The following is a 72089-nucleotide window of genomic DNA, read 5'->3' as shown; positions in this document are numbered from 1 at the left end:
CTAAATGAACTGATGAAAGACTTTTTATAGGTGGTAAACTGACCTAGAGTTCCAAGTTTTGTCTCTATATGTTGTCTGTGAGAAAGAAAAGAAGTTGTTGGGGAGAGGGGAAGTGTTTTGAAGGTTTTATTCAGAACCTTAATAATCTATTTTTCTCCTGTAGTTTTGTTAATAAACCTGTCTTTATACCCTTTTAAGTTTCAAGCCTGCTTTGCTTCTCTCCTAATCCTATCTCACAGCAGAAAAAGAGTAAATAATTCTAGTACGCACTCAAACCACAACACATAATTCAGAAAACCGAAACTGGCAAATCTGAAACTACTACACACAGCTATACAGCAGAAGACATTACAAAATGTTATGCAAACTCCTATGTTTCCTCATCAATAGTTTTGGGTGTTTTTTGGTGTAGAACCTCTGGTGCTGAACTAAGGACCATGAAAGTTTCATGAAGAGTGGGGACAGATGCCATATTATAGTCTCTACAGTTTCTCTGCAATGAAAAATGTGCAGCTTTAAAGAGAAATATTTGGTTGTGGTAAATAAATAAATAAATAAATAAAACTGACTTATTCTTTAGTACTCTAAGCCTGGACTGAAAATTTTCACTTTAGGCTACCTTTTTTGAAAGGTTTTGTTGTCAGTTTTGTTTGTTCTGCATGACCTAGATTTATGGTGGTAAAACTTTAAATGTATAATTGTAGCATTGTATTTTCTGTACATGCTACATATGTTAGAAATAAACTATTTTGGGTGCATTTCAAAGCATTAAAGTATGTTTATGGGTTATCTCATACCGTTAAGGTAAAGTTAGATCCCCTGTTTACTGTGGGTCTACTTGTGTGAAAGTTACAGAGGAAGCCTTTGAAATCTCTAAATATAGGTTAAAAGAGTTTCTCTATATCTAAAATGTCATGACATTAACATCCAGTATCTTGGGATACTCCAAAGTTAGAAACTGGGAAACTGATCCTTTCCAGTGGCATAGAGCTCTAATTTCTAGCCTTACAACTATTCAAAGAATTGGACCTACCTTCTGACACTTCAGGTGTAAAAAGGGTTTTGTGAATCCAGCTCATCCTGTATATTAGGAAGCCTTATTTTCTGAGGAAAAATTACTGATTTAAAAAGGGTAAGAATGAATGACTTGGTGTTGTATTTAATTAAAAATAATAATAAAAAGAATCCCTACTGGCTCTTTACAGGTATTCTATAGTTCTGATTTTTATAAGAGGGTGTCTAGGTCATAAAAATGATATTAATTACTCAAAAACATATACAAATTATGTTATAATCAACTTCATAGTTATGAAAAATTGACCTACTTATGTAGTCCTGAGTGAAACTAGGGTTGGAAGATGCAGACATAAGAGCTTTATATGAGCAGAGAAAGGAGATTTTATTTGTTGCTATTAAGAAGTAAGTTCAATTATAGAGAACAATACAGATGTCATGTTTACTTAGTTTTTCTTTGACCCAGTGCTCATCAGTAGTGATTGTCTGTTCTGTTTTTTGATGTGGTTTTTTTTGTTTGTTTTTTTGGGGGGGGGCTTTTTTTTGTTTTTGTTTTTTTTTTTGGGTGGTGAGATTCAATCTGTAATTAATTGCAGATATGAATATAAAAAGAAATTTACTTTATTAGTGCTCTTCAGTAAAGCATTTCATTGAGCTGAATGACAAATCAGTGTCTGAAGTTGTGTGTCACAGCCCAACTGCTTTTCCACTTAGGGCCTATTTCACACTGACTGAAAAATGGTAGAGTGGTTCAGCTCCATTTGCTGAATAACCTGGAGGTCCTTAGGGGAAAAGGGGAAAAACTGCTATGTTTCAGAGGGTTGGATCTAACTTGAATTCTTGGTGTGCAAGTAGCCAATTTCTTTGCTTGCAATGACTTGTATTAAGCCTGGCTTTGACTAGCGTGATGGGAATATCAGACATCTCCCCAGAGTAACATTTTGCAACACAGCAGAAAAAAAAATGCAGTTATCTGTATGTTTGCATAAAAAATTATATATACATTTCTGAGCTGGATCAAAAATGCTTCTTGATGTTGTACATGCCAGTTTACGGAATAGAATTCAAATACAAAAATTTCAAAATTTCCAAATATACTACCATTTTTCTGCCTGGATATATTGGAAAGGCCTTGCTTTTAAAATGTGAATTTTCACAGCATTATAACCATCATGTCATGAATATTATGGAAAAAAATGGAGAAAAGCAAGTTCTTTAGTTTATGTTAATGCAGTCCAACATAACTTCAGAAACTTATCTACCAAAGTTCACCCTAATTTACATCAACTTTACTGTTTCCTAAATAATGTCTGCAAAAAAAGCATAGTATACTTGAATATATAGGCAAGTTAAAAAATTGCATATAAAAGGTGTAGAACTAGACACATATATCAACTGCTTTAATGTACAACGGTTTCAAGAAATTCTATGTTATAGCTGCAGTTGATTATGTAGCAAAATAGACCTCAATATTTTGTTTACATGAAATATAATTTAATAATGATCTAAAAAAATGATCATCACTAACAGTGATGACTCAGGAAAGGCCAACATTTGCACTGCAGAAAAACTGGAATATTCAGAACCTGAAAAATCAAGAAACATTTGAATTTAAGTGAGTAGGAAATGCTTTCTAGGTAGTGAATGCATGCCTGGTTCAATATAACTCAGATATCAGTGGAGCTGTTTTATTTTCCTTTTACATTTTCTCTTCCTTCCTATTTTCTTATTTCATATTGTCTTCTTTCTAAATGTGAGATTCTAAATCAGTTATTCTTAGTCATCTAGCAGTTCCACAAGACGCTTAGAGAGGTAAGAATGGATAAAATTGGGTAGGGTTTTTTTCTCCAGCTTTTGCTTCTTGCTGACAGATGTTGAACATGATCTGAAGTGACTTTTAACCCTAAAGAAACTTTATAGAGAAATTCTGAGATAACCTTCTTATAATGGGTTCATTGTTAACAATTCTAAGCTGCACTTTCACATTATCTATCATGGCTTATAGACAAAGAAATTTTATAATTCTCTCCGGACAATTCAGCAGATCCGACAGTGTTCTAACTGTGGTGATGTGTTTTTGCATGTAATTGGGCCATGGAAGCATCCTTCACTGATATTTTCTACTCCTGGGAGGCCTTGCATAAAAAGAGGATTAATCAAACGGTGTCCTACAGGGGCGCCATTGCTGCAGGCTGGTCATTTAGTGTGCCCAACCAAAATATAAGGCAAATATGAGGAAGATAAAAATAAAAAAAGAAGAAATAAAAGTAGCTAGAGGCAGAAAAACTGTCAGTCCATTCTTTTCTTATAGCTGTGCTTCAAGCATCAGTGCTTGTAAGATGCTCCAAAGTGGCCCTAGGATGAAGCTATGTAATTGGAGGCAAGCAAGGCACAGATGTTAGCTTTTATTAAATATCAACAGAATTTAACAGTGACAACAGACCATTGCTGAAGGAGAAAGAAGGATTGGAAGGAAATTCCTTCTCTGAGATAATTTCATGCTTACTGTCCTTCAGATCTACTCATCTGACCTGTCATTATGCTCTGTGTGTCTGACAGTCAGGCTAGATATAAATACCTTGATAGCTTTATGCACTTGAGTTCTATACTAATAAGCTTTTGGTCATGAGATGCTGTGGGCTGTCCTGCCTGGCTCCCAGCTGTTGTTAGTGAAAGGTACAATGCCCTCATAAGTCCAGTGTGGTATCTGTCATCCTTACGTATAAGTTTTTACTTCCTTGGAGTGCCTCAAAAGTCATTAGATGCTAATGTTTAGGCCACTGAATCCTTCCCAAAATCCTAAATGGATTCCTTGAATGGAGGAAGGCAGATATTAGAGATGCTGATAACTTCAGCAAAATGTTCCTTTCTCCTGTGTCCTCACACTGAAATGAAGAAGGTTTATAGAAGGAGGCAAAAACATTGAGCCAGTTCTTTCTGCTCATTAGCACTTTGTAGGTTTGTTTTGGTTGTTTTTTTTTTTTTTTTTTTTTTTTTTTAAGCAAGTTGTAATTTAATTTAGAGAGAGTCATTATTGGGTTCTGTTAGTTTGCCATGAAATGGCTTCATCCACCTGCAGAATGGATTTGTTAAGGCAGATTTACTGATGTTCTTGGACTTCTCTGTATTTTATTCAGTGGGTACAAGTGAGGTTTAAGAATATCTCTGTTCTGAGATCTCAGATCTCCTGCCCCTTCACTACATTCATTGTGAATGAATAGTCAAGTCAACTAGTCATTTAGAAATCACAGTCTTGTTCATTTAGGTTATCCCTCTCTTCAGATTATTTGAATAGCACTGTGTTGTTCAGAGCTTTGCCTAAGGTCATGCAAAAAGGAATTTTATGTAAAGTTATTTTACTTTGTCTAATTCACAACACTACAATATTGAATTGCAAAGCACTGATGACAATTTAATTGGTTTTAAGTTGTCAACGCACCCACAATGTTCTTTGTTTTTTCAGATTGACCGTATACAAACTGCCTTTATGATGAAGGATCCCACACTGAAATGGCTACTCAAGAGCCATTACTCAAAGGTAGAGTTGAAAGGTATTCAGTGCTAACAACACAATCCCTTCGACCTTTGCCTCTCCTCCAATCCCCCAAGATGCTACAGAAATTCTAGCAAGAGAGATTGTCCCAGGAGACATTGCTTTGCTTTGCAATGTTCATGCCAAAAGACAGCATTATTTTTGCCTGAAGTTCTCTTTTATGACATGTACAGATCAGCATAAAGTACTCTGCAAAATTAATTGAATTCTTCAATAATTGTTCTAAAGCCAAATACCATACACAGCCTTAAGATATATATGCATTTTCAAACGTCTTTGTAGCCTGATTTGGGCCATTTACCTCACGAAATCTCAGCTAAAGGCTGAGTGCATTAATGAAACTGCAATTCAATGTACATTTTTTTTTTCTTTTCTGCTTTTGTTTTTTTTTTCTTTTTTTTTTTTTTTTTTTTTTTTTTAATGTGGATGCTTTTGTTTTCTGCTAGAGTGAACATGTTTCTGAGGTTTGCTTGATTTGTCCACCTGTTGGTGACAATATGAGCAAGGATGGGGGAATAATAGTGAATAGATACAAAGAGAAAGAGAATTTTGTCAAAGAAAATTAGGGATAAGTATACAGACTCAGCAAATCCAGCTTGATAGTTGTAGGAGATTAAATAGAGTAAGGAAATCAAAGTTTAGTCTTACAAAGCTGTCTAAACTGGGGACAGTATTCCTCTGCCAGGTACTGGCTCCTACTGCACAGGTTCTCTGATTCCATCCCACACTGAGGGGGTCCGCTTTCAAGGATGCTGCATCAAAATTAAGGAATGAATTCACTTTCATTTAGTATGAAAAATGGATATATCTCCTAAAACATACTAAGAGACGAGACTGGCATAAACCAGTTTGGACCAATGAAGATACATTGAATTGAACAGCGTAGCATTCAGGACACAAGGAGTTCAGCTCCCGCTGACACAAAAAGATTGAGAGATGTGTTTCTTCAGAGATAAATTCTAGGTTGGATCTGAGATGTTAAACAGTTGTTTTGGGGGCAAAATAATAAGGGTAATTTGTGCATAGTAAGAATTTTAGTTGGAACAGTCCTTGTTATATAAAACTCAGAAATGGCAGGAATTTGACTGTAAAGTACCAGAAATTATGGACTAAATGTATGTTAGTAAATAGTTCAATCCAGTAGGGAAGGATCAGCAGATCAAAGCAGGTCATGTTGGCATTTATGTCTGCCATACATGAAGTCTGGCCTTTTAGCTCTACACTGTATTTAGCATGATTTCCTTGACTGAACATCTCTGCTCTGTGTATGGCTCAAAGCAGTAAAAAGGACCAGTCAGTGTGTCACGTCCTTTTGTTGGTCATGACATGAGGGTACATTTGATGCATACATCAAGTCACCATTTTTATTTAGATTTCTGTTAAAAAAATCAACTTTGCAGTGACTGAAACTACTCTGAGCTGAACTGCATGTTTTGCTCTAGAACAAGTGACAATAGAATAATTGTTTAATAAATAATTAAAAATATATCTGATCTTCATATATCACAAGGTGTGTCTAATTATAACTCCAACTTCAATGAATTTATTCCTAATTGTACTTGAACAAATGAAAAGACAGTCAGGCTCTGTTTGAAGAAATTGATCACCAAGGCTGATTTACACTATATATTCAATTTTCCCCATGTGTCTGTCTATTCCACCCCAAATAAAATATTAAGTATGTAATAGGTATTACATAAGTGCAAACATTATGGACTCAAAGAATGATTTGGGCTGGGAGGGACCTAAAAATCATCTATTTTCCACTCCCCTGCTGAGGGCAGATATGCCACCCTAATACAGAAGTATTTTATAAATGTAAACTTTAACTGGGGTTATATTTAACATTTTTTTTTAAAGAAATCCTTTCTTCATCTCCTTGTATGTATGTATATAGTGTTTTGACACACTTTTTAAAATTAGTAATTGGATAATTTTTTCATTTGAAAGAAAGACTGTACTATATGCTGCTAGTACTGTTAAGTCACAGATGTGGCAGAAGAGTAAGTGGTAATATTATAGGTTCATGCTTTTCATTTATTAATTCAGCAATTTTATTTTTCAGTGTTTGTTTCTCTCATATTTTGCATTCTAGACCTTTTATTATGCTGTTTTCCTCTTCTTTTTAAAGCACCACTAATTCACCTCAGTGCAGCAATAATCAGTAACTGGGAAGGAGTTTGGAAGGAGAGGGAGGGAAAAAGAGAGCTATTGAAGTAAATGAAGCATTACCCATGACTGCTGCACATGCCAGTGTCTGTTTCTCTACCATCGTCACATCCCCTCTTCTGAGCATTTGAATGATAACTCGTTTCCCAGATCATTCCATGCTCAAGGGCAATAGTTACCTTCACCACAGAGAGAATTAGCACTGTCTGCTATGATTTTGGAAATACATAGCAATTACTTGCAGCAGAAACTGAGATCTCAGAATCCCTTAATGAAGAGTGACAGAGCTGAGCTCAGAGATGGTGGCCCAGAGCTGCTAGATTTGCTGTTCTACACAATTGGTTAATGGAATTCCCATGCAGATCATCTTCCCTTTTCTTTTTCTGTCTTTATTCCTCCTTTCCACTAGTCTTTGTGATTTGATCCTCTTAGCATCTCAGCTGTATTACCTTTCTTGTTCATTACATTTCATTTCCATACCATTGTGTTTGGGTCATACCATTTTTGGGCTCATGGTATCTTTAAAAAAGAAAACGTTTAAATGAGCTGAGTTTTACAGTTGCTTTGCATCAGCATAAACTCTGATATTCTTTCCTTGGATGTTGCTCAGATAGTTGACTTTGGTTTGTTTTACTTCGTAGAATCATATTCATAGAATAGCCTGGGTTGGAAGATCATCCAGTTCCTAAAGATCATCCAGTTCCAACATCCCTGCTCTGGACAGGGCAATTTTTCAATGGACCAGATTACTCAGAGCCCTATAATTGACACTCTGTATTTCAAAGTTAAACTTTAATTTACTTTGAAGGTCTTAAGGATATATGAAAGCCATGTGTAGGTGTAACTAACCATGTATTTACACTGTTGGGGGTAGCATAATGTTCATAAAATCTCTTTTGGGATTACGCAATTTGCGATAAAGCAAAAAAAAAAAAAGATAATGTTAAAGCTCACTTCTAAGTACACATATTCTCTAATGACGTTTATTTTCAAACTGAATTACAGAAAATTTAAAGTCTGAGCCTAATGCCTGTCTCTCTGGGTAAGTTTCATTTTCACATACTATTAGCAAGAAAGTTGTAAAAAAAAAGGGCTCGAATGAATGTCTGAGAAATACCATAGATAAAGATCTACATTGTTTTGAATGGATGTTGACTTGACACTAGTACTTTTCTTTCTGGAGGAATCTTGGAGACACTTGTGTTTAAAGCACTTATGATTAGAAATTATTTAATCATAAATGTGCCAGTCTCATGCATACAAATTTCATTGAGCTAGGGACACACTGAAGAATGGTTTGCAACTGGACCTCAGGGCACTGACTACAGCCCTTGGAGCCTAGACAAATCAGTACTTAAGTTGGGATCTCCATCTCCCTGTTGAAATGTGGGAGATGTGTGACCTTCACTAGTCAGGAGTCAGCTGGAACAAGAGCTCAACACCCTTTGATCAAGTTTCTGAAGAAACTGAAATCTGCTTTTTAAGGATGGGTGTGAAATTACTAAAACTAACTGAATAAGAAGAAAAGTGACATGTTTTATCATTGACTCCAACACTTTATATTTGTATAAGACGACTTGTTGTCTGCCTACAACAGACTAATAGAGAAATGAAAGAGAGAAAAAAGACAGGGCTGATCCACAGAAAATGTAATTGCTTTAAAAGGCTGATTTAATTGCTAATGAAAAGTAATCCCGTGGTGCAGAAGCACTAATATTTACAAATTATGCCACTTAGGTTTGAATTTTGAAAACTTCCTGTCCTTTGGATTATTAGTAGTTTTGCATGATAATAATCTTCAAGAAATAATTTTAAAAAATTAGTCTGATTTTGAATGCAGTTAAATAATGTTTATTTGGTGTTCCTTCTTTACACTTATGCTCTTCCAGCTCTTTAATGTTTGTGGAGCAAATGAAGAATTTCTAAACAGTGCCAGAGGGACGTTGTGCTAATTCTTTGAGAGAGAAAATCCTTACAATTTTAGTATGCCTTAAGCACCACTGGTTTATGATAAGATCTTTCTAGAGGTGCAATAAAGATAATGGCTTAGTTAAAATACTATCAATATACTTGGTTAGGAAATGAAAACCCCAGTTCTTCATGCATTGTATTTAAATGAGTGAATCTTCTTATTCTTCCTTTAAAGAATTGCAATATATGCATGGGTACTCTGTCACGATGGTTTTATTTTTGGTGTAACTGTGTTTGAATATAGAAATATGGCTTGGATTAAGTGCCATTCCTCCCTGAAAGGGTTCTTTTTTTGAGAGGAGGGTGAACATTGGGGTGAACAAATACCACTGCAGATATATTTTTCAAATTCAAGTAAATACAAATGCCTATGATATAGAAAATGTAAATTATGTTCTCATATGTATATTAATTATTTTTGAATGGAGTTAATAATACCCAGAGCTGTATAGATTATTAAAAAAAATCAGGAGAAGTAATTTAAGATTTTTGTTGCAGATTTTGTGTTCCATTGCATGTTCTTTGCCTATCTGTTTCAGAAACAGTGTTAATATCACGTGGAACTAATATAGAGAAGAGACTACACAGTTTACTTTTGGTTGCTTTTGGCTGCAGTAGGCCATTTGAAATGTATTCAGGTAGTAACTGAAAAGGGAGTGCAAGGATTTATTTGAATATCCAGGGAAGAGGAGTAAAATTATCTTCTTGTGGATCTCTCATCACATGTATAAAATATGGGTGTAAAGTAATTTGATCAAAGCTGAGCAACAACATGCCAGCAGCACTGTGACAAGAGCTTTAGATATAGCAATATGCTATGTATCATCATTTTTTCTTCCCACTAAAACCTAATGGGATGGTATAGCTTTTGATCTCTGCTGATAGGGCCTTACATGCATCCTGTATGGCAATGTGTATTTTGAGTGTGTTGTCCTTCTGGGCTATATAAATAAGTATTTTGAAGGCAGATATAAGTGCCCTCATTTTAAAAGTTTCCATTTTTCAACCAGAACATTTTTTCAGGCAGTAAGGTCCAGGGTTTCTGGAAGAGATTATATGGTGAATTGGGATGTTTCCCTTACCTCTGATAATTTCAGTATAGGAAATTGTAGCTATATTTGAGTGCTTTAAAAAAAGAGCACTGTTGATATGTCTAATATATTACTGTAGGTTGTTGTAAATTCTGCCATGCATCCCTACAATATTTTATTGAAGTCACTTAAGTAGGCAGTTACAGTTTGGTTTACCTGTATCCTGATGTTTTCCACAAATGATGGCTCACAGGAATCCATTTATAAGTCTATCGAGCCTTCATCCAGATGTTATATTGCTAACAGTTCCACTGGCTCCTCCAAATGCTGTTATCATTTTCCTGACCTTTCTGGTGCCACACCTTTGACCTATTGATTTGGTATATTGTAATGATTCTACTCTCATGAGGAAGCAGTTACTGCTGTTCTCTGGATGTTGTCAGGTAGAGCATTTTTCCACATGACTGTGAGGACAGTATTTTCCTGTGGTGAGAGAATTTTTTTCTCCTCTTATTCAAGGGCTTTTTATGAGCTAGAATGACAAAATAACATATGAAGAGCTGGTATTTTTTTAAATGTCTCATTAATCTTGTGGGATAAATGCTTGGCAAATTCCAAAGACAGAATATGTTAAAACAGAGACAGTTGTAATATGACATTAATATAAAATGTAGTAAGAATTTATTTTTTTTAACATATATGCAAATGCCATATTGAAGAAAGCAAGTACTATTAGGCTCACAGAATCAGTGCAGAGAAACAGATAGGATAAGTAGTGGAACTGCCCAATTTTTTGCATGAGATTTTAAGGAACCCAACTAATTTTCCTCATTTTCCATGAAAAAGATGGCTTGATGCTTAACTAGCTCTGTCACACAATCACTGAATTTTTGAGGTGGGAAGGGACCTCTGGAGTTCAAATGTTCCATCCCCATGCTCAATCTGGGTCAGCTGCAGCAGTTTGCCCAAGAAGTTTAAACTCCCTAGCCATTCTTTGAGGCAAACTAGATCTTACTGTAGTTTGTATAATGCCACCTCTTCTTATCGTAGCTAGATATGGCTAGTTTTAATATTTCTTCTGTGTTTGTTATCTAGGAAAACTCAATGAGCACAGAGTAGCAATCAATTAAAAGTAAATAGGTATCTCTGACAGTTTAAAAGAGTCCCAAAGAGGATGACAAGAGATTGGTACAAGACAATAAATAATTTATAGCTGGAGAAAATTAATCAAGAACCCCCAATTCCCTCTGTCCCCACACGCAGGTGCTCAATTATAGTACCTCTAAGAAGAAGCAGGAGACCAATAACCAAACATCTGTGACATAAATGAATTTAACTATTAGGGAAGAAAGTCTTGAAGCATATAAACACACTAAAGTAACCAAACCAAATTACAGTACAATGTACGTTTGCTTTGTACAATGCCTTTCATTATACTATTTCCCAGAACTCTTCACATAATTAAATAACATAAATGTTATGGAGTGTAAGTGAAATACAGCAGCAATAGAGAGATTTTCTAATGGAGGCAGGGAACACAATTGTAAGCTATTGCAAAAAAAAAAAAATTAGAAAAAGAGTGGAATTCAGACAAAGATGATCATGAGACTCAGTTTCAGAAATTCAGAAATCTAGTGTAGTGGGGACAAATGGGTTCCATTTGTCAACAAACAGCATCTTCAGTCATAAATTTGTCAAGGTGGTGAAGATGACTTTAAACTAGAGTTGTTGAGGGATAGAAGTGTCAATATATGCCACTCATACCAGTTTGATTCCAGGGCCAGCAAGAGATGCCTAGAGCCAGGAGCGGGACCACAGGTCAGCAAGAGAGAGCATGAAAGGTCGCAAGTAGTAATTCCAGCCACTCCAGGCAGTGTGTTGTCTTCATCAGAATCCAATTTAAAAGTCTATAAAAGATTTCATGGAGCATGAGAAATAAACAAAAAGAGTCAGGGACGTGCACACTTCCACAGGGCACAATGGGATGGCTCCTATGACATCTGTGGAGTGGAAGGATACAGCCTCTTTAGGAAGGAAGGCAGGAGACACAACAAGGAAGGGGTGTTGTCCTCTGTATCAACAAGCAGCTGGAGTGCATGGAGCTCCACCTGGGGATGAGGAGCTGACTAAAAGCTTATGGATCAGGATTAAAGGAAAGGCAGGGACAGGTGACATTATTATGGGGATCTGCTACAGGCTGCCCTATAAGGAAGACTGAACAGATGAGACCCTTAATGGACAAATAGGACCAGCATCATGTTCACAATTCCTGGTCCCCATGGTGATCTTCATCCACCCTGATGTTTTTTGAAGGGACAACACAGTCAGGCAAAAGAAGTCCATGAGTGTTGGAACCCCGGAGGCTGAAAATTTCAGGCTTAATGTGTTAAAAGGTGCTGACCCTCAAGCAAGCATCACATTTGACTTGAGACCTTGGAACAGGCTCCCAAGATTGCACGGGGGTTGGGGGTGGGTAGTTTGAATAGTATTGTGTGATCTCACAGGGTGAAAAACTTAGATTTAAGATTTTAGTATATAGTAATGCATGTAAGTCAAGATGGAGGATTTTGGCCATTGTCTAAGTCCTTCTTCAGCTTCTTCTTCCTCCCTCTTCGTGGGTTTGGGTGGTTTTCTGTAATTGTGAAAATGGTCCACATTGCAGGCCTTGGGTGGTCATTACTGGGTCAAAAGTATAAGTAATATAGGTGTCACCTTGTTATTAGGTAAGAATTCCTTAAATAACCTTGGAAAGAGTTAGAAGCATTCCATTTAACCTTGTTTCTCTAACTTGCTAGTTAGAGCTCATGGCTCTGTAAATAGATAAGAAGTAATAAACGTACAAGTCTGAACTCGAAACCTATGTTTCCTGTGTATTAATCCTGACCTTGGCAAGGAAAAAGGAAGCAAGAACCTTCCCATATGAGGTTAGTGGAATGTGTTGATGATAACTTCCTTCTCCAAGTGACAGAGAATCCAGTGAGGGGAGGTGCTATGCTGGACCTTGCTCTATCAAAAAAGCAGGGGCTGGTGGGGAATGTGAAGGTCGAGGGCAAGCTGGGCTGCAATGATCATGAAGTAGTGGAGTTTAAGATCTCTTGGGTAGTGAAAAAGGTGTGCAACAAGTTAATTGCCCTGGAAAGCAAACTTTGGCCTCCTCAGTGATCTGCTTGATCTACCATGGGTTAAAGCCCTACAGGAAAGAAAAGTCAAAGAAAGCTGGTTAATATTGACAGGTCACCTCCTCCAAGTCCATGAGGGATGCATCCCAACAGTGAGGAAGTTGGGCTAAACTACCAGGAGGCTGGCATGAGTGAATGTGGTGGTGCAAAAGTTTCCTGTTATGTTGGGTGTATTACAGTTGTATGATGTACCCCAGTTTGTACTGTCCTAGTCTGGGCTCCCTTAGGTTGCAGTTGTTTCCCGCCCCCCCCCCCCCCCCCCCCCCCCCGCCTCTCCTTGTCCCCCCAGAGACAGTCCCTGATTGGTTACCCTTTCCCACCTTGTGTAGCTGTCTGTCATCCCTCAGGGAGAGTCCCCCTCCCTGACAGTCACCCAGGGCCTGTCCCCCAGGTCTGGAAGCTTCGATAGGAGCTTCCAGGTGACTGGCTGGTTAGAGGGTTCTCCCCTCCCTCTTTTTGCTTACTGGTCATTGTCACTGTCTGTTATGTTAATGAATCCCCTCCTCTCCTTCCTTATTGGTGTATGCTTATCCACCCCAAGTCTCCGCCTTATGTGTAAAACCCCCGGCCTCCCCAAGCCCTGGGTCTCTCTGAGGCTCTGGTTTTAGGGCGAGGGACTCCTCCCTTCAGTAAAGCCTAAGTTCCAGTTGCCTCCGAGAGTCCCGCCTTTCATTCCTCCACCATAGCAAAGCGGCAGGGTGGGTCGGCAGCAAAGATCCCACGAAGATCCTGTGGGGGCGTGTCGGGGCTAGCCAGGCGTGAGAAGGCACGCGCCGCCGCAAGTAAACATGGACCTGTTAGACCAGGTCCAGAGGAGACCCACTAAGTTGATCACAGGGCTGGAGCACCTCCCCTGTGTAGACAGGTTCAAAGAGTTGGAGTTCAGGGATGCCTTATAGCAGCCTTCCAAGTAACTAGAAGAATCCTACAGGAAATCTAAAGAGTGACTTTCTACAAAGGTATGTAGCAAAAGGATGACGTGTAACAGTTTTAAACTGACAGATGGTAGGTTTACATGAGGTATTAGAAAGAAAATTTTTGCTGTGAGGGTAATGAGGCATTGGAACTGTTGTAGATGTCACGTCCCTGGAATTTTTCAAGGCCAGGCTGGATGCGCATCTGGACAACCTGCTCTGAGGAAGGTGTGCCTGTCCATAGTGGGGGACTAGAACAAGACAATATTTAAGATTCCCTCCAAACCAAATCATTCCATGATTCTGTAAAGGGTTAGTACCTTAGACCATGTCACTGGACCATTAAAACGAGTGGAAATCATTCCATTCTCCTCAATGGAAGCAGTATAACTCCAGCAGGTAACAAGGAGTTTTCCAAAAGCTGTGAAGTATTAATTGGAGGAAAGTAAAGCCAAAGACAATGACAGCGACAGTTCAGTAGAGGGAACAGAAAGAGGAGTAAACAGATAGTGACATCCCTGAAGAATTTTGGAAAGAGTTGCCTGCCTCATTACTAGTTTTTTTCATTTTGATGTCTGCACAATGCAGATGAAATAAGTGAATTGAATTAACAAACCTACCCCAATTTAAAGCACAGGAGGGACTAAACAATGCAGTTCAAAATGGTTCCTAAAATGATTGTTGATTCCCATACATGTAGGAATAGTGCCTTCTATTCCATATTTACGTCTTCTGTTTTATAAAGCGGTAGTGCATGAATCCTTCTGGAGCATTTTTTTGTGAGTTTTGAGACTCCCAGGGCTAATTCAGTGGGTTGCTCATCTGATTGCTTCAACATTATATACACAGTTTGGCTGCTGCTACTGCTGTAGAAGACCATTTCTGATTATCTCCTGACAAATGAGATAGGTAATAGCTTATGTAATGTAGTTGGATTTACTCACCTATTGTGATTATTTTTTCAATTGACTAAGGAATAAGCTAGTCACAGCTATGTTCTTTGATGTAGCTTGACTTTAAATAGACATGCATACATATAATTAAAGTCAAAGCTTATTTCCTAATTTCTATAAACGGTGCCATTTATGATTCTATTTTGCCAAATAATAGTTTGGCAGGTTCTTCAGGAGCATTCCGTAAGACTCAGTGATCTGTCATTTTTCTTTGCATGGGTATTTCTCTGTCCAAAATACTTTTTCCTACTCTTCCCTCTTTTTATCTGGGAACTACATGGAGCTGGGAAACTCCCTTGTCTGGTGAGATATATTTTTTTTCATTTCTTTCTAAGGATGCCAGAATGAATTATCCCTCTTTCTTCTCATTATTGCTTATAAAACTATTACTTTATTTTTAGGCAAAATTGGGCTTTAGTTGTTATCAAAACCTTGTTATTGTACTGATGTAGTCAAAATATATGTTTTTATGTTATTCAGTTCCTGTATAGAACTAATAGATTCATTTGAATGAAAACATGATTATAACCTGTAGCTGAAGGTACAAGACCCAATTAATTATCTTTGACACAAATGATAGTCAAATAAAAATATACAGGAAAGGGATAAACTACTATCAGAACAGATTATTTCTGAGGAGTGCAAGTGACCACCAGGGATGAGATTCAGCAGACACAGGTCTCCTGTATTAACACATTTCATGTCCACAGGCAGAATCTAGAGGATTATTAAAAAAGTTTCATTAAATGCACTTTCACTATGTTTCTGATTATTTTGTAATGGTAATTTAAAATATATTTTATTTATAATAGAAATTCCAGAATGTAACTTAATAGCCTCCACATCTCTTTTACTTTTTCAGGCCAATTTATTTTTACCTATTTTAGTAATGTCAATAATTTTTATTTTTCTGAATTATGCATACCTCGTACCATTCAGAATGTGGACCTGTTTATATTGCATTTGTTTAACTTAAATGATATTTTATATTTTTTTAGTCCCTTCTGTTGCTCTGTGTAAATTTGTTACATGTTGAAGAGCATGTAATTTCATAATTTAGCCTTTTTAATCCAGTTACCAATAGATAAATTTTGCTGATTTCACTTAAATATAAGAAAATTCATATTTTAATTTCATTCGGCTTTTTCAAGCAATGTTTCAGTGCCATTTGTGTATGAACTTAAGAACCTATTGTATCTTATAGTTGGAGATTAGTTGGAGATTTTAAATGGCTGTTTAGCTATGGATTTTTTTTACATGTGAGAACCTTTCAAAATTAGTCCTCAAAATTTAGTTTCAAGGGGTACTAGTCACCAGTAAAAAGACTCAGGAAGTGTAAAAAAAAAAATGTATATAGTTTTAAGTGTGGGTCCAGGCACTTTTCCAAATGGCATGGTGCCGTTTTTGAGTGATTTTGAAATGCTCTAGAAGGTAATGTCATGGTTCTGAATTTGTCAGTTTCAAGTCTGTCACATACATATATTCCAAAAGGTCCTTGGGGTGATGGCATATAGAGTATGAAGAAGATAAGTTGGGCTATTTTGTGGAGCTGGATACCAGATGCTGAATGTCTCTGATACATATGGAACTGATCAATAGGTATTTTAGGACTCATTTTAAGTCATATAGAGTGTAGTAGGTTTAAACTGTATGGAGTGCTTGCCAAGGAACATGCATTCTCCTTCCTGGGAACCCTCTCTCTGCTGACTGTGCAAATGTACACTACAAGCCAGTATTACTATGTAATGAGATCATTGCTTAGTGTTCACTATATGTAAAAATGTTTAAAACTCAATCTTCATGTCCAGTCTTCAAAGTCCTTATTGTTATAATTTCTCCTTTTTGTGCATACCCAGATCTGCTCAGGCTAAGATCACCCACCTACACCTTCTTGGGATCTAGGACATAGGAACTGAACAAAGTTGAAGGCATGTTATAAAATGCTAAAGTTAGACATGTAATAAAATGCTGCTGAATCTTCTTTCTTTTTAAAATCTGACTGGAATAATTTTTTTTCTTCTCTCCTCACTTTTCTTTCCTGTGGTAGGAAGGGCAATCACTTACAGAAACAGAAGATCTTAGTCCTTCCAATTTTTTTAGTGCAAAGGAGATGAATTCTAGCATTGTCATGTGCCAGTAGTGTCACAATTTGTAGAGTGTGCAACAAAGGGTGAGTTAGGTGAAGTTGTGTGGAGACATAAATCCATGCTCCTGTTATTACTGTACCACTGTAACACTGCAGAACTGTAGGTGATGTCCAGGATCAAGAAGAGCATTCTAAGGAAGAGTAACTCCATAATACAGTTGTTGAAGTCATCCCCTATCAGGTGATCATAATATATTACTTTCTGACAGTTTTTGTTTATGTGTGAAGGTGGTATAACCCCGGTCAGCAGCCCAGTCCCATGCAGCCTCTTCCTCACTCCTTCACCAATGGTATAGGGGAGGGAATATGAAAAACAAAAGCCAGAAAACTCATGGGTTGAGATAAAGACAATATAATAGGGAAAGCAAGAGCTGCACACACAAGCAAAGTGAAAAGAGGAAATAAGTCACCTCTTCCCATGGGCAGGACGGTGTTCAACCATCTCCAGAAGAGGAGGGACCCATCACGTATAACTGTGACTTGGTCTCCTGGGTTGAAGTATATTCTATCACCATCTTCATGAACTGTTGAAACCAGGTGAGGCAGTGCTCCCTGCCTCCTCCACTCTGGCTTATCTTCTGTTAATGGGCCCATCAGCACCTTTGCTACACAGCTCAGAGATAACCCCCTCCTGGACTATCTCCTGTTAATGGGCCCATCAGGCCTTATCACATGACTCACCATCTCATTGTGAGATGCTCCGCCCAGAGGGAGAAACCAAGCATTCCAGCCTGGATATAAGCTGAGACTCTGAACACCAGAGTGGGTGCTTACCCACTGGATTCCCAGAGGACCCGAGCAACCAGAGCTTTCTACAGGATCACTGCTTCAGGAAGACCACCTCATCTGGACTGCTTCCATCACTCCGCTCAGGTTGTATTCTGATTCTGACAGTGGTCTTTTGTATTATTGCATCTATTTTCTTTTCTTTTTTTTTTTTTCTATTAAATTGTATCTCTGACTTGGAGCCTCTCATTTGTTTTGCTTTCAAACCACTACACTTGGGAAGACAAACACAATCACTCCAAATGTCCTCTATTTTCCTCCTTTTACCTCCTCCAGCTTTATGTAATGAGCATGTTGTCATATGGTCTGGACTATCCCTCTGGTCAGCTGGGGTCAGCTGTCACTTCCAACCTCCCTTGTACTCCCAGCTTCCTCACCAGTGTGGCAGAAAAGGCCTTGGCTCTGTGTAAGCCCTGCTCAGAAGCTCCATCCTGGTCAAAAGCTGCACAGTGGAATAGTCATTGGGAAAACATACAAAAAAAATAGGAATGAAAAAAAGAGAATTCCTTAGGGTAGAAGGGTTTAACATTTTGGGGTTTTTTTTCTCAACAATCATTGTTCATTCTTCCAAAGTGTAAATGTACCTTAAGCCCTGTCCAGGATATCTCATTTTTGAAAAAAGTAATAATTTCAGCCTAGATCCAGGAATGAATTCAGACATGAATCCAAAATGAAGAAGGATTCCTAGGTTTTTGAGTGTTAAGTTCCAGACACAGCATTTAATTCCAGTCAAGTTTAGTGAACAGCACTTCCTTGGTCTTATTTTTGGCTTCTTGTTTATCATATGAATTTATTTTCATTATCCTTCTGAGATGATCTTCATTCCTCCTATATAGGTTACGTGTGCTTACCTAGCTCTAAGATTAAAATTTCATTCTGAGAACCAGGTCTAAATTTACATGTTACAGTGTATCTAGGTTAGTTAAGCACTGTCATTGCATCTGGTCCTCAATGGCACAGCTTTTGAGACAAAAGAAGCAATTTAGAAAAGATCATCCTCACAATGTTTTGTGGAGGTGGACAATGCCCTCCTGTTTTGTAACGGTAATGCATAACATCTAACTTGTGTTTTTGAAGTTACTGAACTGCAGTTTGACTCATTTGCTTGATGGAATATGTGTTTCTCATCTGATTAGGACACAGGTTCTATTCTGAGAGATATTCTGCCACCTCTTCAACATTTCTCATCAGCTAATAAATTTTATTTCTTGATTAAATTGCATGATTCAAGAAGACATATACATATTTATGATCACCCCATCAAATTTCTAGAATTAGTACCAGCTACAGTTTGTTCCATTTACTTTGTACCTTTGAGTTGTCCCATATTATTGTCTTATTCTTTACATGCTTCTGAGACAGTACAAATTTTCTTTCTTTGGTGGATAAGTTCTGTATTTTTTAATATTTTTTAGTCTACAATCAAATTGCCTAGATTATGCCAAAATTTCTTTTGTACTTGCTTTAAGGATCTGGACAAAGAGCTTACAAGAATGAGAGTGCTACCCCCGGCAACCAAGGCCATGGACTGCAACTGGTCCATACTTTATTTAGAGGATACTAAACATAATGTAATCAATCCTTATATTTTTCAATTCTTCAAGCTGTGTTTTGTCAGAAGTATAACAAACTAAAACTGCCAAAAAGAAATCACACTAGATAAAATGATCTTGCCTTTCAGCCAGCAAAATTTAAATTGAGCAGTTTCTGTACAGTCTGGATCCCTATTTACCTCCACTGTAATTTCATTCCTTGCTTTTCTTGTAAGTTCCTTGGATCTATTTATATTTAAAATCATCAGATTTCTGTTTTTCTCTGTCTGTTTCACTGTTCTATTGGTCTTGCATGGCCAGGTTTTGATTGTGAGGGGTCTTATGGGTGTGTCTTCTGTGAGATGCTGCCAGAAGCTTCTCCCATGTCCAGCAGAGCCAATGCCAGCCGTGTCTAGGATGGACCCATCAAGGTCAAGCCAATCAGGAATGATGGTAATGTCTCTGTGAAAACATATTTAGGAAGTGAAATAAAGTTATTGCACAGATATAATTGCAGCCAGAGAAGAGTGGCCTGAGAACCTGTGAGAGGAACAACTCTGCAGGCACCAAGGTCAGTGGAGAAGGAGGGAGAGGAGGTCCTCCATGTGCTGGAGCTGAGATTCACTTGCAGGCCATGGTGAGGACCATGGTCAGTCAGGCTGTGCCCCTGGAGCTCATGGAGGTCAACAAGACAGCAGAATTTCATCTACAGCTCTAGAAGACATGAGGGGAAACTTCCTCCCCTAGCCTCCCCTGGCCTCCCCTGGCCTCCAACTACTTGAGTTTTCAAAATGAGTGGCTATTTGGATATCTTCTGCTTTCCTGCTTAAGAAAATAAAAACTCAAATATTTAAAACAGCTTCATTCCAGTGTTCTCAGAAATGGTATTTCTTTAAAATCATCATCTAAGAAACAATGTCACTTAGCAGAAATTCAAACCTTTGAAAGTCTTAACCATGTTGACCAAACCATGGAGTAAGAGACAAATTTAAAACTCAGGGGTTTTTTGTCTGTACTAGTTACAGAAGCAATTTTCTGCTTTCCCCTCCCTGTGCTTATATTTGCAAATATACCAGCCCAAGTGTAACACTAAGTGTTCTGGATATAGTCTGGCCACCCAGCTGTGACACAATGTTGATATTAAGCCAGTAGGCATTATCACCTTATTTTGAAGAAAAATGGCTGCCTTACAGATTTGTAGTGAAAAGGACTGAGTAGTGTGTTCTACTCTGTGATCTATCCAGGGAAAGCAGGGTATCTGCTAATCTGAGCATTGTAGTGCAAGTTCTGATCTATGCTTATTTAGAGACTCTTCCAGCATCAACAAGAAGAGCTAAATAGCATTTATAGACTTCTCATCTTGTTACTTCTCCTGGTTTTCATCAACTTCTATGTGTCCTGGTCTCTCTATAATGCAGATAAATAAATTATCGTTACCTATGGCAGATTGCAGCTGTTCAAGGAGATACATTTTCTGCCATCAAGACAGCATCTCCTTTAGATATAACATACAAACAGTAATCTTGAAGCATAAAACTACAGCTGGAAACTATTTGCAGAAACTATGGAGCTGGATTAATTTTTCCTCCCTCTAAATCAGATAGACCTCACCAGGGAGGTTATTATCTTTGACAGACTTCTCTAAAAGGAAGTTTTATTACCTCAGCTTGCTGATTCACTCCATCTCTGCCATAAAAATGGTGGATCAGTGATATTTTGTCCAGATTTTTTTTACTTCTGACCATATTGAATCTCTCAAAGTTTGTTTTGAGGAAAGGAAAAGGAAAGGAAAATTTTACCGAGTTTTGGGTAAGGCTAGATTCCAAAATGTTGCAGTTAAAACATATGGATAGACAAGATGTCAAAATGTGCTTCTGAGCATCCTACATTTATGCAAATAAAAATATGAGGATCTTGACATGAATTACGAAGTAGGGATTTTAGAATTGGAATACACTTACAGCTTCGCAGATGGACTTCAAACTATGATGGGGCTAGCTCAAATCCCCAGAATATCTTGTATGAGCTTTGTAAGGGGAACTACGCCCATATCAGGATTTTATTTTAGCAGGTGGAGCACATCTGCATTTTGAAATCACATTAGCATGAGTGTACAGGGTGTGTGTGAGAGTGGAATGCTTGATGAGAGTTGCCCTCACCCTGAAACATAATGCATTTTATAAACCTGAGTGCTCAAAGAAAAACTTGACAGGTGGCACCCTAATAGGAGTTTGAACCTGCACAATTTGCCACTTCTAACTTTCACACTGTTTGCAAAAACAAACTGACAGACATGGCTGACTTTTCTTGACACAGCTTTAAAGCAGGGCATTGTTTCAGTGTGGATTAGCATACACATGCAATGGCAAGACACAATTGATTTAAGTCTTTTATTCCTAGATTTTTGGGGTTTATTTTTGTGATATTTTTTCTCCTTTTATTTTGTCACCGATGGAGCAGAACATGCTCCTGCTCATCAGTCTTTTTTAATCTAGCCCAGCGATGAAGCACACAACTGGGGCAAGCTTGGCAGTTGAAGGATCCAGATGCTAAATTCCAGGATTAATTTCTCTAGTAGAGGCAACTGGGAGTCAGATCATCTCTCTGGCTTTCCTAGCAGCTTGGTTTAACCCCCAGAAATCCAAAAAGCTCATTTTTGTGTTAGACTAGGAGTTCAGTTTTCCTGGAAGGTAAAGAACTGCCAGATTAGCTTTGTCAAATGAAGGATTTTGTATTTAAGTATCAAAATACCTTGATTTTCCCAGCGATGGGAACTCAGTCATTGAAGACTTGTGTATGTGCTAATGATGCTTTCCTTTGGCATCTTCCTCAGAATGAGACAAAAGAAGGAAGTTGACATTAGCAAGTGAGAAAAATGTAGGGGAGGGGTAAAAATAAGTAGTGGTACAGTGACATTAAAACAAGGAATACAATTGTGATACATGAAGAGAAAAAAACAAAGTAGCTTAATTCATGCAGAAATGTGCAATCAGTTAAAATGTCATCAGATTATTATAATTTTACCTGCTTTTTTTCATTGGTTGCCTCTTTTGTTTGTTTGTTTTATTTTGTTTGCTTAGTTAGTTAGTTTTGTTTTAAAGTGACCTTCTTTTATACTTGATGCCAGGGAAATGAATTGTGACAGAACTGTAGAATGAAGAAATCTTGCATTCTTCCAGTAAATGTTTTACCCTTGTTGCAGTAGTACTTAATGAAAAGTAAACCCTAAATATTAAACTTAATTCAACCTCTAAATTGTGTATACTGTGGTTGCAGGGACTATTAGCTATCAGAAGTTAAAAAGCAATATTAACACGGTTTGGATTTCCAGTAATGAGTTACGTATTTTGTGTGTTTTTTAAATAACTTAATTCTGTATTTATCAAGAAATACATATTGAAGGTGCACTACATACTAAGTGACAAGCATGTCTTTTCAAAAAAATATTACCAGGGAAAAAAAAATTGGAAAGAGTTGAAAGAGAATTAAAGTGTAGCTACCACAGAAAAATACTTAACAGTACAATGAATGGTCAGTTTCACATTTGAAAATAAATCTTTTTATATGACCATATGTAAATTAATAACAGACACTTTTTAAATATCACACCAGAAAAAAAAAAAAAAGTTTAAAAAGTGCCTCAAATACAGCATCTCAAGACCAGATAGATTTATGTTTTCTTCTTCCTACTATTGGGTCTTTCAAACCCACTTTACAATAGGTATGAATGATTTTTAAAGAGGAAATTTGTCAGGCTTCATAGAACAGTGGGAAAAACTGGAAGTCAAAAATTAAAATAAAACTCCACAACCAACATTTTCAGCATGGAACCAGAAAATGGTCTTAAAGGTTACATTTATTTTAAACATTTATTCTTATTAGATTTATTCCTGCATCTAATAGCATTCTTGACCACACAAGCACCAGAAGTCCTCTGTGGGAGAGGACCTGGAACGCAGCTCTGCAGAGTAGGGAAAAGGCTACCTTTTGGGATTTCTCCTTTGCTTTCCTGGATGAACACATTCTACCCAGAGAACTGAGATAAATCCATTATCCTGAATGAGTTTATGCTTATTGCTTCCATGTTTGTGCTGTGTACACCCTTCTGGTAGCACAAAATCAAGGTCAGATGGATTTTATTTAACAGATGAAAAATAAATGTATGCAGTGTAAGTAGTGTGTCTGCTTATGTGTTGATCTGAAAAGTAATCTGAGAATTTTTTGGCTGCAATCAAGCTCTAATATGATGCCAAGATTCATGACCTATGGTTCATAGGTGGGAGCACAGGTCTTAGAGTTGTTTGTGAGCAATAAATTACAAGCTCCTGATTAGACAATTTTGGAGTATGGCTTTGGTCAGGGCCTTGTCAAGTGAAATAGACCCAAGAAATGATGGATCAGCACAGGGATTAAAGTTTGGTCTAAAGAAATACATTGGGAAATCTCTGGGGATAAGCAGACCTTTACTTGAATAAAGCAAAAGTCAGCAGTATTATATATGTGAAAAAAACATGCATAGTGTCTATAACCTGTGTTCATGTCACCGTGTAAAATTAGAGTTTTCTTGCCTGAAGGAGGATATTTTACAGCAAGTAGGCTGCAAAGTGCTATTAAGTCACCTGGCAGAATTTCTTATGCCTCCCCTACCAGCATTATTTATTATGGGTGAGATCCTGACACCTTTGAAAACAAAGATAAAATTCCCACTGAGTCTCTTGGGGCCATGATTATAGGAGGTTACTTTATAAAGAAATTATATTTGTTTTGCAGTAGATGATGTGAGACTTTTAAGATTGGGATGAGTAGAGAGGCAGGATGACCTCACTCATCCTTCTGGTAATTCTGTTCCTAATGCAGCCTGGGCTACCATTGGCCTTCTTGGCCAGAGAGCAATGCTGGCTCATGGACAGCTTGCTGTCCACCAGGAGCCCCAGGTCCTTTTCTGCAGAGCTACTTTCAAACAGGTCAGCTTGTACTGGTGGGTTATTCTTAGACAGGGGCAGGACTCTGCACTTGCCTCTGTTGAATTTTGTATGGTTCTTCTTTGTCCATCTCTCCAGCCTGTCAAGGTCCTTCTGAAGGGCCTCTTCAGAAGCACAGCCCTCTGGGATATTGGCTACTCTTCCCAGCTTTATGTCTTCAGCAAAATTGCTGAGGAGGCATTGCCCCTTCATCCAAGCCACTGATGAGTAAGTTCAACAATTCTGGGCCCAGTACTGAAGACTGGGGAACACCACTGCTGACAGGCATGCAACTAAACCTTGTGCCATTGATTGCAACCCTCTGGGATCTGCTGTTCATCCAGTTCTCAGTCCACTCACTCCACTCATCCAGTCCTTCCTGAGTTTGCCTACAAGGATATTATGAGAGCCAGTGTTAAAAGCTCTGCTGAAGTTGAGGTAGACAATATCCACTGCTCTGTCCCCTCATCCATCCAAGTAGTAGTTTCATCATACAAGGTTATTTAGCTAGTCAAGCATGATTTGCTTTTAGTTAATCCATGCTGACTACTCCTGATCACCTTCTTGCCATCCATCCATGTGAATAGAGACGACCTCCAGAATGAGGTGCTCCATCACTTTTCTGGCAATTGAGGTGAGGCTGACTGACTAGTAGTTCCCTGGGTCCTCCTTCTTGTCCTTTTAGAAATAGTGGGGTGATACTTGCTTTCTTCCAGTCCTCAAGCAGCTGAACTGATCACCGTCACCTTTCAGAGATGATCGCAAGTGGCCTGGCCATGGTGTTTGCTAGCTCTCTCAGCAGTCCTGGGTACATCCCATCAAGGCCCATGGACCTGAGGATGTCAAGATTGCCTGGGTGTTCTCTGACCCAGTCCATTGCTTAGTTTTGCATAAACTGTAGTTTTAGTCATTCACACCCAGACTTAGGTACAGGAAAAGCAGAGATAACCAGTTACAATGTTTTGGTAAGAAAGGAGCACCATGGTTTAAATTTTTAGGATATTCTTGGAAGTTCTTTCAAAAATGTTGCAACTCACATTGATTTTCACTTCAGAGCATTTTGTCAATAGTCTCAGAGAACTTGCAGAGAAGATAACATGTCAGAAAACATACTAATCTCAAGGAGTTCACTTCTGCCAAATAAAACAAGAAAAATCCTTGCCACTTAAGGTACTAGTTTTGGAGCTTGTAACAGGAGGTATGAAGGTACTGTGAATAGTTCATCATGTCAAAATAATGCTTTATTCCAGGATTTGAATCACCAAAACAACTATTTAACAGCAAAATTCATAAAAAAAGACATAGGTTAAGATAACACAAGAGAATTATTTAATTTACTCAGTTATTTTTAATATAAGAATTTGAAGGTATGTTCATTTATCATGTCATTAAGGCACATAATATCATTGTTCAATTTAGAGTTGGAAATAGCATGTTGTCTCTAAACAGTGATGATATTATGCTTTTATTCATTTATATGTGTATGGCTGATACCCTTGTTTGTCAAAGATACTACTGTGAGAGACTCTGTAGATCAGTTTAATTTTCAGTAAACCTTGCTACAAAAGAGAGTTAGAATGTAATTAATTCATGGAAGCCTATAAAAGCTGTAGGAACTCTTCTCGAGAGACATAAATTACTTCTTTAATTCAAATACATAAACACACTGTTTTGAATACAGGAACATGCAGAACAGCGGAAAACATATCAGTCATTTTTCATTGAAATACTGTAAAATTCCATATCAGACTGAAATTTATCATATCATACTCATGTCTCTTCTTAAAATATTTGGGGATGTAAAGCTTTGAATTAGATTGTTGCAAATATGAAGCTGTGTCTTGGTGATTGGAAAACAGCTGTTCATCTGACAAAGCAAGTATCCTAATTTGTGTTTAGGAAGAATTGGAAGGTATGGTAGCAAAACATCAGTAAGTAGTCCTGATTTTCCTGAAAGGAAACTTCAGACAACATTTCAGTGTTTTTCCAATTGTTTCTTCTAAGGTTTTGTAATAATCTGTGCAGAATACCAAATAACCTTTCCTTTTAAAAGTTTTACTAAAGTAAGTTATGTCTAGCCAATAAAATGATATATTCAAGTGTGCCCTTGGCATCAAGAAACTAGAGGCAACAGCCTAAGAGATGAAAAAATTTGGAAGCTTTATAACTTTTTTTTCAGCTTTGTATTCAGAAATTGAAAGGGATTTTGGGTATAAGTTTTAACAGAATATTCCTTATTGAGTTACACCTGAGAGGAATAGTCAGTGAAAAATGTTAACTTATGAATTATTTCTCAGCAGATAGTTACACTAGAACTCCCTCTGGAAAAATGGTTTTACTTGCATTTTGGTAGTCTGTCTCCCTTTTGGTCAGTCAAATGCTGTTGAACCTTGTTTTGAATTCTGTAAGCTCTAAAAATGAATTTCTTCCCTAGTCCTCTTTAAATATGGAATCAGATGTGAAAAGTGAAAGTAGAAGGGCATAAGATATTTATGGCATATTTTGTCTTAGGGAAGAAACTTAAGGCCAACAGATGTGACAGTAGTCAACATGTTTTCTTTGTATGTTCAGTCTTGACACCATCTCTCTGCACAACACACCTCTGTAAACTTTTTAATTGAATCTTGAGTTGCAAACTTTTCTGCAGAGGTTGCGTCTTCATGGCTGGATTTTGTTTTTTGTTTTCCAGAAATCAAATTTGAAGTGATGAGGCTAATCAAATTATTATTTCTATGTGTGTTGCTATGTTTCATAATCTATATAAATAATAATTTAGGTGAAATAGTGAATAAAATCTACTCAGAAGAGAAACTGACATCAATCCCAGATGCATATATGTTCAAACATTGCCAAAATATTATTTTGATTTCTGTGCATATGTTTATGTCATTATATCCTTTTGCTTCTGTGTCATTATTATGGTATCTGTAGTGCAATTTTGGAACAATAAATATGTACTTGAAAAATCTGTATTGTTATTCTTCTTTTTAACAAAGTGTATCTCTTATTCTACTTTTGGTTTTTCATTTGATAAAAAATACATAATTTTATTGTATGTTAGGAGTATCTGCCCTAAAAATCCAAAGGGAAACCTTTAAACTGACAGAGGCAGCCATGTCCCAGTGAAAGAATTCATATATGAATCTGTAAAAAAAAGGTGTCTTCCCCTCATCCCTGCATTTTACTATTACTATCCCTGCTATGCAACCATTTCTCTTCCATGGCCCATAGTTACCCTGCTGTCAAATGAATTGAGTTCTTTCTGGTTTTGTCCTTGAAGAATGATAGATTCCTAGTTGATAGCTAAAAGTATAGTTATTATTTCCAAACTGCAAGACCTTCTACTCCATACAATTTTTTTTTTTTTTTTAGTACGAATTATGATAACAAGTTCTTCATTGAGGTCTGCATTGGTCACTTCACCCTCATTTTATTTACCAGTGATCAATTTAAAATCATATGTGAAGAACATGTAGGCAGTCTATTTTCCTGGCCAACACAATTTTTATGGGCTCATAGGGTTTTTTGACTTCTTTTCTGACTACTTTTAAGTCTTATATAATTCTTTCCTTCAAATTACTTTAAAATCATTAGGTAACAATAGCTGCCCAAATAATACTTTTGTTTTCAAAACTGTAGTGGTACTATATGGACTAAATCCAGGACCTACACTCATCTGAAAGACAGAATTACCCAAAAGATCGTATAATCTTTCTGATAGGGATTATAATTTCCTCAGACCTGAATACATTGAATATCTATTGAGGTTTTTTTGTACCTTACTTATGGTAATTTACATTTGTTGACCCTGATTTCTATAAGGTGGCTTGCTTCTTCTAATATGCTTAATGCCATCAACTTTACTTAAAACTGAGGCAAAATATTAATTCAAGTTTTGGGGCCATAGCTAGATTATGTTTAATCTTTTTTCTTGTTCTATTTTTAATTATTTGGATAAGAAACTTTTCAGTATTTGTTTAATGTCCTTTGCAAGATCTAATTTATCTTGACTTTTGCAGTTCTCACTTCTTCTCCAAACATATTGACCTGTAACACATAACTTCCACTACTGATTAAACTCTTTTTTCCTTTCTTGCAGGTCTTCTGTTTTTCTCACTTTGGAAGATACTATTTTAATCTATTTAGATTTGAGGTCCTTTTCTCCAAGTTTCCTCCACTTTGAATTGAAAATTGAAGAAAAATCCTGTGCTTATGGCTTAGGGAAATTCTAAATATGTGGTACATTCGATTCAATTCCCACAACTTTTCTCTTCTGAATTTCAAACCTTCATTATGGAATTGCTTTTATTTAGTTCCCCTCCATCTTAGCTGAGTCACTCACAACCACTTGATTCAGCGTTAGACTATTAAAAGCATCTTGATAAAGAGTTCTTAATAGTAGTGCCTCATATGAGGCTCTAGTCTCATAGATTTTATATTAGGAAATAAAATTCTTTCAAATTCACATTAGTTTATCTGAAATAGTCAGTCAGTTCTTTTATATATAGCAAGAACTTTGACCAGGATGCATTCCTATCCATAATGCAAAACTGATCTATTTCCTGTTTGCAGAAATTACTGGGGAAAAAACCAAATAGCAAGCAAGAAAACACAATAAGAAACCCAAATGAACCCCCACAGGAAACAAGTAAAGTTTGGGAGAATACAGTAACTGAAGGAAAACAGACATGTAATAGTGAAGAGAATGGATTACTGCTTCTACATTACCTCAGTTGTCCAGGCAGACTGGCACAAAAAACCCCCATGTATTTTATTATGGCCCAATGTAATATTTGGAAGAAAATAACAGAATTATAAAAACAAAGAAAATGTCCGTGAAAGAAGAGACTGAATCAGTTAGTATCTAGGATCAGATTTTGAGTCCTCTTTTTCAGAACCGAAGAAGTGAAGGGTCATTCTGGGTGTTGCTACAACCCAATGAGAATTATTCCACAAAAAAGTGAAACAATTTCAACATGAAAGAGAGACATGAAATATACACAGGAGATGGATTTACAGGATGTAACTTTCATACATAATGAAAACTCAAAAAATAAACCTGTTATTAAAACTGTAGAGATATTTCCTTCTCCACTGGCTGAGTTTTCCAAGGTAAGAAGGAATTGGAAATGTAACAGGAGTATACAGAGTCAGGCTGCTGAATACCATACTTAGATGTATAATTTTTACTGAAGAAGTCTGTGAAAGCTCCTCTCAGATAGAAGTGAGAGGAGTAGTCTAAAGGTAATCTTCTTGTTTCAAATATAAATTATAGAAATCATATAGTCCACCATCCTTCCATCTTAAAGAGTCAGCCTTTTCAAGTCATGTAAAAATACCGTTCTCAGCAATACAATAGGAATCATTAGGAATAAGAAGCAGTAGAAGTTCAATTAATAAATTATACACAGACAAAGAATGTATTTCTGACACTGTTATCAAGTTTGAAAATATAAGCCCCAAAGAGTTTTGCTGTGGGAAATGATATTGTAGTGGTCCCAGTTGACTGGAAATTAGAAAATCTACAAGAAGAGGGAGAAGGAAGATCCAGGGAACTACAGGGCTGTCAGACTCACCTTGGTCTTAGGAAAGGTCGTGGAGCAGATCATCTTGAGTGTCATTATGCAATGTACTGGACAACCAGGGCATTTTTGCCCAGGCAGCATGGGTTTGTGAGAAACACATCCTGCTTGAGCAGCCTCAAGTCCTTTGATAGCAGAGTCGTCTGCCAGTGAATGAGGGAAAGGTTGTGGTTGTTTTCTATCTGGACTGTAGTAAAGCCTTCAGCACTGTTTCCCACAGCATTCTTCTGGCAGCTGGCTGGCTGGATGTCCAGTCCCAGAGAGTGGTGGTGAATGGAGTTGTATCCAGTAATGGCCAGTCACAGTGGGGCTCCCCAGGACTCAGTGCTGGGTCAGTCCTGTTTAATGTCTTGATCAATGATCTGGACAAGGTGATTTAAGTGCACCCTTAGTCAGTTTGCAGACAATACCAGGTTGGGTAGGAGTGTTGATCTGCTGGAGAGTAGCAAGGTGCTGCAAAGGGATCTGGACAGGCTAGAATAATGGACCAAGGCCAATAGTATGAAGTTCAACAAGGCCAGGTTGCGCTTGGGTCACAACAATCCCCTGCAGTGTTACAGGCTGGGGGAAGAGTGTCTAGAAAGTCCAGCAGAAAAGGACCTGGGGGTGCTGGTCAACAGCTGGCTGCACCCAAAGCAATGTGCCCAGGTGGTCAAGAAGGACAATGGCATCCTGGCCTGCATCAGCAGCAGTGTGACCAGCAGGACCAGGGAAGTGATTACCCCCCTCTACTCAACACAGGTGAGGTCACACCTCAAGCCCTGTGTTCAGTTTTGGGCCCCTCACTGCAAGAAGGACCTTGATCTGCTGGACCACATCCGGAAGAAGGATAGCAAAGCCGGTGAAGGGTCTGGAGCACAGGCCTGATGAGGACTGGCTGAGGGACATAGGGCTGTTTATCTTGGAGAAAAGCAGGCTCTGGGGAGACCTTATTTCTCTCTACAACCACCTGAAAAGAGGTTGTAGCAAAGTGGGGGTCAGTCTCTTCCCAGATAACAAGCAATAGGGCAAGAGGAATGGGGTCAAGTTGCTCCAATAGGTATTTAGACTGGTTATTAAGAAAAAGGTGAAAGGGTAGTTAAGCATTGGAGAAGGCTGCCTAGGGAAAGGTTGAGTAATTACCCTTGGAGGTATTTAAAAGATGTCTAGATGTGACACTTAGGGACATGATTTCGTGGTGGACTGGGCAGTGTTAGGTTCATGGCTGAACTTGATGATCCTAGAGCACTTTTTCAACCTAAACAATTCTATGATTCTATGATACTACTTAATCAAATATGTAAATAGGAAGTCTAGAAAAAGTGTCTTTTCCTGGGCTCCTATTGTGTGATACCAGATGCATGTGAGACTCTTGTCCCCATCTGCCTGTTTCATCTTAGATATGAAAACATCATATTAATTGTGACTATCATATTAATTACATCTGATTGTTTAGGACATGAGTTACTGAAGGCATCTCTCTTGGTGCAGGTGGCACAGTTTTCAATGTGATGAACTGTAGCAATCATGGAAAACTAGAGAATTTATTTCTAATTTACACTGAAAGAATGAAATTTAGTTTTTAGGAAAAATATGTAGATCTTTCAGTCATTAAAGAAATTACAGTAACTTTTGTTGTAGTAATTTCTCTTTTATAAAAATCTGTCTTTAAGAAGAAAAATTACTAGACTGTAATTGATTTCTACTATACTTTATTCTTTCATGCTACACCTGTCATCTTATCTACATGTCTCTCAGATTTAAGACTAAAGAAATGACAGTAGATAAAGGTAGTATTTGTGATGTGCTATGGATTGTATTGGAATCTTTTGAACTCATTTAGGCTATGGTATTCTATGGCAGATTAATTAAAATAATTTACAGTTAGTTCAGCCTGGGACAGAGAAAGGGAAACAAGCCTCAGATGTGAAATGCACTCATCAGGTTCACTCACTGCTTGATTACTTTCTTACTACTTCACATTTGTTCTGAAGTGAGTCATCAATATTTTGGCCATGAAAGAAACCTGGCAGATGAACACTCCTGTGGTAAAAAGTCAAGCCTTTTCCCATCGGAGACACAAATAATCTTTCTGTGTGCCTCCAGAAGTTATGTGAACAATAGAAAATACCTCTCTGCTTCAAATACTTTATCAAAAGCTCTGTGTGATTCCCCTCCATGACCTATCTGAGCCTTTGTTCAGTGAGGAAGCCAAAAACTTGAGTCTGACTCTCTGTCCCACACTCTCAGAGCACATGCTTCAGCCCATCTACAAGGCTGACCACAAACTGCTTAAGGTGATGACAAGAGTTTGATTTTTCTGGGTGTTTAAAATTCACCACAGGAGGTAAAAAGTCATTCAGCTATCTTACCTCACTTAATTGTGTTCTTCATAAAATGCCCAAATTAAAAGAGTTTTTTCCCACTTACCAACAGTTAGCAATCTTTAGTTTAGCCTGCCAACAGTCTCAGGAATTTTTGATTTGGTTTCAATTTTTTATCTTTTAGGGAGGGGCATTCTTATGTGCACAATGAAAAATTTAAAACTCATCTACTGAAGCTGATTTTGACTGTCTTGATATTAGGAAATAAAGATTTTCTCTGTGCTTAATAGTGTCACATGGCTCCGTTGGGACTTGAATTGATCTTCGTGCTCATTTTCTCATTTCCAGGTGAAATCTTGGGCTGGGACATGTTACTGTGTTTCCCTTCAGTGTTTCCTGCTGTTCTTCCAGGGGTCTGTGATAACATGTCTTCATCTTTTCATTCCTAGTTTGGCCTGTCGTATAGCCAGAATCAAAAAGTGTGTTATGTGCATTTCAGATCCTTGAATGTGATAAAGGCCTTCAGATTTAAAAAAAGTACTGAAATGTCAGAACCAAGATGTCATACCTTACATCTGCCATCTGATTCATGGGAATATATGGGTAAATCTCTTGGGGAAAAGAAAAAATTAAAAAACGAATGTTTTGCAAACACAAGTTGTCTGAGAAAGTCAAACTCGTGAACCTAGGATATGTTTAATTGAATACACCAGAGAAAGATGCTAGTGTGGCATCAATTTGCCCTGTTTGGCACCTTGTGCAATTTCTGTGAAGTATAAGCCCAAGAGCTGAATTGTGTTCAGAGGCTACAGTGAACCTCATAGATCCTTGAAAAAGTATTTTCTCTGCTTTACATTCTGATTCTGTTTCTTCAAATAAGTCTAATTTATGTTTTACATATCCATGATACTGTTAAAATGTGAATCACTCTAAGGAACTCTTCATGACAGCCTGGCTGTGGAGTGGGAAGACACCGTAGTAAAAAAAAAAAAAAAGAAAAAAAAGAGACAGACATAAAAGAACACTGTGCTAGAAATTGTGGTACAGTTCAGCTGATCTCAGATATTTTCTAAAGATGTGAGCCCACATTTGTTCTGAGAAGAAGAAGCTAATGGAGTTTTGGTATCCTAGCCCAGAGTACTCCAAAGTCCTTGAAAAGCATTATGGCCTTTTCTAAACTTTCACTGATGTTTTAATTCTCCATTTTAAAATGAAGATGAAAGAGGAAAAAAAAAAATATATATATAAATTTTTTTTTACTGTGACAGCACCTAAAGTCTGTAGTCAAAATGTTAGCTCTATTAGGTAATTCAGTGGAAATATACAACTAGGTGCTGCTGATTTCATTTGGCTCACTGAACTCTAATATAGCTGAGGTAGGGACAATAATTAGGTGTTCATGCCTTTTGGCACAAATATGTTGTTATGTAATTCCAACACATATAAACCTCCATATTTGGGATGATATGTGATCTTCCCATTAGCAGGAGAAGTTTCTGATAGACAGGTATTTACTTTTTGCCACCCTTATTTACAAAAGAGTTTGTTTTTCAATGAGAGTAGTCAGGAGCAACAACAGGCAGCTTCTTTGCTCAGTTGCTGGGAAACTTTTCCCCACTCTGTGCTCTCTCGCCAAACAGTGCTCACCACAGAACTGTTGAGATACTTGGTTTTTTTTGCAGGTATGTGTAAAAGAAATTTGGCATTATGAGGACTTCTGCTTTCAGTCTCTGTTAGCTGTGGCGTTTTGTGAGAAATAAAGCTCAGCCATTACAGTCCAGAACAGACTTAGGTGCTCCTTCTTTCCCCGGTGGCACAAATCAGTTTGTTCAAGCTGTGTAATTACCTAAGCTGTGTTACTAGGTGACTGTATTAGTGAAGGTATATATTTCTTACTCCGGGTGTGGAAATATTTTAAAGTTTCAACTCCTAAATATTTTTAAGCTTCAAAATGACCTTCTTAATCACATTATGGATATTTTACACACTGTGATATTTTTGTCCCAGAGTGTGACTGGATTGCTCTTTTAGGCCCTGATTCAGCAAAGCACTAGGGTATTTCCTGCTTTAAAAATCAGCAAAACACTAATATATTTCCTACTTTAAAAAAAGATTAAAGGTCTTAAAGTAATCCTTGGAAATTCTGCCCTAGTTTATTAGAAATTTTATTTAAAAATTCAAAGAGAGACTGTTATTCTTCAGAATGTATCATATTTTAAACACTTCTTATGAAGGGATACAAAACTTTTCTCACTCAGTTTTTTTTTTTTTTTTTTTTTTTTTTTTTTTTTTTTTTTTGTTTTGTTTTGTTTTGTTTTGTATGGGAAAGTTCATAAGGCTGTGATGGCTTATTTGTTTTAATTAAATTTTTTATTTCTAAGATACAGTAAGACCTTTACATCACAAGATGTTCTCCAATAAGTTTAATACACAAAACTATGTGGATGATGTTGAAGAAATGATTAATAATAGTTGCTTGTCCCTGGTAATTACTTTATTTCTCTGAATAACAAAGTGAAGATACTGGAAATACAAATCTCAGAAAGGAATCTAATTGTGTCATGGTTTTTCAGAAACTGTAGCTTTTGAGATATGTATTTCCCCAAGATATTAGTCACTGGAAAGGTTCTGTTCTGTAAAAGAGGTGTCCTATAGAATTGATGCCATCCTTGATCACAGTGCTCCCTATTGAAAAGCACATAGAAGTATTTCATGAAGCAAATTATTGAATCATGAGTTTTAATGCTGGCACAATAAAGTGGTTACCAAACCAGATGTATGAGAGTCCCTGCAGAAAATATTCCACTTCTGGGCAACATTCAATTGATGTGCATCTGGCACTGTAAATGCAAAAAAATCATGTGGACAGAAGTAAGCTTTAAGGGATTGTCCTTTGCTGTTCCCAGCTTGCTCTTTCTATCAAAGGGCTACTGCAATAACTGGTCAGATTTGAATAGCAAAACTCCACTTGGGTGCTTGATAGAAAAGCATCATGTTCAGGCACTGGAACAGCATCACAAGTATTACAGCAGCACAGTGGGGATCAAGAGCTGTATAATAAGGAGGATTCACATAGCCAAAGTAGCACACATCACAGAGAAATACAACTAGATAAAGTGGATCAGTGTTCTTCTTTCAGCCAAAACTCTTACTCTTCAGTAGAATTAGTTCACATTAAATGCTGCTTTAAATTAGAATCCTCCAGCTCTGTTTAACAAATGAATGTATAAAATGATTCTATGATTCTTTTATTTTGGATTATATGCTCCTGGCGTAACAGCAAAATGAACAGACCTGAGACTTCTGAAGACAAAATAAGCACTGAAACAATACTGTCATGATTCTTTCCTTTGTAAAGCCACAAATGAGACATTTGGGAATGGAAAACTGTTTTGAGCGGACATGAAATTGGCCAAGAACAAATTGCTACAGAAAATGACATCCTTTTCTGAACATCCATTAGTTTCTGATAATCAGGAATTCTCGGATGCTTGAACATTTCATTAGTATGAAGCAGTGAGTTAATTGTAATAATTATCAGCAGTTTTAATTGTTTTGTTATAATGTATTTTGCAGTTTGTTTGACGGTGTGAAATCAATATGCACCTCTAGGAAAATTATCTAGTATAATAAAAATAGGCTCCATTATGCCTCCCAACCTTGGAATTAAAATTTGTACATAAATATGTATTTCTGTTTGTGTACATAGAACAACTATACTGAATGAGTGGAGATGTATAAATAAATTGAAATTTATTTTTAAAGTGGAAGATGGAGTCTCCTCTTAAGAATTCTTTCTGACTTTCAAGCCTTTAGTTTTCAGGCATGCAATTTGAGTTCAGGTTCAGAATTCCAGAGAACAGTTTCAGAGAACTGTTATGTCTCTTCAACTTTACTGGTTATTCTTTTATAATACAGAGAAGTACTTTTTAGAGATTTTAGCAGTCATTTCTAGAATATCTGTATTTATGTCACATTAACAAAAATGTAGTCATGTATGTGAAAGTTAATTGTAATGATGATTTCCAGATGGGGATTCCAAAATGCATAGACCCAATAAAGAATTAAATGTTCCAAGATCTGAGAGAAGATCCTACTTGCAGCTATTACATCTGATCTAACAAAATCTTAAAATTCTGGAAAATAGTTATTCAAATTTACATAGCAGTCTTCAATATGATGAAAACTAAACCCCAGACATTTGAATTCCTGTATTGCACTTTAACAGCCAAATAACATTGACTCTTTCAATAAACTCTTGAAGTCATTACCTATAATCCCTCAATGTCCTATAGGCTTTACACTATTCCTCAGTATTGTAGTAGGGCATCTGATACTGGAGAAAAAAGATTCAGTTTATTGTGTTTTAAAGAATATGTTAAAAAATTAGAGTGGAGTAGAAAGAAGCTACCGGAAAAATTTAAGGAGTGTGGAGAGATGAACTTTATTAGGATATTCTCACGGTTTTATTTGTCAAAAGGAAGATCTACATGCAGTTTGATTACAGTGTTTAAATATTGTTTCTCAAGAACACCCTGTACACTCATTAAATGTCATTAAAAATTAAAAAAAAAAAAATTGTAGTTGTGACAAGAACCAGTAGCAAGATGCTGCAGTTAGGAAAAAACCCCAAAACAACCCTGGAAATAAACCTTTGGGTTTAGCAGTGATTTTAATGGGTGGTTAACTGGTGGAGCAAACTACGAAAAGAAATGAAAAATCCTACATTTCTATATTCCTTCCAGATACTTTTTGCAAATATTTGTTTTAATCAAATACAAGTTACTAACTTTTGTAAAGACATTAACAAGACAAAGTGTAATGGTCTAAGTTATAATGTTTTATGGTACATGAGATGTCAGAAAAAAATAACCCAATGGTTCCTTCTGGTTTTATGCTGTGATTACTACCTACACAATTTGCATCCTCCACATTGAAGACTCTTGAAAAGAGATAAAAGTTCCTGTCACTGTCTTGCAAGAGTCAAAACTTGATTATTGTTTGTTCTTTTTTTATTTGCCTGTGGAAGAAGACAGGAGATGCTGTGAGTCCTGGGGAGACTTGAGAGGGTCAGAAGCTTAGCTGAATTCCAAAGGAAGATAGGAACTCTTTGTTCTTTCCTCTAGGAAGACAGAAGTTGGGGAAGAGAAGATATTAATGAGGGGAAAAGATGACAGATGGGATAGGGGTGGGAAGCAGTGATACCAAACTGAAAAGATTTGTGATTGCTACACTAGGCAATAAATGAACTTTTGGAGCTAATTTCCTTCAATCTCATTTACATGCTGAAACTTGAGGTAAGGGTCAGTGCATAGTCTAGCAAGGAACAATATAAAAATGTTATCTGATAACCTAGACCAGACCTCTAAAAGAGAACCTTCAGAATAAACTTTGTTATGTAGTTATCATATTCTTATTGAAGAGGGATTTGTGTGTGTGTGATGTGTGTGTGTGCGTGTGCGTGTGCGTGTGTATTTTTTTGGATGAATTTGGATGGGGTTTTTTGTTTCTTTTTTGATTTTTTTGTCTCCGTGTGCTCTGTTTTGTTGTTGTTTAATTTGTTTGGTTTTTATTCTGTTGGTGGTGTTTTGTTTGTTTCATTTTTGCCTCCTGTAGGCAAGTCTGTTTCTGCTTTTGTAGATTTACAGGATTGCTCCTAAGCTGGTGGGAATGGTCCTCCCTCTTCTCTCCATGGGGCAAAGCAGCTGAGAACTCAGCACACCTTTGCAGAGTTCCCACAATGGGTGCATACTAACAACATCCTTGGCCAAATGCCTGTTTGACAGTTCAGGTTTTAGGGGCACAATTTCAACAAATGAATATGAATACTGCCTCTCACTGCTTCTGTGGTTTGTGATCTGTAAATAAAAAAGAACTTTAACCTTTTGTAAGCTCAATGATAAGTTATTTGTTGGAGCAGCAATGTGTCAGCCCCTAGCTGATTCAGAAATGACAACTAAGGAGCAAGCAGACTATGCTTCATGTAAAATCCAATTGTAGTGCCATCATTATAAGAAGGCTTGAGAGCTCTGCTGTCTTTTCAGTAGCTGTCACTGGCACTGTCAAGGGCTTCATCTGAATTCAGAACATATAACTTTATTTTCTTGTAATGACTAATGATGATTCATGGTTTTTGCTTTCTGCTGTCTTAGATTCCAACAATGCACGTTTTTATACCTGCTGTCTTAAATCCCTCTATTGACTGTTCAGGAAAACTTCTAAAGCAAGCACACTCAGCCTTCCAAAGGGTATTCAATAGCTCCTGAGGATCCTTCCTTTTTTTAATATTGCCCCATGCTGTTTCAGCTTTTTTGCCATCTTCAAGATTATAATTACTATTGTCATTGCTGGAGCTAGACATCTACTTGGGGAGTGCTCCAGAGAGAAGTGAGCAGCACCTCCTCCCTCCCCTGAGTCCAGAAGGACAGATCCTTCTCATCTCTGCTGGTCCCAAAGGCATGAGGATTCTGTCTGTTCTTTAACCATGACCTCTTGCTTTGCAGTAGATAAAGCTGAAGTCAAATCACTGAGCTGACAGTTTATAAAATGTATTACCTTCTATTACCAAATTTTAAGAGCCTGAAGCAACTTTTTGAATTTTAGCACTGATGTTAGTTTTTGTTGTAACTTTTTTTTTTTTTTTAACTGCAGCTACTGATGGTTATTTCAAGTGACTTAACACATTTTTTATTTTGGAAAGGCAGCTGGTACTATCTGCTTTTGCTGTCTCTCTCTTCCAGAGAACTGAGTTAGTGCTTACTTTTAACTGTGTTGACTTTTGCTGAAATTATTTAAGACCCTCTCCCCTTTTCAATTTTTGAAACCACTGGGATGACACATCTAATATACTCTCTTGACATTTCTGAAAATAAGTTTATTTATTCTAAGGCTGTGGCTTTGATTTTATTTCAAGGTGTTGCTGCTTTCCTCTGATAGGGATAAGCCACACTGAGATGCCACATTGTTTGGAGAAAATGGCAAAAATGCCTACAGAAGGATGCTCAGAAGAAGGAGAGCTATGTAAATGACACATCAGTGGTTGTACTCAGAGACTGGTTATGCCTCATGCACAAGGTGCACACTGATGGCTACAAAGAAGAAAAAGGAGGGTATTCTTTGGGGGAAAAAACAGTGTTTTTCCCTGAATGATTTTTGTTCCACTGATTTGTAGGGATGAATTGATTATATATTCCTTCACAAGGTAGGTCTTTGCAGTAATATCCTGTGCTGGCACCATGAGATGGCAGAACTGCTGCAGACTTGAAAGGACCTTCAATGCTTTTTATTGCATGGTTAATAAGAACAGACAAGTTTCCTCCCCATTCCCAGGAAATAGGCTACTACTTCAAAACCTTCCTCTGCAAGTACATGGGAGCAGAGCAGATCTTCTTTGGTCTAGACCTGACGAACTAGTGTAGCTCACCAAGGAGCAAGAATGAGCACCACAGGAGTTTAACAGTCTCACCAGGTTGCAGCATATCCATTTATTTTTAGACTTCCGTGGCACAGCTGGAGCTGACAACTCCAGGAGTAGTAGTTCTTTGCAAGAAAAGTAAAGAGAGTTGTGCTCACAACCCATCCTCTGAAAGCCATTAATAATAAAAATATAGAGCACAGTAGGAAAAATATTATTTAAGGGATTCTTTCAAGATGGCTTGTGTACTGTCAGACTGGGTGCAGAGTAAAATGTGCAAGTTTCACTAACAAGGATAAAGTGTTCAGAATGTCATGTGAGTAATATCCAACCCGCCATTTCCAAGGGTAGCTTAAGTAAGAGAAAAATAAAATGCAGATGTGCCTTTCCAATTTCTTTTTGCTGTATTAAGAGTCCCTGTGGTATTCTAAAGTGCATTTTCTGCATATTTTTGCATTAAAAATATTAGGTTATCACATCCTTGTGTATGCTTAAAGATGAACAATTTAGGAGACTTCACAGGAGACTGAAATCTTTGTATTCTTAATAAATCATCTGGGAGGGAAAAAGAACTCTTTCTGTATGAAAGAAAAAGATCTTTATACTTTCATAAAAGGGAGAGGCGGTTCTCAGTCTTCTTACCTAGGAGATCCTAAATAAAACTGTGACTGCTATATCTCAGAGTTAAAAAGATCATTCAAACCACTTCATCTTAATTGGGAAAATTACAGTTTTTTACTGCATCTCCACAATCAGGCACAATATTTCTTTTCCTGATTTTATCTTTTTAGCAGTTTTCCTTTTTAACCTTTCTCCCTTATACTACTATCAAGCATTCTACCAACACACTGGAACAGAACTTGAAAATGACCATAAACCTTTCTTACATGTGAATAAATAATAACAGAGATTCTAATTTAAATCACAGGTTAATTCTCCTTATCATGAATCTGATCATGCTTTGTAAAATCTGCTTCAGTAATGTTGTTAGAAAGTTAAAAGGCTTTTCTACAGGTTTTGCCTGCTGGATGCAATTCTGTCATACAAGGTAGTTAAGATGTGACCAATGTGGTAATGCATTAAAAAAATAGTCAGAATTTTAGTTTTCAAAGGACCTGTTGTGGAATAAAAGAAATGTGTGAAATCGGAAACTTCGGCTACTGATTTCATAATTTCTGACTAGTAACAGTTAAACTCCTACTTTTCTGAGGCATACAAAACACTGAAATATCATTCATTACACATGTGAAATTGATTTTTTTTCTTTCTATTCTCTGATAAGAAGATATAAGATGAAAAAATTCAGTTAGTTTTGTTTATTTATTTATAAAGGAACATATTGGTATCAAAGACATCTCAGAAATTAACTTAATATTTTCCTAAATCATATTTTTCAAGATAATTTCAACTCAAATAACTAAAACCCCCTTTTCTTTCAAACTATATATAGATTTTTAAACACTTCAAACTTTACGAACTAGAAAGTTTTATAATAATATAATTACATTGTAAAAGCAGTGTATTTATAAAGTGCCCAAAAGCTGTCTAATTTGTGCTTTGGTGTTCCTCCTCTTCTTGATTTGAAACCAACGAAGGAGGATTATGGGTGGATAAAAGAAAAGGGGAAGTATATGGAAGAAAATTTCATTGTGGTGAACTAATATCAAGAGTTATATTTTTCAGATACATTAATTATGTATTATATATGAAGTTTTTGCTGAAAGGTTAAGAATATGTTAGTATTCCTGATGTTTCATGTTTACATTGAGCTGCAGCTGTTTTCTTGCTGTGGCTTGTGCAATCTGTACTCCCGTAAGGTAAAAACAAGTGAAACATAATGTATTTTAATGTATATGTGACTAATTGTTTTTCTTTTATGGAGATTTTTCTAGCTCATTGCTGTTACTGTGATGTTTTACCACCTCTCAAGATTTAAAGGAAAAGTCTATTACAGCATTTGCTATCAGTATAGATTCTTCTCCCACTTTGCCAGGAAAGAGTATGCTAAATGCTAGTCTTTATGTGTTTGTTTTCCACAAATGTTGAATTTCTGTCCTTAAAACAAAACAAAACAAAAACCAAAAAACAAAAAAAAAAAACTCCAAAAAACCCCAAAAACCCAAACCAAAACAAAAAGAAAATAGTGGGGTTTTTCTCTGAACCTCACATTTGTAGGGTCTGTGATTTTTCTTGGCCGTTCTAGAAATTAATTCCAAAGACAGTATTATCTTGCTGAGTAAGCACAGCAGTCACCCTTGAGGTAAATTAGCTTCTACATCCACAGGAAGCAAGAGAGAAAACATAAGATTCTCAAGCAAACCAGTGAGACCATCAGAAGAAAACTACTTACATGGTGAGCTTAAACAAAGCCTGAAAAATCAAGTTTCAGCATTAGTACAAGGCAATGAAATCAATATTCTGGTAGCACAGTAGCGTTTTAATCAAGGTGTACATGGAAGCAGGTATTTCAGTCCAACAACAACCATCAAGGTTTTCAAATTCACAGGAGAGAAAGAGGGGGGAGGAAAGAAGTGACAGAGAAAGAGAGAGAGATATCCCTGCTGTTAGCAGATTGCTGACTTCTTCCAGATCATCCATGTGATGTGCAACACTTCATGCTGCTTTAAACCTGCAAATGTTGTTGTTGTTGTAAAATGAGAGGCTTCTTAGAGTTGAATCTTTCTGTGTTTAGTCTAAACTTGGTGAAATTGTAGCTTCCTTGGAAAAATCATGGTGTTTGCAAACATTTTGAAGCCGAGAGAGAGAACAGAGATAGTCTGAATTTGTTTCAACAGAGGCAAATTGAAGGACTTTGAGTAACAGGACCGTTGAAGGACCAAGAGCAGTAAGTAAATGGAGTCAGGGAGAGGTTTTTTAATTTTCTTTAGACTTCTGTCTTTCATATACTAGCTAAAGTGCAAACTGATCTGTATGGTTCTACTGCTGCAGGTATGATGATTTCTGAGGAAAAGGATGCTTAATCTATACGAGAATCCTAGAAAGTCACCACTGAATGGGGTAAAGAGAAATGGGACATTAAGAGATGTTCTTATATCCCACTTTTGTGAAGAAGAATGGCAAAAGAGATATGTTAAAGAATCATGACAAAAAATATGGAAAAAAATGAAGAATAAAAAAGAAAGCCTTAAAGGTTTTTGAATTCAATACAATAGTATCCAAAAGATAACAGAAATCTGGTGAAAATTCAGCATGGGGATATTATCTGGTCTGTGTAACAAAACACATGTATTAATAATCAATGATGGACATTCAAATTAAATGATCTAATAAGGTATTAGAGATATGAAATATCCCAATAAAATGAAAGTAAATTCTTAGCTTAATCATTCCTCTCTACAAGATTCAAAAGTAATTTTTTTATCTGACTGTAAGCATGAATATTTAAAAAGGGGTTGTATGGCAAACTGATTCTATATTTTACAGTGAATGTAATATATCATATCATATCACAAAACTAAGAGCTTTCAGTTTTTCAGTATGCTTGGTTAATCTTCTTTACAGCTAGCAGTAGTAGAGAAAGACAAGGTGGTGCTGGTTTTTGGAGTTGGTAAAGAAAAAAATTACACTCTCTCTTTTAATTTAATTACCATTTCAAAGCTGTTATGTTATGTCTGAACTTCCAAAACAGGCATAAATATGATTTGCTGAAGCCAGTGATGTCTACTTTTCTCAATAGGGTACTTGGCTGGAAAGATTGTCTCTGAAAAGATGACTCTACTTTCTCCCCCTACAAAAAACCCCATCAGTCAGATCAATTTCTCTTTATTTCCATTTGGTACATAATGCAGTTGTTGGCCAAAATTAGCCAAAATTATAATTTCAGAGCATAAGTCCATTAACATATTGAGAAGTAAGGAACTCAGACTGTAGATGAAACTGACTAATCTATAAAAAAATTCCCATGATCTCTTCAGCTTTTGAGATTGTACCAATACTGCAGATATTTTGATGGCAAACACATTGCTGAGATTTCTTTGTTTTTTGTTTTTTGGGAGGTCAGCATATTGTCAGTCAGAACTTCCATGTCAGCCACCTTGGGAAGAAAGCAGCAGCAACAGATACATTGAGAAAAACCTGTTTATTCTAGTAAGAAAACTTTATTTCTACTGCTATTCCCAGCCATAAATTTTCTTTCTGTCTCTGAAACTAGAGATAATGCTTGAGACCAACAGCAATTTTCAAAATGTGACTACTGGATAAACACATCAACTGCTGGCTCTTCAGAGCCAGCGCAGTTGGAATAAAAAGTATGCAGTTGCGTTTGTGGCAGCACTTGAGAAAGCATAGCCAGTAATAGGGAAATAAATAAATGAGTAAACAAACTTAAAAAAAAAAAAAAGGCACTTAGCAGAAGAGAAATACAAACAGAGTTTTAAAACTTCCATTAGAAGACACCAGATATATCTGACAAAATAAGATCTTGTATTAACAACCTCTCTTGGAGGCCGGTTGGTAGGAATAAATGGATCACTGTCTCATCTAGAGTAACACTTCCTCTGTTCCTTTTTTAAATGATATTTTTAAAACTAAGATAAACTGTATTTAAATACACGAAGTAGACTGTGGAGAAACAGTCTGTTTTAAGAGATTAACAATTTTTTTTTTAAATTTTTTTTTTTTTTTTGGTGAATATGCCTTTTCCTGTTCAAGAGGACTCCTTTTGGTGGTTGAAATGCATTTAATCCCTTCCAAGCTGAATATTGACTCTGCCCTAGTAAGATTGAAAAACTGTAATCTATTATCATTTGTTGATGTCATCAGGATATTTTCCATAGAGAAGGAATAATTTTGTCAAATAAATTAAATAAGAAATGTGTTTTCCCTCAAGGTGTAGGCTTGTGCTTGTAGTTCTGCTTACTTCAGATAGTCTGTGTTTTCTATTTCATTCTAAATGTAGTTTTACCACCACCGTGGCTGCACAGGTCTGTGGACAGGCCTAGCAATCAAATTCCTTTTAGTTCCTCTGCAGACAGTGTCAGAAGAAAAATACTGGGCACTGAAGGTGCTATAATTTGTTTGCATTTTGTTTGTGTTGAGAGACTTGTAATTGAATCATGGGTGACATTGACAATTATGCATCATGATATAGGATTCAGGGTATTGGTCAAATTACTGTTCTTTGAAAGGGGAGCTCTGTAATGAAGTCACAATTAAAATCCAACTTCTTTTGTAAGTCAGTGGGAATTACATACCCAAATGTCTTCTGTGCCTTTGAAAATCTCTGCATAAGTTTATAAATTTGATCACAACAGTCCCTTCTGGCCCTCTAATCTATGAATCTCTTAAACTTCCTATCATGGGAATTAAACTAATTTTCAGCTCATAGATTGGTTATGCTGAGATCCACTTCATTTACTTACTGATGGGATTTATTTTTCCCTTTTTAATGCTGAAGGAAATATAAAACCCTCTTATAATACATGGTAGCTGTTGCTGAATTTGTTTGTTTGCCAGGAGTTTATTTTGGGAGGTAGATGACCATTTCTGTATATGTTGTTTAAAGCAAAAAACACGGTTTAAAATAAACAGTTGAAGTTTTTTATTATGTGTTTTAAATATTATTTCGGCAGTAAAGAGAGCATGTAATCAGCAAAAAGAGAAAGTAAGCACACTGCAGGGCTGGAAGAGAAATCTTACTTTGATTTTTCCTTCCCCAGTGATGCATGGATGAGAAGACATTATGGATTCATACACGATTTCTATATCCCAGGAGGACTGCAAAGTGACTTTCTTCTTTCTCTGCAAGACTTTCTCACGAACAACAATGTGAAACAAAGAATGGTTAACTCAAAATTTTTATGTACATCTCTTCCTTTGTCCTTTAAAAGAACCTTGAAAAACATTATTTTTTCCTTAAAAGTTTAGGGTCCCCATGAAGAACGAATCTAACTTCTTAGTGTAACATAGAAAACTGTTTTCCAACAGTATAGGTTGGACTAACAAGACTAATCCCTCAAAACCCTGCACTACACATATGTTCAGCTCACCCCCAGTGTTGCAATATTACAAGACATGGTAATGAAAAAAGTTGGATGCATCTGAAATATAAGCAGTTGCTTATTTTAATTCCTTACTCTGCTTCCTTCTGACTACTCTTGCTTTGAACATTTGTACATCACGAGTATAATATATTCTGAGATACCTGTGAGTTGACTCATTTGGTGAGATTACCACGCTGTTATTGATGATCACCTCTTGCTCCAAATGAACTTTTGCAAGAATCCTTGCAATTCACAAGAATATATTTTTACTGATGAACGAAAAAGCTTTACTGTGTTTTGGAAACCTGCTTCCCTGTAAATATAAACATCAGTAAGTCCATTGCAAACATTTCACTGTTTTCAGAATTGTTATAAAAATTTCAGGGTAAACTCCTATGCATCTTCCTTGTCAACTTCATGCTTTTATAATATATTGAGAGCCAACTGGACTGACAAAAGGTAGACAGTTTTCTTTAGCATCAACTATAATAATCATGGGACAAAATTCTAGACTAGCCTTCATTCTGCTCTGCCTAGGAAGATCTGGCAACATGCTTAGTCCCAGCTTCTGGGAAAGGCACTATGGGCCCAATTTGGTTGCCTAAACACATCCATCTAGGGCCAGCTGAGACACCTTGTAGTGCCTTACCTGCACCTCGGAAGGCCCAGATTTCATGTTTACTGTCTTTGTATGAGCTCTCAGATATTCTGGTTGTTTCAGTGAAACAAAACACCTGCCTGTCAGCAGCTGAAAGAGGGATTATGTTCCAGGCTGTGTCTAAAACTGCTCAGGCTGCCTAATAGCTGTGTGTTAATCTCCCATTATGGGAATTGTTCAGTACAGGCAGTGGGGAACAAGTCATCTCATCTTAAATTCGTCACCTACAATTGCACTCATCCTGTTAAAGTCTGAGAAAGCAGGGAAATAAAGAAAGATGATTTAGAGGCAGATAGGAAGAAATTAAATTTCGTTTTTAGTAATCAAAGTTAGAGAAAATATTATAAATTAATTTGCATGAAAATTAAAATTGAGACCTGACAGTATCTCTTCTTTCAGATCTTCAATTTCCTGTTTTTCCAGCTGAGGCATTGCTACTTAAAAGAAAGCCTGTTTGAATGACAGAATCTTAGAATGCTTAAGTCATGTTAAAATAAATAAATAAATAAATAAATAAATAAATAAATAAATAAATAAATAACATTAAATTGTTTTTCATCTTCCCCATCACTTATATACAACTCCCAATTAAAGAAATGCTTTGGGTACAATTCAGTGGCCTAAACACACACATTTGGTGCTGTTTCAGGTCTTCTGTATCTCATACATTTGTGTGGGGCTGACAGATCTGACACAGTGATGTTCAGAGCCTTTCTTCTGGAGTGACAGATGATCTGGTGCATTATGAAAGCATGTCAAAAGGGATATTGTTTAACTCCAGTTAGACAACCAAATCACACCTTTTTAAGATGGAGATAATGTGTAAAGTCAGGAGCAAAAACTTTCCCTGATTTCCATGAAACAGGATTTTTTTGTTATAACCCTGTGGTTATGATATCTGCAAAGTATTAACCATAACCTCTTGTCAGAGGTCTGGAAGAATGTCATTGATATGGGACTTTTCCTCCTTCAAATATTAGTAACACAAGATATTTTGCTGACTTTTAAGGAAGTTGAAAACATACCAGTCTTAAGAGTATCTTTTACCTGAGAAAGACATAGCTGAGATTTATTAAGATCCTTGTGTACTCACAAAAGATGTGCTGTAAACTCTGCTTGTATGAAAAAAGCAACCAAATTTACCTGCAGAAAACTATAGTAGCATCTGGGTTTATTCAAGTTTGTTTAGTTGTCTTAGGAAGTTTTCTATTTCAATAATTTTCATGGTGGTAAAACAGTTGCTAGTAAAATCACATTATTATTTAAGCAGAACTATCTTTTTGATCATTTAAACACTAATTAAAGTAATTACTTGAATTATTCATAAAACTTTCTTAAGAAATGACACACTTAAGAATGACTGCCTATGAACATGATTGTTTTTGTGAATTTTTAAACTTTTTTTGTCTGACAGCTTGGCTAAAGGAATTCTTACTACCACACCGCAATTTATTTTTCTTTGATGTGACAGGAGTTTGAGCATGATTTTGCTGATATGAAATGACATTTGATTCAGTCTGCCCTGGCATGGTACATTAGAACTGTAGTGAAAAGTTAATGTATAAGACAATTTCAAGTGGCTTACTTTATACTAGTAAGTATTTTGTAGTACTAGAACTTATCGTGATGTAAAAGATGGGAAATGTGGCACAATATGAACAATGCTGAAGTAGATTGTTTGCTTCCTTAAAAGGTAAAGCCAGAGGCATGGCATAGCTGGCTGCCAATCAACTATGGATTTCTGTTAAGGATTTACTCTGCTAATAAAATGGCAATCAGTTCTGAGAACTAATCTCAACATAGGCATTAGGAAGTCCTAAAAACGTTTTAAAGTTCCTTAGAAAACATCACTGAGGCAAGTACCAAATAAGTGTACTGCAGTGGTTAGGATGGCATCAAATAAAAGAGTAGGGTGAAAAGAGGAAACACATGAACTCTCAGTACAGAGTTGTGATTCTGAGAACAAAATTAATCAAGACACCAAAGGACGAGGAGAGAAGAAATTCTTTAATCTTTAATTGCCTATACACCAATGATAGGAGCTTGGGTAATAAACAAGCATAATTGGAATTGCTTATTTATGAGCATAAACACAACCTCGCTGGTATAACAGAAACCTGAGGGGATGGTTCACATGACTGGAATTTTAAAATCACCATTTATGCATCTTTTAGGAAATATCATTTAGTCAAAATAGTAAGGGGAGGAGAACTTCTTCTTATAAAAACCCAAAAGGCAGTTCTATCTTTTCTTGAGTTAGAAATAACTTTGGGAGGGAAAAAAAAAAAAAAAACAACAACGGGAAGTGTGATAATCAGTGTTTATAAACTTGGGAAAGAATAGCATCTACAAATATACACTCCTCGGCAGTTATGCAGAGAAAAAAAATTACAAACACCAGATCATCAAATCACACTGTAAAATGTGTCCTCAACTATTTATAAAATTCAGGAAAAATTAAAAATCTGAAGTATTTTTCTGTAGTCTAGGGTAATTCACTCTTTATGGCGCAAAGTAGAAACCAGGACTACCATTGATAAAATATCTCTGCAATTTCTTGATATTATGTAAGTCAGTTCTCAAACGTCCTCTCAAAAAAGCCTCAAAGATAAACTGGAGGGGAGTCAGAGAAGTGTGACAGGACTGAATAAACACAGTGAGACCACTGTAAAGAGAAAAACTCCTGATATTAAGGTAATTTATCTTACCAAAGGGAAGATTAAGATTGACTCTATGATGGATTACTTAAAAAAAAAGAAAAAAGACAACATTAAATGGTAGTTTATAAGGAGAGTTTATGTTCCAGTGTTCAGTGCTTGTTTTGAGTGCCTGAAATATGTTTTTTCTACACTGTGTGTATGTAGTTCCTGGAAGACAACAGCACAGATCCCTCTGCTACCAACTAAGTAGTTGTGAATCTAGATTTTTTTTGTCAATGAAAGGAAGGCTATGACCCCAGAAGTAGAGCAGTTTGGAAACTACTGTGTTACATTTCATGCATTTGTCATGGTGCCATGACAACACTGGTCATTGCTCTCTCTTTGATTTGTAAATTTTTTCTGTCTTTGTCAGAAGTGTTTATCTTAGAAAAGCAAATCACACCAAATGTTATTGAGTGTTTGCTGTATAATGAATATAATCTCTGGATAATTTTAACTAGGTTACAAAGCAATGGGTATGGTATAGTTTGATAAGAAAGATAGTAAAATCTTAATTCAAATGCTTGAATATAAGGTTATTACAATTTTCACTAATCAGCATTATGTATGTTATACGAATTTCATATTTTTTGTATATGAGGCTCCTGCTGTAAATTTTAGAGTGATGGAAGGGTAATGAAACAAACTGCCAAACTGTTTGAAAATCAAATTGCTGTACATTGTGTAAAGAGCCTGTAAACAATTACTGCTCAAAAATTTTCATGAATTTAAACAAATTGTGTCCTGAAGCTGTAGTATTTAAATACCAGGACATCAGTTCAGGGTTAGTAAGCACATCTGGGCTGTACATCTATTAACACAAAAATTTTCTTCTAAGTTATATTATGGTTGGGAAAAAAAAATTCTGCAATCTTTCCTTTAAAAAGAAAACTCTTGAGCTAATTCTCATGATTTTTTTTCCCCTTCTCCTATGAATATAAAAGGCTACTGAGTATATAAAATGGTAATGGTAGTGTAGTAAAAGGGACTATAACTCCTGAGAACTGATCATATACATTATAAATAATATGAAATGTAATAAAGAATAATTAGCAACTAGGCAAGAAGGTTTTTTCTGATTGATCTGATAACCTAGCTGCAGACACAAGGAAATGTGACTCTGTATCTGAATATATGAGGGAGACATAAAACCTTCTAAACTTAATAAAGTTTAATTCTAAAATATTTTTAAATTTGGTACATAGTACAGATATTTAAAATCTTAATCATACAGCCTTTTTAACAAAAAATTTATTCTAGATTCTCAAGTATTCATTCATGTGACTCTTAAATTTGACCAGTAAAAAATTCCTTTTTTACCCAAATTATTTCATTGTGTCTAATTGAGGTTCCTTCCTGGGTGTGATGTCAGACTACAGACTACAGGAAAGCTGGTGCATCACACAATGAATACATTACTCTGGATTCCAAGCGATCTGTGCTGCATAGGCACGAAATAAATTAATTCATTTAAGTGAGGATGGTTCCCGTTACCCTTGTTATTTGGGAAATTCAGTGCATATGAAGCATTTTACTTGCTTAAAATAAACTGCAGGTTGCCTTTAACTCACGTCTTTGTTTCTTTTTGTAAAAGAATAGACTGCTTTTTACATGTAAAGCACTAAAAGGCACAAAATGATGCCTTCAAAAGTCTGATCACCACTCCCAGAACAAATACAAACATAATGCAGCCTTTGTCACATAAAACGAATGTAGCCTGCCTAATCACAGCTGTAAATCAAAAGGAAAAAAAAAAAAGGTGATTTGTTCTCCTTGGAATTCTGTCTCTTAAGTATTTGTTGTGCACTCTGCATCTGTTACATGACAGGTTGTTAATGCCATGTGTGTTCATTAAAGGTAAAGTGCCTCCTGTGTGTTATAGTCCTTAAATCTGTCTCTGAAATCCCTACCTGAGCACCCATGACACATTCTACCAGATTGGGAGATTTCAGTCTACCTCTGAGAGATTGAAAGAATGACTCATAGCAGTTCTCAATCAATTTTTCTATCAGTGGTAACCACTGTTCATTTATTTTAAGTCACATAAAAATGTTAATTGTAGAGTTATTTAAGCAAAAGACAGTAGAACAACCAGTTAGGATATAAGTAATTAAACATTATCCAATACAGCCTCATGGATTTCTGTCATCATCTTTGCTTTAAGAGGCCTTAGGCATATTCATAATGTAAAAGTACAATCTTTGTTTTATTTCCTATTGTATTGCTCTATCTGCCTACAGATGGAATTGCATTATCGTGGGAAAATAGTTGTGTGCAAAATATGAATAAACTAGCCTTTTCCTTCAACTTTTTTCTTCATCCTTTCCCAATGAATTTTACCTTCATCCATTCCATTGACTGAAGTCACTGGTAGCCTACTCTTTAGCTTGGTCAAGGAAGTGCCCAAAATTTTTTCTTCTTGCTTTTGATCTTGATGATTTTTATCATCTATGCTTTTGCACTTGTCTGTGCTCATCAGCCTTTTCATGGAGGGTTGCTGGTTTTGGCCTCCAAGGTGTCCAGTACTACTGCCAGGAAACTACACCCTTACTCTGGAATCACTATTTCTTAGTTTGAAATTTCTGCTAAATCTGTGGAATGTCAAAATCAAAAAGCCAATCAAAGTCTAGAGCAATGGGCATCCTTGAAATATAAAGGATGTACTTAGCTAGAAAACAAAATATGTTGCACAAAAATTGCTCAAAAGGTACGCAGTTAGCCGTGGCTTAATTGGATTTTAACAAAGCATCAGAATTACACTGCATTTGATCTTACTTGATAGAAATTGTTTGTTATAAGCTGAGGAAAAAGGAATTATATACAAGTGTTGCCTTTCTCCCAACCTGGAAATGAAACTCAAGATAATTTTAGTAAGGAGGTAATATTAAAGGGGATCTTTATTTGAAGGCCTTCATGAGCAGTAATGGAAAGATGCCCACGAAAGTCCATACTCCACAGGGGTGAGTACATTTTTATAGGTTTTAGGAAATTAGCATAATTGATAAAAAGGTACCAATTAGGAGGACAAGTGGTAATGCAGTTCCCCCCCAGGTCAAGCCCCTTCTCTGGAACGCTCCCTTCAGCACTGGCTATACTTTGTTCGTGAGAATGTATCTTGGAAGAGTTGTTCTTGGCCTTGGTTCGCAGGAAGAGTCAAGATAGTATGGAGTCTTGTACCTCCCAGGGCTTGGAGCTCTGGAATTGTTTTGTCTTTCTGCTTAAGGAAAGGCCATGGAAAAGTACTGGGAAAACTTGTCACTAATGCAAGAGACTGCAGAGCTGCAAATATATGTGTGAAGAATACAGAGAACATATAAAAGAAAAAAAGGCAAAACCTAAATGGAATCACAAGAGATAGTAAGGATGAACAGTTCAAGGATTTCCATTCTTTCCGCCACAGTTACAAATGCTGAAACAATGAGGGCATTGGTAAAACAGATGGGAAGTTTACGAGAAAGGAAGTTCCTAAGTACCCCCTTTGTATGGGAACTTTAAAATTGCTGAACAGGTTTGTTCTGACTAAGCCAAACCAAATGCCATGGATAAAAATAGTACTGAAGTTTCATCATGGGTGTTAGTGAGGTTAAGATATGACACCAAGGAGAGGAAATCTTTTTTTATACTCTTGTAAGGCATGTGTTTGTACTCAGAGCAGGTACCCAGGCATTGGAAGTGGGGTCTGCAGGGTGGCATTTTTGGGTAAGGGCCGGGTCTGCCCTGTACTGGACACAGCCAGTTCCAAACATCCCCAGCTGAGCCAGGACAGGGCATGGCTGGCTCTGCAGCCGAGGGGGTGGAGCCTCTCAAAAAGGCACTCTGAGGGGCAAGGCTGGATCAATTTCTACAAATAGTGGTTGGAATATTTCTTGATCTTTTCCACATCTAACTAGGATGATTCATAAGAATGTTTGTATTGGCTGCCTTTTGCTTTGTCATTGGCAGAGAGCAGTGGGAATGCAATAGGGACAGAATGTTCATGGTACTATCTGCTATAAACAGCTTAAATCAAACACACAGTTTCTTTCTGCTGGAGTGGAAAGAATATAGAGTTGTCACCTTGTAAGAAATGAATTTCCAACACTAAAGTCTTTTTCATGGAGATTGCTGAGGTGCACTTGTTACAGCTGCAGTGCTGTCAATATTCATTAATTGTCCCAGCCTCATGTAGAGCATAAAACAAACAAAGTGGAAATCATCTAAAAGCAGAATTACTTGGATTTTTTCTTGTATTGAACATACCCAGCAAATCCTGCCTCGATGAAGCCAAAATTTCTCTTTAAATCCCTTTGATTCTGGAAAAGTAAAAGCCACTTTTAAGTGACAAGTTTACAAAACTTGTTAAAAAGGTTTTCTTCCTCACAAAAATCAAAGTTTGCATACGTGTAGGTATATAACATTACTATAAAACTGCATCTTGATATATTACTATTATTCTATTTATTGTTTATCACTGATGGCTGGGGTCAAAATTATAGAAATTCTTGATATTTCAGGTTATAAAATTTATATGTAGAAATAAGTCAAGTCAACTGCTGCAGATACCAATACTTGAGCATATGCTTTAGATCAGCTTGTGTCTGAGTTATGATGTAATAGTCCAGCCTTAGAAGTGCAAATGTGAACACTAGCTATGTCCTAGGTTGCTAATCTCTCCAGTTCAAAGTGTTCAATAGGGAGAGAGGTTCCTCTGGAGGGCAAGGCAAAATCTAGAATTAGATTCAGTATTATTCCTCTTCTGAGGATTACAGAATCCTCTCCTGAATTGCCTGTAGAGATGCTTCCGTCTCTCCATTAGCTGTAGAAAGAGACTTGAAGGATTAGTTCTCCTGTGCTAAAGTTCATTCCTTGAAGCACTGCTCTTCTATGATTGGTTCAAGTCATCTCAACAGGAACTGCAAGTCTTCTGTCCATTTCTGTGGACTTTGGATACATCCATTTCTTGTCACAGAAAAAGGACATTAATCTAAAAATTTGGATGTTTCAATTTGTTCTAAGACAAAATTGTCCTAATATTTTAAACCTGAAAAACAGAATATGAAAGAAATAATATGCCATAGTGAACAATATTGCATTGCCCCTCTTGACCTATAACAGAATAATGTTCAAATGAAAAATAAGTGAACAGAAATGAAACACAAATTTTCTCTACATGAAAGGTTACATATTCATGTATAAATTAATATTTCACAAGAAATGCCAAATATTTTATCAATTTTTTTGTGAATTAATAGTTGAAAATAGATTTCCAAAAATTTTGCATCAGAAATCTCTCTTGAAACCAAGCTAATCACATTTGGCTTTTAATAAGAAAAAAGCTCATGCTGCTCAGCTGTAGTTGTCCAATTCTTCAAGAGACCTCTGGTGGATCTCTAAGATTTAATGATTATTTCTACATTGCTAAATACATGGTTGCCAGGGAATTAAATTTAGCTCTGGGACTAGATGTGAATATATTAAATCCATGCTATTAAGAGTAACTTTGTTAGTGTATAGAAGCATCTACCTTACATAGCACCAGTCAATCTTTTCTCTGTGTATGTGATTGTCCTTCAACAATTTTTATTTAATAATATATTATTTAGGGTACATGTAGCCTGCCAAGTTTCTATGGTGCCCTCCACTAGTCAGTTTGTTGAGGCAAGACTTACATGGGAAAATATTATGGAAGAATATTTATAAAAACCTGGAGACATGCATAACAGAGGACAGGTCACATTGTGGTTGGTCTAAGGAACTTAAGCTATCTAAAGCTTAGACGTACCGTGGCCTCAGCCTTACTCCTGGAATATTCATGAAACTATTATGCCTTTGTTTCTGTGAAGCTAGATTTTATTATGACACTAAGAGGCAAGTATGAGGCTGCTAATAGCAAAACTCAAGTCTGTTAGAAATGAGAAATTAAAACATAAATTGCAAACAAATCTCCTTCCTGACACTCGTCCTTGCAGGCTTGATTCTTTCCTTAAGGTTTACTTTTAATCCAGTTTCTGGTTTACAGCAAAGTGTACAGAATGCCTAATATTTTTTTGTTTCTATCACCCCTAAGCTTGGCTGCATGTCCACTCCCAGGTCATTCTGGTCCTTAACCCTACTGGTGGTTTGCAAGATTTTCTGCTGCCCCTCCACCTCTACAGTGAAAGGGTGCTGTGTCCCTCTCAGAGAGGTCCTGTTGATGCAGAATATGGAAGCCAAGAAAAAATAAACTGGCAGCTTCACTTGGCTGTTTTTGAAGAACAGGAAATACAACAGATGTTGAGAAGACAGAACAGGTATTTACACAAATTGTCACCCAAGGATACATAAATTATTTTGTGTGCAAAAGCTTTGAAATATTATTTTAAGGTTTCCTCATGGAGTAGAAAATTATGTTGTACTTCACATAAAGCACTAAGTTTATACAGGCTGTGCTGAGCTGGAGCAGACTGGGTCATCCCCAGAACCAGGGAAACAGCAGGGTGTATGAAGGGTGTGTGCATGTGTGAGGCAATAAGCATGTGTGTTAATAACTTAAGGATAGAAAACTTGATGAAAGGAAGGGAGAAGAGCAGTGAGGAGGGAAAGATCACAACTGAAAGGAATACTAGGATGATAAAGAATGGACTGAGCATAAAAACTTTCCCCAGGGTTGGGTGGGGTTTTTTTGTGTGAATTCAAACTCTAGATATAATGATCGCACAAACTTTTATTCACAAAATTGCATAAAATTCTGAATTTTTGCAGATGCTGTTAAAAACCCTACCAAGCTGTAAGGACTGGAACTTTTAAGTTCAGTTTGCTGTCATCTCTGAAGAAGAACAGGCTACTTTCATGTGCTGATGAACAGGACTGTCTAGAAAATCTCCCTGACTTTCAGTAAAATATCACTAATAGTAATTAGGTCCAAAAGAAGTCTATAGCACATAGTGCTTTAATTACTGTTTTTAATACTTAAAAATGGGCATTATATTATCTTTTTTTTCTATATATAAAACCCTGTAAGAACACTGCTTATAAAAATACAATAATTTTGTTTAACTACTGTTAGTAAATAACATAAAGAGTAAATTTGAAAAAGTATTTTTAGTTACTTTAGACATGGACAACATGCCATTGAGAACCCACACATATACATTGTTTCATTGTAACATTATCAGATATTGTGAGCTCTGCACATTGTTTCATTACAGTATCATCAGACATTGTGTTCTGCTCTTCCTGTAGTTCTGAAGTTAGTGTTAATTTTGTAGACTTGAGTTCAGTGATTCCAGCTATAGGCAATAGGAAGAAAGAGTTAATTTCACATTCCTTACATCCCATTCTGGAAAACTGATTCTGAAAATTCCTTTCAACAGAAAAATTGAATCACTTTTTTAAAAGCACAGAAAAAAAAAAATCTGTGAGGCAAAGTCAAGTCTTTTTCTTTGCTGAGGTCAAATAATACTAGCTTGTGAATAACTATTATTTCATGCAATTTTTTTTCAGGATGTTAAAAAAAGGAAAATGGTATCATTATAAGTAAAACCTGTGATAAATAATTGAATCTTACTTAGATATTCATTTTAATAACATTTGTTCTGACTGCCCATGAAAAGCATAATGACTTCCAATGAGCTAAGCCCTTTAAAACTTTCTTCAAGACCCGGGGTATAATTCAAACAGAATAAGTCTAGAGTATTTTTTGATACTTAAAACTTATATAGTTACTTTTATCATAAGTCTGCTTGAAGTCAAAATTAGCTCTAAGATGATTTCGAGAACAGCAGTGGATAATGCCTGTACTTTTTCAAATTTGGTTAGCACCCAAACATTCCCTGCGTGTTTAAAAATTAAACCAGATTGGGGGCAGACAACATATATTTGATGGTATTAGGAAATAACATAGTTAGATTAAAAAAGTGCTAAAATCTGAACTCAACTAGTACATGATAATTTTCAAAGGAATAGCTGTTTTCCTTTTGCCTAAGGAAAATTATAGTTTCACATTTTTTGAAAGGGAGACATTCACATAATAAGGTCAATATGAATACAGAACTCTCCATTTTCCCAGTTTTTATTGATTATAAACAAACCAAATAATAAAAAATAAAGTATCACCAGGCATTTTCACCTATTGGATTAATTTTATTAAGAAGACATGCTTAAAAAAGGGTAGTGATATTGAAACAGATTTTTCATGTTGCCAGAAAGCCTAAGGAAATAATGCTAGAATCCAAATATATAGAACTATACAAGCATAAACTGTTTCATTTATCTCTGCTATTAACAGGAGATATAGTGGCAGATCAGCTGCCAAAATGTCTAATTATTTAATTAACTAATATGGGTATTTATCAACAAAACAAGAGTATCTGAGGGAAGTTCTTTAGTGTTCACTGGTTTATAGTTATGTGTTGGATTAATTGTAGGTAGTCACACTCAATTAGTCTTGAAGAAAGGGTATTTCAAATAGCAGTCACTTGAACATTTGATATACTGATAAAACAATACTGATAAAACAAGCTTGATGTTTCAATAGCTGCTTTGCTGAATGTGTTTCTACACTGGTAAACAAGGCATATCAGCCTCATTTTCCCTGCTGTAGCATTCTGGTGTAATTAATTTTTTCTGTTAGCTCTGCTCAAGAAGATTATTTCATTTCTCTGTCAACTCTTATTTTTTGAAAATATAATTAGACCTAAACCTTTCTGAGATCATTTTATCAAATTTTATGATAGTTTAAATGAAAGACATTGTCCTTTGCAAATTCATATGTTTTCATTAGATTAAAAGGCCTCCCATTAGAACTTTTCATTTAAATTTATATGAGATTTCTGATGTGTAATTCCATGCTTCACAATATTTGATTTCTTCTGCAATATTATCCAAACACTGTTGCTTTTTCATTACATTTAGTGTTACATTTCCCTCCTTTGGTGCTCTTATGCTAGAGGAGATGATAATTAAAACTACCCAACTTTGGTTGTTTTTTTTCACAGAAGAAGATATTTTTACAGGCACCAGAAAAATGATCACTAATAGCTTCACTAAACCTTTAAATGCAGTTCTAATGAGACAAATTCTGTACTGAATTAGATGCTGGTTAGCATGATGCATTTTTTTTTCTTTAACCTTTGAAAGTTAGGGTACTGAATAATACTATTAACTATAACAAAAATAACAGCAGCAATTGTTTTAGTTTGTTTGCTTGTTTCTTTCTTTGGGGGTTTTGTTTGTTTGATTTGTTTTGTTTTTATCAAAGACGAGGAAAAATTTGGATTTGAATACAAATCTGAATGTATTAGGAAGGGATTTACTGGCTGCAGTTCTGTTCTGGTGAGACTGGTTATGGGAGAGACACATGTTAGGGGTTTGCTGCGCAGAGAAACCCACCCTTAGGCAAGGAAATGTCACTCTTGAAACACTGTCTCTGTTACAAGGAAATGAAACACCTTCACTGTACACCTAACTGGATATCCTTTTAAGTTTATCCTTGTGATTGAAGCATTCTGCTTGTTCTTTAAACTTGAAGTGAAGGAGTTGGCCATGGCCTCCCTGCTGTGCTCTTGGGAGAGGCAAGCCCCTCTTCTGAAACAGATTGCTGACTTCTGCCAAGTGTTAAAGTACTTTTCACTAATAACACTGAAATATGGCCTTGTGCTTTGAGAGTAAAATTGTCAGTCAGAAGGAACAAAATGTGAGCTATTTAGATTACCTGAATTTATTTTGGAAAATAAATGCTTATGATGGTTAAGTACAGAAGCATAGGTCCGCAGTTTCAATACATTCTTTTGAAAAATATGCTGCATCCTCCCCATTCCTGAAGCTCCCCAAGCATTTTCTGCCTACAATGACAAGAGATAATCTTAAAAAAAAATAGATAAGCAGGATTCAGCTGCTTGAGCAGACCAGTTATTTCAAGAATCTGAAAATAGAGAGGGAGCCTTAAACCCCGAGACTTGACCATGGAGTCAGACATCATATTCAAGAACACAGGGAGGCAGTGATTTTCCACTGGAAAGCCCTCTGATATCAGATTGTCAGCTATGAGGTTTCCAGAATTAGGTACTTATGGCGAGCTCTTTCTCCTGGGAGGCAGGCAAAGACTTCCCTGACATCTGTGGATAGTCAATACCGTGGTCATTGGTCCAAGGCTGTGCCTTATCTTGCAGTCCCAGTGGCATAGCTTAGAACAGAAACATAAATCCAGGCTTCCTACAGCCCAGTTTAAAAAAATCCAAAGTGCTAGAAAACAACTGTCTGAGGGAGTGAATAATTTCATTATTTTATGTCCAAAATATATAATTGCATATGCAAAAACCACTACCCCAAACGACCAAACCCCACAACCCACAAAAGAATCTGATTTCCCATATCCCATACGAGAGGTTGACACACCGAGTGAAACATTAATCATTTATTTTTCTCTTTTCTTCCCAACTGATTCATTAGGTTCAGTGCACTATTCCCTCAGGGAATTGATGAGAAGTCTTCCTAAGTGTAGGAGACACCAAGGGCTCTGGAGCACTCAGCAAGATCTGTGTCTGGTCAAATATATATGACAATTTATAGATGCCTGCATAGGTGTCCCTGTGACTGTATCATAAATCTAGATACTATAGAGATATGAGGCATTTCCAGCACAAGAGAGTATCAGAGTTTGGAACCTGTAGTTCAGTAACTCCAGGCACTCTGATTAGACACATTAAGTCACAGTTAGGCACTCAAATTTCCGTATGAATTTGTCTGGGAGGGCCAGGATTTTCAAATATGCCTAGGTGGAAAAGAAACATGGGTTTAATTGGTCTTTAATTCAACTCTGCTCTGAAGTCACTTTTTGAAACTTCATCTGATCAAACATGCCAACTGTCTGGAAAGGGAAAAATAGCCCCAGGTGCTCCTAAAGTGCTTGTGTACCTTACAAATGGGAAGCACACTCATTTCATACTTGGGCTACTACTTTGCAGCATAGTCAGTTTACAAATAGACTTAAGGGATGCATCTCCCTTCAGGATTCACTGAAGGTAGCTGATATGCTCAGGGACACTGAGATGATTGTACTTGCCTGGTATCTTTCTCATATAGATGGCTACAGTGAAGGGAAAAAGTATTTCTTGTCAGGATCATCTGGGGATATTTTTGGCATGTGGAGCGCTCTGTAGAGATGTAAATTATGGTACAATTTGCAGGGTTTTGTAAAGACATAAACTGTGTCTAAAAACCAAAGCAAATATTAAAGTGGCAGGATGTAGTGAGGAGTGGTACATGCTCAGTGGGGCAATCTGAGGACCTGAAATAACAAAATAGTTCTGATAAGGTCTGACACACTCATTACAGCCCTATACAGTAAAATCACAGTCAGTACTGGCTGTTCAGCTGCAGGTAAGGCTGAAATTTTCTGCATTTCTCATCTTCTTGTTCCAGAGAAATGTTTATAAGAATAGTGCTTTCTCTTCAAACCCATAGGATGAAAATTCTTGTCTCAAAAGTCTTTTATTTATCTTGCTATAGTATTACTCCAAGATTCTCTTCAGACCATTTCTTCCTTCCCTTTAAGAAGTTCTTATGTTGTATTTGCAGAGTAGAACCAGCTGCCTGGAAGTGAACTTTTATTTTCACGATCATGAACAGCAACAGCACACAACTGGCACTCTCCTGTGTCTTTTTGGCCGCTGCTGCAGGAGTGAAGGCAAGCAGGAACAGGACATGACATGAATTCTGCATGCACTAACCAGGACCATTATGCTGGCATGACATCTTAGGTGAATGTCTCTCCCCCAAAAGTGTACACTCTTGTGTGTTCACAGCAGACAGTTCAGGTCTACCTGGAAATGTATCTACAAAGTGGTCTATTACTTTGCCTTTTTTTCTTTTCAACCCACCCCTCCCTCTTAAGAACATGCCTATCAATTACTATCTCTTATTATCAAAACACATTTTCTATCTATATTTTACCTTATCAATTTACCATTGTTGTATCCATAACTTCTGGCTAACTAAATGTGATTTAAACTTATCTGTTATAATTGTCCTTGTGGAATTATGTCATTGATGAATTTGGGGCACATTTCTTAATTTGTATTAAATTTTTCAAGCTAAAAACTATTAAAAAACCAGCTGAATCTCTACTTTACATTAAAATTCCTTAGATTCTCTAGTTTCTCCATTTCCCTTCCTTATTCTTTTTAGATGTTCTTCCAGGATTCCTGGCTTTTTGTCTGTTTGTTTGCTTTTCTCATATTTATTGTCTTTTTTTTTTTTTGGCAGCATTTTATCTTCAGCTTTATTTTATGGTCTGCATAAAATTTCAACATACCAAAAACTTAGTTGCTTCCTTGCTTCTGCTTTGTTTTTTGAACCTCACAGAACTAGCAGGGCATCCACAAAATGCCCATAAAATGCTGCAGAAAACAATGTAGTTACAACATTTGAAACTGTAGTAAGTCAGGTGGCTTTATCTGAAGAATATATTTTTGAAACATGGAGCACTACATACTTACTGAAATCCAGTATCCAGAACAACTGTTGCAGTATTTCAAGATCTCAACTGTATCACTTAAAATAAGAAATAATAAATATTTTTATAAACATAGCAAAATCTCTGTCACATGAAAGAAGTGGCTTTTTATTATCAAGTTCTCTGGAGCTTCCAGGTGCCAACAGAGACTAAAACAGCAAAGGGTATGGAGGCAGATAAATATTCACCTTATTGAGATTGAAGAGAAATGGAAACCTTTTGTGGGAGAACTGTTCTGTGTATTGTCCAAACTATATTGGCAGAAATTCAGAGAAAGTTATTTACAACATCATATGCTCTTGGGTAAGTGAATGAGGCAGTTTTTCTGAGATGACCAGATTATTGGAAGCATGGTATGAAGAACTGCAGCCATAGAGGCCAGAAAATATCCAAAAAATGTGATTTCAGAAGTAAATAAGGTTTCTGAAAAACACATAGAAGACTCTGGCATGACAAATCATTACCCTGCTTGTCAAATAACCAAAGGGTTACCAAAGATTTAGAAGTGGGATTAAAATAGAGTTAGGCATTTAAGCTCTGAAAGTCTAATATCTTGTCCCCACGAGCAAGCAAAATACTCCAACAAGTTGCCTATTGATCTAAGCATTTCTGAAGAGCAGGTTTGTGCACAAGGGCAAACCTCTTGGGCCATACACACTCCAGGAGACTTTAACTTGATTTAACTAATTTGATTTTAACAGGTTGGCTATATCTAAACTGGTATCTACCTTCAGTGAAACATTTGCAGAATTCAGGCTGGTCCAGAAGTCTACAGGGAGTGACTTTTAGGCTGTCCAGGTGACTCAGGAGCACAGGTACTAGCAGGCTTGTAAGTTCCCTGAGACTTCCAAAAATTCCTGCAATGCAATGTATTTTCTGTGACTCGAGTGTATTGATTTAGTTTTTCCTTGTGAAGTGTTAAAGCCTATTTTCCAGTTTGTCTTTGCCCTGATTGCAGCACACCTCCCGGTGGTCGAAGTAGAAAAAAGTAGAAAAGCAGTCTGTTAGTGCTGTGAGAAGTGCTCATCACACTCGTTGTGTGCTCATCTTTTGATCTTTTCCTTAAAACCCTGCACAACTCATGAGAATGTTTATAGCTGAATAGCTCTGAAATGTTATGTCGCTGATGCAGATTGACCTCCATAAATAGCACAGGATCCTCTATACCAAGATCCATTTTTTCCTCTCTCTACTGCACCTTTGAGATGATTTTTACTGTCGCTCCTAGCTCTGGGGATTTTTGTTGAGACCCTGTTTGCAGAACACATACCACACATACCTTTCAAGGCTCTCTGACTCTTATTACTGATAGTACTTTTAAAAATGATTTAGTGAAGGCTGCAGATGTGTTAAATGGTTTGGCGAAAAAGCATGGAATGCCTCTGGAGAGGGGCACTCACCTGCTGACTCATGAGTCAGTGCTCCTTCAGTTTTACAGTGTTGTAAAATAAATAGCAGATGATGAGAAATTTTGTACACTACAATAAAACAGGGAGAATGCACAGTTCGTAACAGAAAAGTAAATCATTGCTGCACATTTTGTTACAAAGTACCTCTACTGTTCTGTTTCTCAAAAAGCTTCGGGTGAAAATGCGAAAACCTCCTGTTGCAAAGCATTTTGATTTCAGACCATTTTTGCAAGCCTCCAGCCTGTCTGTTTTCTCCCCCAGGAAGCCGCACCCTTTTTAAGTACTAAGTCACAAATGGCAAGTGCCTGACCTGAAGTATTTGGCTGCTATAAAGTTTCTTCAAAAACAAGAGAGAGGGAGAGACAGATTAAATATCACCATCATAAGCTGCTGTTTAGAAGGAAAGTGGCTAAACAAAATGCATTTAGCACAGACACAGTTCAGTGCCACAAACTGCACTACCGTGATGAGGTAAAGAACGAAAAGTAAAGGAGTGTTGTTTCAACCTCCCCTGGATTGTGGTTGTGCCCAGTAGTGGGTTTCTTAATGTTTCCATCACGTCCCCCTATTTTTGGAAGTTAAAAGCTCGACGATAACAATTTGCTTCAGGCTGAAGCTTGGCATACAAGGTCTCAGTCAGAGAGCACATTTAGTGAAAAAGAAGATTACCCATTTTAAAGCCATATTTTTTTTTCTGTCATAAAATTTAAAAATATTCTCCTTTTCAGAAATTACATTTGGCATCTGATTTATCTATAATGTAATCTGATATATTTTCTCACTGCATTTAACCAATGAAAATCACCATCAGAAAAAAAAAAGTGGTTTTTTTTGCATATTGATGTGAGCCTGGTGACCACTGTATTCACACTTTTGAGACTTTAAAAAAATCTGTAGACATTGAAAATTCAAGGAGATATAGAAGGAATAGATTATATGACGTTCGTCTTCTGTGTGACTTTTTTTGCTTTGGAGAAAGCCAAGAGAAAAGAGATAGGACTAGTTGAACTCTGAGTTTAATCTAATACTGCAGTTCTTATTATTTTGTGTGTTTTGGAGACCTTGATTGCTTAGGTACTTCAGCAACACCAACCTGAAAAGATACTTGCTAGAAAGACCAGGTGATTTGTCTGAACAAAACATGAAACTTACAGCACGATGCCTGTAAGTCTGTAAATTTATTTTTCTGTATTTTGAATTATGCTAAGTATAGCACAATAGATGGCTGAGAGTTTTAGAGAGGAGGCAAACAGAATTTTAGACAAATTAAGATTATTGTAGAAGTGATGCAGTGGTAATTTTAAAAGCAGATCACATTTTAATGACCTAAAATACTGCAAATAGCATTAGATATTTTGTGTTTGTTTAGAAGTTATTTCTAATTTTTGGAGGTGCATTTGTTTTTGTTTGTGTTGTGGCTAAATAAAAATTAATTTCCCAATTTTGCCTTGTTTTATGATATTTCTGGGACTTTTATGGACTGAAAAGCTATAGTAAAGCCTCTTTTTTCCCACATCTCAGTTAATTTTACTCACATAAAATTAAAATCCTTTAACTATTGTTTTTTTTTTTTTTGTTAAAGCACATATGACACAGTGAAATACCTGAAAATTTCATGGAAATAGTGAAAAAGAAAATATATCCTGTCTCTCAGACTTTCAGGGGTGTATCTGCGGCCCAGTGTTCTGGTCAATGACTTGCTCTGAAGTGGGACTATGACTCTGAGAAGTCTGTCCATTTGACATTATAATGATAATGTGCCTTTTCGCTGCAGCATCTACACCAATTGTTGTTATAACTCAGCTAAAAAGCATAGTATCAGGCACTTATTACACTCAGTGCTATAAAAATTACCCTGCACTTTTTCCATGCGATGGAATGCACTATGTTGTCATGAGTTTCTCTATCATCTTACTCCCTTATGTGGGAGATTTACACTTTAGCATCTTTATTTTTTTTTTCCCATTTTAGATGTGAATGACTCAGCAATGGGAATAGCCTTTGTAGGAAGGTGAGTCACCTTCAGGGTATTTTTTTTTTTTTTTGACAGGTATGGCAGTACATTACAGGTACCTGGAAATTAACCAATTGGTAATACTACTTGGCTGGGTGACTTTTCATACTCTCTCTCTCTCTCTCTCTCTCCAAAGCAGGGAATCCTGGCTGATCTTCTACCCTCAGTCTGCTACCAGACAGGGAGAGCTGCTCAGCTCCTCAAAGCAGTTCCACCAGGCTACAGACATGTAAGCATGTCACAAGTGAAGTGTTCTGGACAGGTGCTCTAGATGTTTCTGACAACACTCCAGAAAGTTATAATTATTGGTCCTTTGTTCAATGCTGACTGGGGAGTGTCTATGCATTCCTTACACATTATCACTTCTAGAATAAGTACAGTATTTTTGGCAATAATTTCGTAAAACAACTATCTTCAGTTTAATCAGGCAATGGAAAAATCTGTGTTTGAACAGCAGATGTCTTCTGTGGAATATTGAGGAAAGGAGCAAAAAAAGCCTCAGGCTGTCTTTCGAATGGGAATGTTTTGTCAAACAGCTTTTAACAGACTGACCAGTAAGTTTGGTTGGGTTTTTGCTTTGCATCCTTCCAACATCTACAGCATATCTAGTGTAGAATTAGCCTTTAAAGAAAGGCTGAAATTTATTTTTAATTCACTATGATTCTGTTAGGTAAACTAGATTTGCTGAAGAGTGATACATGTCAGATATCCTTCCTTCCTGCCTTCCTGCCTTTCTTCCTGTCTCCTTTCCTACCTTCTTTCTTTCTTTCCTGCCTTCCTTCCTTCCCTGCCTTCCCTTTCTTTCCTTTTAATTCTCTAAACGTGAACATTTATAATTTGAACTTGTTAGCTATTACATATCATACCCAGTTTAAAGGAACCTTCACTTTAAATTCCATGGGTTTTGTTGGCTAAGTCAGTATTTCAACAGCATTATTACAATTTTCTTTGTGCAAGTATTGTCAGACAGACACTTAGCACAGGTAAGTATATTGCAGTTCTACTTGGGGCTTAGTGGTGAATGTCACCTATTAGGCCTTTGCAAAATCTTCACAACTGCTCAGAAATTCCACTGTATGGAAAAATTGTCTATTGTTAAGCAGAGATTTAATTAAAGCCATACTTTGTTTTCAATCCAATTTAAGAACAAATACAAAAAAAGGAAGATGTAAATTTTACAATGCCTGGAAATGTATCCAATTCTGAGCTGAACAAAGAAGCTTATATGCTGAAAATCTTGTAGGAATAAAGCAAGTAAGATAAATAAAAAGCTTCCAGTGCTTAATTCCAATCGTCTCTACAACAACTGGAGCTGCTGATAAGACACCTACTCAGAGTAATGATGCATAATGTGAAAAAGCAATAACCCAGACTGCATAAGTATGAAGAAATGCCATTCTTTTAAAGAAAAGTGTGGCAAATGTGAAGCTCTGTTAATGTTCTGAGCAATTTTCAAAGATATTTTCATGAAGACAGCAAATTGCAAAGGTTTATTTTTTTTCCAAGTGTGAGAGAGAGAACAAGAAAGCTAACTAATATAAGGGTATCACACATTTGTCCATGTACTATCATGTAAATATTTATGTTCTGTCTGCTCATTATTAGTGGAGGTTCTAATAGGAATATAAATATTATAAAGTGTATTTACAGCAGATAAATCATAGGGGTGCTGAAGTAATTTGCAACGTTAAAGCTCATTTTGGATAATTACAGAGCCCCAGAAGATTGTATTTATGTATTACAAAGGAAGGGGATGTTCAGAGGAAAACTGTTCTGGGCTGCTGGTATTCTGAGGAGGCTGATCCTGCCTGGGACTGACTTAGGAACATATGCAAATTCTAGTGAAGGATTTTGTGAATAGAAGAAGGGTAAGAATCAGCATAGTTTTGATTGCAAGGCTAACCTTATTCATTTAAATTTCATGCTGATGAATTACTCTAACTATTGAAGTAATGTAAGAAAAGATTAGTTAAGATTAAGCTGGCAATAAAGATACTAATATTTTATTACACATAGAGTCCTATTTTGCATTTTATGTGGGGGTAAATTAGATTGCAATGCTGTTTATCCTTGTTTTATGAAGGCTATTTTCGTATCCTTATTAAAGCTTATTCTTGCTCTTGCCCTCCCTCCCCTCCTGATCCTCATACCCATTTTACGTAGGCAAACTAAATACAAAGTGCCTCTTTTTCTTCATGCCTTAAATATAGTTAAGAACAAAAGAAAGCAACCAATTCTCTCCTCCATCCCAAAAAGGACTATGCAGAAGAGACTTTGGAAGGTCATATAATAATGAGATTAAAATATAGCTCTCTGAGTTTAGCAGCAAATAAATGTAGTTCAGCTCTTTTCCATGAATGTTTTATTAATAAGATTAATTTAAAGTGAAACATACATTATTCCATTCTGTGACAGGGTAGTCAATGTCTATCTGGTAGATGATCACTCAAATAAAACTCTATGAGAAGGAACAAAATTATTTTCTGAACAACAATAAAAGAGCTTAAAATTAGAGTGAAATTTATCTGTCTCATGCTTTTTTTCTTCATGGTAGTAAAAGCCATCAAAACCTTTGTTGCTTATAGGTTTTCACTTTTTTTTTCTAGATTGGTTATTGGGCCTTGATTACTATTAGAGGACAATGTTACACCTAGAGAACTGGATATCATACCTTTTGGTCCTTTTCTCCCCTCCCCAAAAAGTAGCAAGAATGATGTGTTTTGTTTTGGGTTTTTTTAGCTTTATTTTTCATAATAGATTAATACATAAATAAAAAATACTAAATACAATAATAGGCAGCCAAGTGGTTCTGTCCAGACAAGGGATCAGGGTAACAGCTCTCTGAAGCAGAGTTACACAACTTATGGATTTCTTCATGCAGAGCACCCCTTTAGATAGAGACCACACATTCATAGCAGCATTCATCCTAAAGCCCTGTATGTTAGAAAAAGAAAAGATAGATGTCTCCACATAAGTAACACTAATTGTACTGCCTAGTCTGGCTCTCTCAACTCCTCCTTAAAAATCACCCACTCTTTCTCTTGATACAGCTGAGAACTTCACCTGCTTTCTTCTGTATCTTGCTCAGTGTGCTAAAGAACAAAGTTGCCATGCAAAACAAAACTGGCATTACTGCTGGGAAGGCCACAGTCCACTAGGCTGCCTCCAGTGATCTCTCACTTGCTCTCTTCCCAAATACAGCCTCATTTTCTTCATGTACTGCTTTTTGACTTGCCAATGCCAATGTTCATCTTTTCCCTTATGACAGTCTGATGTACCAAATATCCTGCTACGGGATAGGCCTGCAAAGAGAACTTCAGATAGTGAGAAACTGAATAGGAGTTGACTTGTTAACTAGATTCAAGAATTTTGTAAGTACTTTCTATTTCTAGTACTCTGTCTCCTGTGTGATTCAAAGAATTAATTTAGATAGCATTTAACCAGATGGAAGTTGAAATTTATTTCTGAGAATAGAGTAGGTTTAATAGATTTTCCATTGTTGTTTTTGTATAACCTTTTTGTCAGTGTCTTTCATTTCAGCTGTCATCTCCTTTCCTGTGTCCTATCTTTGCCTTCAGGTTTTCAGTGGACTTTGCCATCACACCAGTTTCAAAATTTAACCCTTTAACCCTTACCATTGTTTAGCCAATGTGATACTTTTATACTAACCTTTTGCCTACTAATACTTGTATACAGATATTTTTGCATGTTCAACTAATAAACACTTAATAAAATATAATCAAAGTGAATGCACTGAAAATCAGTTACAAAAATGGAGAAAGAGAGAAGGAATTTCAGCTTCTTCCCTTATAACGCTTTCATTGTACTAAGAGCTGTTAGTGTTAGGTAAACTAGAATACCTAATCTTCTCAAGCAGTGGTTCTATGCTTTTAAGAGGATTATATTATTAGTAGTTTAATTATTCATCATGCACTCTACACATGTTCCAAAGCTTTTGTCACTTTTTAAAAAAAAATATAACGCAGTGTTTTAATTTTTTCAATTGTCATGACCTGTTTTGGTTTCTCCCATACTTTTGTGGAAAGTTTCTTCAAGAAGGACACAAGGAGATGTCTGCAGTAGAAGCAGATAGATCCCCTGGCAGTGCAGGGACTCATGCTACAGGGAGACTATCACGAACTAGCTGTACAGAGTCTATGGTTTGATTACTGTCGCTACCAGTCAGATCATTAATCACAACAGTGCTAGTGACAGCAAATTTTGTGACCTCATCATGAAAGGCAGGGAGGACATCCAGTGGAGCAATTCATCCTCCAGGCATAAGAAAACTAGGGAGGATGTGTTTGATTATATAGTGTGTTTACTTTTATCCATTAATTCTGTCTATATTCTTTGCAAAAATATGATAGCTACAGGAAGGCAAGATCCTGTGTTTCATCTCCTCTTAGAGAAACATCTTTTGTTTCTGATGAGATGAAATACATGTTCATTTTCTCAAAATTCTGCATTCCTGAGGAAGAAGTAGCTTGGCATTGGAAACTGGAAATGTAAGTTTCTACAACTACAGAGTTTCTACTCTCTATAAAAGTAATGTGGCTCTCTTCTGTTGTATGGTGGTTGGCTACATGGAAAATTGCTATGGACCCCCTTCTAAACACCAAAGTATATATACCTTACAGAATAGTTATTCTCTAGTGGCTGAGGAGTATTTACAATCTCTTGCTGCCAAAGGATTTAAACCTGAAAACCCAGAGAGACTTATCCTAAAAGTTGAAGAATACAAGGCATAAAATATCCAGTTGCTGATGACACAGACAGCACTGCAACCCACCTTACTGTCCAAGAAACATGTGGCACTTTTTCTTAGTCTTCAATAGCTGTGCCATTTTCTTGACAACATCTGTTATTTGTTGTGCAGTTTCATTCCCTCATGGAAACTTCCCTTATTTTCCTAGTTATTTGAATACAACCAGTGTCGAGAGAAATGATCGTGATCAACCATGACAATAAAAACTAATTTGATACTCATTTTCCTATAAGATTATTTGCAAAAACCATTTATTTTGTCAACAGAGGATATAAAAGTATGTTTTAAATATTTTTTCAGTATAAGCAAAATGAAGTTGCCAGGAATTTCTGTTCTGAGACTGGGAAAATGGTTAGGAATGATAATATTTTTAATGGAAAGCTTCAAAGATATGATCAAATATAGTAACATTGTACTTGTAGGTTTTATGAAGAATTGCAAAGTATCTATGCAAATAAATACTCAGAAGGTAGGGTAATTAATATGGGTGTGTCAATGAGGTCTCTTTATGTCTTCCTTTTTTCTCTTCTTCACCTGCCACATAAAGTAGGCAATGCAATATCATTGCATGATTAACTAGAAACACACACTTTCCAAGACTATAGAGAACTCTTCACTGGGCTGTTTTCCGCAATTATCTAATTTATATACTGCACTGAGAGCTAATGGGTAATTAAATAGTTTTAGAAGCAGTTTTCAAAATGAAATTTTATCAGAAATAGCCATAATAAAATTCTAGTTATGAAACCTCCCCTTGCACAAAGAAATGTCCCTCATTTGGATGGCAATATGTGAAGTGAAAAGCAACTCGCATTCATACACATATAACTGTGGAGCAGGCACTGGTCATGACTGCCACTCATAGCACAGACCTTCAGAATATTAGCAAAAGGCAATGTGTAAAATAGCATTCCTATTTTGTTTACACAATTGGTGTTAAATTATGACTGAAAGTAATTAATCAAATGCTCATCAAGGTATACCAATTAGTTCGGTATTTCACATAAAGTATTTCAAGTACAGCCTTTCAAATGCCAACTCTAGGCAGTGCCATGAAAGTGGGCATGAAGCTGTGAGACCTAATTTTCATTGTGTTTACTTAAAACATTGACATTGCACTTCATAGTTTACAATTCAAACTTCCATGTTCCCTGTCTTTGTAAGAAGAAGTGCCAAAAATATTATTTTACTTTTTATTTCATCTATATAATTTATACTTAAACATCCAATTGTTGAAGTTTCCCCGGGAAATAATCACTTCACATTATATTTGTTTGGACTCTTGCTTAAAGCCTAAATCCTATCCTTTTGTTTTACGGCTGCTGAGACCCAGACATCTTAAATGCTGGCTTACTTAGGGCAGCAGGATTCTCACTTCTCCAGCTATCCACAATTCCAGTTAGAATATTCCTATTACAGGAAATTAGAATTTGCTGCTTTAATTTGACCTTACTTGTCTTTGACCTGTAGTTGGATGTTCAACTAGTGCTATATTTATCACTTTTCTTTCTGATTCTTCTCTTTCACTCCTTTTTTTTTTTTTTCATATATTTTCACACAAGCAGTTCACAACATTAACGTATGATTATGTAAAATTGTGTGGCAAATGCCAGTACTCATACAAGTAGGCCACAGTTAAATCTCAGCTAGTGCCAAGTGTTAGCACTGTGCAAACTTCGCATATAATTCACTAAAACACCTTAGCCTTAACCTCTGTCTCATCCACTTAAGTGATGTGGGCTTTACATTACAGACAGTTTGTAAAGTCTGCATAAGTGACAAGCAATTATTTATTTTGCTCTTTCTCTTAATATACAGAGAAGGCAACATGCCAGACTTTGAAATCAAGTCCAATGAAAAAATTTCAACAGCAACAACATAAATAGTAATAATTTTAGAAGGAAACATACACTCTATTTACCGACCCAGAGGAACCATATGAATTCATATTTTAGGGTCAATAGTTGACTATAGTCACCTATAGTTTGGGTGATTTGTCAGCAGTTGGAATGAATATTTTTGGAAAATTTAAAAAAATATGTCTACAAATCCTCATAAATTTTATGTAGAAAAGGAAAAGGAAATTTTAAAAAATCTAATGAATATAAATCCCTGAAATTTTCACAAACTTAGCATCTGTTCCAATAAAATTTACTGGTGAATTAATTTCATGTACTAATACAAAAATAATGAAAATGTAAATGTTTGTCAGGCTGGAAACACTACATCAACTTTCTTTTCTCTAGTTTCCAGTATGTTTTCAGGAGCATGTAGAGATATGGGGGATTATGGTGAAGGCATGTTGATGTTAAGTGTTAAAAACCAAAGAAAATAAAAGAAACCACTAAATGTAAATGGAGAAAAAAATAGTAAATTGAATTATCAGAGTTACCTTCTAGGGCAGAAATCTTGCTTTTATGCATTCAACTATTTTTTGATGATAATGTGGAGTTTGTGCTCCATGCTAAGTGGACTAACTGAAAATCATATTCCATAATATATTGCTTTGTTTTGTATGTAAAATCCTCCAATGCAACCTACTTTTGACATGGAACTTTC

Source organism: Chamaea fasciata, unplaced genomic scaffold (assembly GCF_029207755.1).
Source record: "Chamaea fasciata isolate MVZ Bird 193981 ecotype frontalis unplaced genomic scaffold, bChaFas1.0.hap1 SCAF_2, whole genome shotgun sequence".
NCBI lineage: Eukaryota > Metazoa > Chordata > Aves > Passeriformes > Sylviidae > Chamaea > Chamaea fasciata.
This window is presented reverse-complemented; position numbering follows the sequence as displayed.